This window comes from Pongo pygmaeus, chromosome 3 (genome assembly GCF_028885625.2).
Source record: "Pongo pygmaeus isolate AG05252 chromosome 3, NHGRI_mPonPyg2-v2.0_pri, whole genome shotgun sequence".
NCBI classification, from domain to species: domain Eukaryota; kingdom Metazoa; phylum Chordata; class Mammalia; order Primates; family Hominidae; genus Pongo; species Pongo pygmaeus.
In genome coordinates, this window is record NC_072376.2 from 33882920 (window position 1) to 33955008 (window position 72089).

The following is a 72089-nucleotide window of genomic DNA, read 5'->3' on the forward strand; positions in this document are numbered from 1 at the left end:
TATTTAATAAATGGTGCTGGGAAAACTGGCTAGCCATATGTAGAAAGCTGAAACTGGATCCCTTCCTTACACTTTATACAAAAATCAATTCAAGATGGATTAAAGACTTAAACGTTAGACCTAAAACCACAAAAACCCTAGAAGAAAACCTAGGCATTACCATTCAGGACATAGGCATGGGCAAGGACTTCATGTCTAAAACACCAAAAGCAATGGCAACAAAAGCCAAAATTGACAAATGGGATCTAATTAAACTAAAGAGCTTCTGCACAGCAAAAGAAAATACCATCAGAGTGAACAGGCAACCTACAAAATGGGAGAAAATTTTCGCAACCTACTCATCTGACAAAGGGCTAATATCTAGAATCTACAATGAACTCCAACAAATTTACAAGAAAAAAACAAACAACCCCATCAAAAAGTGGGCAAAGGACATGAACAGACACTTCTCAAAAGAAGACATTTATGCAGCCAAAAAACACATGAAAAAATGCTCATCATCACTGGCCATCAGAGAAATGCAAATCAAAACCACAATGAGATACCATCTCACACCAGTTAGAATGGCAATCATTAAAAAGTCAGGAAACAACAGGTGCTGGAGAGGATGTGGAGAAATAGGAACACTTTTACACTGTTGGTGGGACTGTAAACTAGTTCAACCCTTGTGGAAGTCAGTGTGGCGATTCCTCAGGGATCTAGAACTAGAAATTCCATTTGACCCAGCCATCCCATTACTGGGTATATACCCAAAGGACTATAAATCATGCTGCTATAAAGACACATGCACACGTATGTTTATTGCAGCACTATTCACAATGGCAAAGACTTGGAACGAACCCAAATGTCCAACAATGATAGACTGTATTAAGAAAATGTGGCCCATATACACCATGGAATACTATGCAGCCATAAAAAAGGATGAGTTCATGTCCTTTGTAGGGACATGGATGAAATTGGAAATCATCATTCTCAGTAGACTATCGCGAGAACAAAAAACCAAACACCGCATATTCTCACTCATAGGTGGGAATTGAACAATGAGAACACATGGACACAGGAAGAGGAACATCACACTCTGGGGACTGTTGTGGGGTGGGGGAAGGGGGGAGGGATAGCATTGGGAGATATACCTAATGCTAGATGACGAGTTAGTGGGTGCAGTGCACCAGCATGGCACATGTATACATATGTAACTAACCTGCACATTGCGCACATGTACCCTAAAACCAAAAGTAAAATAATAATAAATAAAGAAATTAATTAATTAAAAAAAAGAAAAAAAAAAGAAAAAGGAATGCTTATACACTGTTGGTAGGAGTGTAAATTTGTTCAGCCATTGTGGAAGACAGTATGATGAATACTCAAAGACCTAAAGGCAGAAATACCATTTGACCCAAAGGGATACAAATTATTATATTATGAAGATACATGCACACATATGTTCATTGCAGCACTATTCACAACAGCGGAGACAAGAAATAAACCTAAAAGTCCATCAATGATAGACTTGATGAAGAAAATTTGGCACATATGCATCATGGAATACTATGCAGCCATGAAAAATAATGAGATCATGTCCTTTGCAGGGATATGGATGGAACTTGAGGCCATTTATCCTTAGCAAACTAACAGAGGAACAGAAAACCAAATACCGTATGTTTCACTTGTAAGTGGAAGCTAAATGATGATAACACATAAACACATAGAGGGGAACAACACACAACAGGGACTTTTGGAGGGTGGCAGGAAAAATAACTAACGGGGACCAGGCTTAATACCTAGGTTATAAAATAATCTGTACAACAAACTCCATGACACAAGTTTACCTGTGTAACAAACTTGCACTTGTACCTCTGAATTTTAAGTATAAAATAAAATAAAATAAAATAAAATAAAATAAAATAAAATAAAATGTATATTGCAAATCTCAGGGAAATCAAATTTCAAACAAAGAAATAATAATGTATCAAGAGATGATAATATTGAATTATATAAAATGCTCAATTAAAACCAGAGAAGGCAGAAGAATATAAAACAAGCAAAAGAACATGCACAACAAATAGAAACATTACAAAGATAGTACATTTTATCCAAACAATATTAGTAATTGCTTTAAATATAAGTGATCTAAATAGTGGTTAAAAGGCAGAGATTGTCAAAAAAGATAAATATTAGTACATATCTCAAATTATATATAAAAATTTTATAAAATTATCTTTAATACTCTAAATAAGTTACAGTATTCTTAATACTGAATTGCAGAGAACGTAATATTAATAGTAGCAACAACTTTTAAGTAAACGTCTAATAATATTCCAAATAGTTTGAAAATTTTTAGAAATATTAACATTATCTTTTCTTTTTTTTGCCTTTTTTTGGGTTTTGTTTGTACTTTTTCTCTCTTACAATCCCTAGCTAAACTATACTCTTGTCTCAGTCATGATTTAATACAGAGAACTACAGCAAATTCTTCTGATGACTTCATTGATCAGCCACTATGTGACTTCCAAACCTAACAAGTACTATTAGTTATGCATAATATTCTCCATTTCACTCTCCCTTCTTGCTGAATTAGCATTACTGACATTAAAATTTGTCTAAATTAGATATAATATTGAGATTTTTCAATAGAGTATTCAGTTAATCTATAACAGTCATAAAATTTATTTCAGAAGATCATCTTGAGATAATTTTATTGTTGCTTACTGCTAATACACAGAGATTTCTAAACACTGTCTAGAAAACTATCAAGGTTTCATACATTTAGTAAATTAAAATTATATTGTATTATTTTGTCATCAAACAATAAATAATTCATGTAATTTATAATCTTTATAAGAAAATTCAATAGGCTTCCATTTGAAATAGGCATTAGTTTTGTTTCAAAGACTATACTTTACAACTCTGTTTTGTTTTACCAATCATATGTATGTTTCTTTTCAATTATTCCTTTTTGTTAGTTTTTAATGTGTGCAACCATTTTTGTTATAATCAATCTATTTTCATCACAAAATACATTTCTTTGGAGGAAAATGTTGCTATCTCTGCTATATATTATTACATATTTTTAATTATCTTCAGTTCCAGATTTTCCAAATTTTATTTTTAGCTCTAGCAAAAAAAGTTGCCTATCAATATCCAAATAATCTACCAAGTTTCATTTCAATTCTCACCTAAAAAAATTCTTAATTATCTGTAATGATTTTGATTTATGTAAATATGTTAAAATTTTTATTGACAAATAATTTAAATCTATTTATTTAATTGATTTAATTGATTATGTTATTCAGAAATAATTGGATTTCTTGCCATAGAATAGATAAGAGGAAATTACCTAGAAATTTGTGTTTATTTTTTCCTGATACTTCAGACCATTTTCCCAGCAAGTCACTGGCACCATATGTACACAGTTCAATAAGGTTTTCATATAAATATGTCTTAAAGAAAACTTTCCAAAATGAAAAAGTATATAATTTTAGATGCTAATCTGCTCAGTTCCAGAAAATCAAGAAAAAAGACACTATTTTTAAAGTCTTGAAATTATCATTGTTGTCATTATCAATGATTCATACGGAAGAGCAGAGTGTTGTCAATGTGTGAAATTTTATGTCTTGATTTAGAAGTTTTCGGAAAATATTTTTTAATTTCAATTGACCAAAGTTTTGCAACAAGTAGAGCCATAAAAGTAGAGTACAATGGTGTGGCTATATCAATATTATTATTTTATTACAATTATTTAAAAATTTCAAATTTGAAAATGCTCAATTATTTCTAACTACAGAGCAGATTTTTTTAAAGTTCTGAATTTTTTTGCTGTTTTATTAAATTTAATTAATAAAATATTTTCTAACTTTATTTCCTAATTTCATTGCTTCATTGTATGAAATTTATTTATATATTTTCCCTAATTTATGATTCTAATTATTATTAGTTTTTAATTCAAACATGGGCTTTAACAGAATATAAAATATATTTTGATAAGAAATGTAAAAGTTTAACACTTTCAACTTTTAACAGTACAGGTTTTGAGCACAATTATCAGACATTTACATGATATAGATAAGCAACTGTTTTTGGTTGCAGTAAGTAAACTGTTTTTCAATCCAGAAATATAAATTGTTATATTCTGTAGTAACTTTTTTCACAGTATTTCACAGGCTCTTTAGGTTCCTCTGATTTGTGCAAAATGTCAGTAGGTGCTCCAGGCTCTTCATTACTTAAACCATTAAAACCCTCTACTCTGTTTTAACACAGACTCAAAAGACTTATATTTAAATGGAACTTTAGAAATGTATCCAAATTTCATTGTCTTTTTATTCTAGACATTTGTGAAATCTAAAGTATTTAGTTGAAGTTACAGTTGCATAGTTTGAGATTAATGATATACTGGCAAGTTTTGTAATTTAGAGAATTATTTTACTTTATTTTATTTTTACTATGTATTATTTTTTATTTATTTTTTCAATTTCAGTAGCTTTTGGGGCATAAGTGGTTTTTGGTTACGTAGATGAATTGCACAGTGGTGAAGTCTGAAATTTTAGTGCATCTGTCACCTTAGTAGTATGCATTCTATTCAACATGCAGTTTTCTTTCCCTAGCCCCCTTTTACTCTCCCCTTTCTGAATCTCCAGATTCCATTATATCACTGTGTATGCCTTTGGATACTTACACCTTAGTTCCCACTTGTAAGTGAATACATGCAGTAATTTTTTTTTTTTTAAATTTCTGAGTTGCTTCACTTACAGTAATGGCCTCCAGCTCCATCCAAGTTGCTCCAAGAGACATTATTTCATTCTATTTTATGGCCGATTAGTGTTGCATAGTGTATATATACCACATTTTTTAATACACTCATTGGTCAACATGCACATCTTTGCAATTGTGAATTGTGCTGCAATAATCATACACATGCAGGTGTGTTTTTGATATATTTGACAATGATACCCATTAGTAAGATTGCTGGATTGAAAGGTAAATCTACTTTTAATTCTTTAAGAAATCTCTGTACTGTTTTTCATAGAGCTTGTACTAATTTGCATTCCGAACTCCTGTGTGTAAGTGTAGCATTTTCAGCACATCCATGCCAACATCTATTGTTTTCTGACTTTTTAATAACGGCTACTCTTGCAGGAGTAGGTGGATCTCACTGTACTTTTAATTTGCATTTCCCTGATGATTAGTGATGTTAAGCATTGTTTTATGTTTGTTGGCCATTTGTATATCTTCTTTTGAGAATTGTCTGTTTATGTCATTTGTCCACTATTTTGTGGAATTATTTGTTTTTTCCTTTCTGATTTGTTGGAGTTCTCTGTAGATTCTGGATATTAGTCCTTTGCCAGATGCATAGTTTGTAAATTTTTTTTTCCTATTCTGTGGGTTTTCTGTTTAGTCTGATGATTATTTCTTTTGCTATGCCAAAGCTTTTTAATTTAATGAAGTCTCATACATCTATTTTTGTTTTAGTTGGATTTGCTTTTGGGGTCTTACAAACTCTTTCCCTATGCCAATGTCCAGAAGAAGTTTTCCTAGGCTATCTTCTAGAATTTTTATGGTTTCAGGTATTACATTTAAGTCTTTGATGCATCTTGAGTTGATTTTTGTATAAGGTGAGAGATGGGAATCTAGATTCATTCCTCTGTATGTGGCTTGCCAGTTTTCCCAGCATCAATTTGTTAAATACGATGTCCTTTCCCTAATTTATGTTTTGGATGCTTTGTCAAAGATCAGTTGACTCTAAGTATTTGATTTTATTTCTGAGTTCTTTATTCTGTTCCATTGCTCTATGCGTCTTCTTTTATAATAGTACCATGCTGTTTGGGTAACTACAGCCATGTAGTATAATTTGAAGTTCAGTAATGTGAGACCTCCACATTACTGTAGAGGTCTTTTTGATTAGGATTCTTCTTTTTGCTTAGGATTGCTTTGGCTAGTTGGGCCCTGTTTGGCTCTAAATAAATTTTAGCTTGTTTTTTTTTTTTTTTCAAATTTTGTGAAAAATCATGTTGGTATTTTGATACGAATTGCATTGAATCTATAGATTACTTTGGGCAATATGGTCATTGATTCTTCCAATCCATGAGTATGGGAAGTATTTCCATTTGTTTGTGTCATCTATGACTTTTTTTTCAGCAGTGCTTTGTAGTTTTCCTTGAAGAAATTTTTCACCTCCTTGGTAAAGTATATTCCTAGGATTTTGTTTGTTTGTTTGAGTTTGCTTTTTTTTAGCTGTTATAAAAGGTTGTAAATGTACAAGAGATTGAGTTGTTTTTTTTGAGGGGGTGGGGCGGGGGACAGGGTCTCACTTTGTCACCCAGCCTGGAGTGCAGTAGTACAATCTTGTGAACTTGACTCACTGCAACCTCTGCTTTCCGGGTTCAAGGCATTTTCATTTCTCAACGTCCTGGGTAGCTGGGACTACAGGCACACATCACCACACCTGGCTAATTGTTGTGTTTTTTGATAGAGAGGGAGTTTCACCTTGTTGGCCAGGCTGGTCTCAAATCGCTGATCTCAAGTGATCTACCTGCCTCAGCCTCCGAAAGTGTTGAGATTACAGGCTTGAGCCATGGTGCCTGGCCCTAGGGATTGAGTTCTTGATTTGATTCTCATTGATCATTGTTGATGTAGAGCAATGCTATAGATTTCGGTACATTAATTTTGTAACCTGAAACTGAAACTTTACTGAATTTATTTATCAAATCTAGAAGTCTTTTGGAGGAGTCTTTAAAATTTTCTAGATATATGATTGTATGTATCATTGGCGAACAGCAATAGTTTGACTTGCTCTTTTCTAATTTGGATGCTCTTTATTTTCTTCTTTTGCCTGATTGCTCTGGCTTGGACTTCCTGTAGAATTATTTTAAATAATAAAATAATAAATAAATAATATATAAACATTCTACAGCCTAATATTGAATGTGCTGATCTAGCAGAAGGGATTGCAACCCTTACCAATAATAGAAGTTCAATTGTTACTATCCTTCAATACCTTCTAGAATATTTTCTTATAGTAATTATTTAATATTTTTATTTAACGATCAGTAATGAACCTTTTTATTCTTCTCTACTTACCTAATATCAGGAAACTTATATTTAAACAAATGATCTACTGTTGTGGAATGATTGCATATCATTTATCTTAGATACAGCAGTTAAGTACAATTTGCTTTGGAAATTTCATCAACTCTGAGAATGAGTATGGGTTTCATAAGATTCTGGTGAATATTTTTCTAATCCTGAGGGAGAAAAAACATGTAATCCATAGTCTTCATTATTTCTGACATAATATGACTACTGGCCTATTTACTTGTGCAGTAAATTTTATTTGTGTCCCAAAATAAAATTTTCTTTTGAATATAAGTGCCTCTGAATCTGATTTATGGCATCTGCACATAGAGTCAGCAAAATTAAAATTATGCTTATAAATATTATATGAATACTAAAATTAAAAAGAACCATTTTAATTGAGAGAGAAAGAAAATTATTATATACGGTAAAATATTTATATTCAAGGCATTTGAATAAATACATTTAATTCTTAGACTCACAGTTTTCCTCAATGGGATATCTTTTTATCTACAGAGAAAAATATTCTACAATTTGACATGTATTTTACCTGTGTTATTTTATGATTTCAATTAAAAAAAAATTGTGCCTCTGAGTCTATCTGTGCAAAGGATAATTGACATTAGTAAAAATTTTTTAAATTTTGGTATATGACCAATATGATTACTTTATAATTATTTGAATTTGAAGGGTTCCTAAAAGAAAATGATACATTAAAATATATTGCCTCAACCGTGTTCAAAGAAAACTTTTCATTAATGAAATTTCAGTATAAAACTAATCAATATAATGTGGACTTATATAGTATATATTATTTTATCAGATAATTGAAAGAAATCAAGGAGAGATTAAAAAAAAAACACAGGTCAAGATAACCTGTTCTTTAAATACTTATGCTTCACAGGCTGCTGTGAGATTTTGCATAATTTTATTATCCTGAAGTTTACCTTTCTACTTTGTAAATTTTACTTTCCACTTAAAGTTTGTAGCAACTGAAGAAGCATTACAATCTAAATTATAGATTAGACATTACTGACACCATGGTTAGAAGAAACTATACAGAAAAGAAACAAAATTAAAGTAGACTAATTGTAAACTCATTAATACAAAATTGATTCAATGGCAATTTACATTTTGGAAAATCCTTGTTTTTTTTTTTTGTTGTTCTTTTTTTTTTTTTTTTTAAATCCAGGGGTATTATCATAGATCCATGTCAATTAACATGGGTGCACACTGGGGAGGACATACATCATTTATGCATATAAGCAAGATAAATCAATTTCACAATTTTACAAGTAACTGGTGGATAGAGGCCCATTTTTAGGCATTTTCATATTATCTCTAGCTCTTTTTTTAGTTCTCAATTCTCAAAGGAAAATTAATTATTACCTGATTATTTAAGAAATGGGTTCCTTTTAGGATGAAGCATAAGTAATTTGTATATATCAAAAATCAGTTCCATCACATTAAATTCACCTTTTAAAAATGATTGTCACTGGAAAATCACCAGAAATATTCTTCCCCTTCAAACTCACTTGATATAACAAAGCCATACATACAGACTTCTGCAGATAAAGTTTATAAAGAACTCAGCGTGAAGCAAAAGATAACAATAAACCAAAAATTTAGTCATTCTAAATGCTCTTATCTTCTCTAGGTGTGAATTTTCATGTGTTTGTGGCTCATTTTTTGTAAGCATCAACATTATTTCAAATTAGCTAACAACTCATGTAAATTTCTGTCACATGACAAGTCTAATATTTGCTTTAGGAATTTCCATTTTTATGTATACAAACTTAAATTTTATCTATAATTTTTATATAATAAATTCATGTATAATAAATTATACATGTATTACTAACATGTCCTTACTCTGCCTCCTTACAATTATATCTGTTCTTCACATTTACAACTTGAGTTTTCTGACATAAAAGAAAGGTATAATTTTTCTATATTTTGTTGCACGCTTGTAAGCCTAATCAGATTTTTTGAACTTATGGAATTAATCTATTCTTTGTGGAAGAATATTTGCCCAGCTAAAATCTAGTTGAATACTATCTTAGTTTAACTTAGGAGAAGGGAAATTGAATTGAAATGCTTAATTGCTTATTTCATCCTTTAAAAATGAAGAAACACATAGATGATCTAAAGTAGATGTTAAATTATATTTAATTTAGTAAGATTTCAAAAGAAAAGGTTTTAGTGGTTGTTTCAATGATTTTTTTAAAAAATAGCTAAAGATCAAATTTTAAATTTGTGAATGTCACCTGAGAAAGGTTTGCTGACTTAACAAGATTTATTCTCACTGAGTACTTGTGAGACATATTGTTGGCATCTATTATGTCCTGCTTTTTCTTTCACTCATACATGTCTGTTGCACTGCAACAGGAGAAAAGGTGAAATAGTAAAATTTTTAGAAAGACACTCATTTTATTGTTTACAACTAAAGAAAAATATGTGTATATGCTAGTGACACATATATATTAATGTCTTCAAGAACACTGTTCACATTATCATATGCAAATTAGTGAAGGGCACTTTTGTTAGATGTGTTTATGTTGGTTCTAGTTTTCTTCTAGTAATTAGCATAGAATCACCAAATAACACCCCATTTAGAGAAAGTGGATTTTAAAGAAGAGATGTTTTAGAGATTCTAGAGATTCTAGGAGAGATATTTCTAGAGAGTCTGCTTTAGCAAGTCATACTGGAGGATATACCTTTAAAGTGTGTTAAAAGCGTAATGCCACAAAGATTACTTTTTATTGTGAGAGTCTTTTATTCTTTTTTCTGTGATCATAATGTTAAGTTGTAGGCACCAAACTGGTTCACTCATAATAATTCAAAGGCTGAATTTCATGGTAAAGTAGACTCATAGTAAGTCAGGATAGAAGAGCATCTATAATACTTTATAATCTTTTTCCTAGAAAATAGTTTTCAATTAAGAACAAAAGCAATTCACATTTATTCTTGAAAATCAGCAATGGGCTTAAATTTGGATAAATGTAAATGATCAGTCATTTGGAGAAATATAAAGAATCATTCTGAAAGAAGCATTGTGATCATTTTTAGAAATTACCTAAATATCTATTGTATTTACTGTCAGTGCTCTGCTCTAGCAGTGTCTCTCGGCTACTTTCATCATTTTAGTCACACTTGACTCTGTGTTTTCACTCCCAACAACTAGCATCTGTTTCTCTTTGTTGGAGGTTGGCCTGAGTCTGATAGAACACCCTTTGGACTTTTGTAGAGAGATAACATTTCCTGGGAATTTGTGATCACCCTTCTCTCTCCCTCCACAGGCCTTAAAAAATGACTAACCAATTGAAGTGGTACAAACACTCCCCTTGATTCTGGCTGTGAGCTACTAAGTTTCCTCTCTGGGATTGGGGCAACTTTACCTACTGAAAGACACTGCTTGATATTGTCCTTTATTTGTACTACTTCTATGCCTGTCCTAGTTTCCCAGAGTTTTGTTTGTTTTCAAGGAACACTTCCTAAGAAGTTACCTTCAGATTAAACTTCTTGTCAAAATCTGCTCCTAGGCAAACTGATTTATGTGTCCAGATATAGAGATAATGATGATTAGAAATAGATATGTGAATAGGTGGATATACAGATGGAGGTAATTAGTTTCCTAGAGCTGCTATAGAAAGAACTCCAGACTAGGTAGCTTTAAAACAACAAAAATTTATTCTGTTTCAGTTCTAGAAGTTAGAGGTCTGAAATCAAGGTGTCAGTAGGGTCATGCTTCCTCCAAGACTCCAGGTAGAATTTGTTCTTGCTTCTTCCTAGCTTCTGTTGGTGGCCATCAATCTTTGGTATTCCTTGGCTTTCAGATGTGTTACTTCAATCTCTGCTTCTGTTGTCACACAGTGCTCTCTCTATGTATCTCTATTTTTGTAGGAATAATGACTGATGTCCTTATTGGAGTAAGGTCCCACCTGACGCCAATAGGACCTCATCTTAACTATTTACATTTGCAATAATCCTATTTCCAATTACTATCACATTTTAAGTGTTGAGAGTTGGGACGTCAACATAATTTTTTGGGGAACACAGTTCAACCCATAACAGATGATAGATAGATAGATAGATAGATAGATAGATCACAGGCAGAAATATAAAGATGTCATTCTAAACAGTTTTATGGCTCATTATTTTTTATTATCATATCATAAATATGTTTCATGCATTCAAAGAATAAGCTATGTGCTTGGTAACAAGTGTAAGTGAACAGTGCTGTGGTGGGGAGCTTATATGCAACCCCATGCTCCTTTCCTTACTTTGTCCCACTCCTTACAACTAAAATTTTACTTAGTAACTCACTAGAACTAGCCTATTACCCTAAGAAATATTTGCATTCCAGCCTGGGTGACAGAGTGAGACTCCGTCTCAAAAAAAAAAAAAAAAAAGAAATGTTTGCATTTATGGAAGTATTTAAGGTACTTACCTATTTTAAATAAAAATAAAATAAAATAGTACACATAAAAAGAAAAACTCTATACCAGAGTAAAGCCTAGTCCTAAATTGATTTGTTATAAAAACTTTAAAAAGAAAAAACTTAAAAGCCAATATTATAATTTAAAAGGGGACCCATTATTAATCTGTTCAGTGAATTAATTTTTTCCTGGTTCAGTTTTGGAACAGTGTATGCATCCAGGAATTTATTCATCTCTTTTAAGTTTTCTAGTTTGTGTGCATAGAGGTGTGTTTGTAGACGTGTTTGCAGTAGTTTCTGATGGTTATTTTAATTTTTGTGGGATCAATGGTATTATCTCCTTCATTTCTAATTGTATTTATTTGGATATTCTCTCTTTTCCTTGTTATTATTCTAGCTAGTGGCCTGTTTTGCTTATTAATTTTTTCAAAAAAACAACTCCTTGATTCATTGATCTTTTGAATGGATTTTTGTGTCTCAATTCTTTCAGCTCATCTCTGATTTTGGTTATTTTTTTCTTCTGCTGGTTTTGGGGTTGATTTGTTCTTGCTTCTCTAATTCTTTCTGTTGTGATGTTAGGTTGTTAATTTAACGTCTTTCTAGCTTTTTAATGTGGATATTTAGTTTTATGAGTTTCCCCCTTAACACTGCCTTAGCTGCCTCTGAGAGTTTCTGGTGTGTTGTATCTTTGTTCTCATTAGATTCAAAGAAATTCTTGATTTCTGCCTTAATTTCATTATTTACCAAAAAGTCAATCATGAGTGTGTTTAATTTCCTTGTAATTGCATGGTTTTGAGCAATTTTCTTAGTCTTGACTTCTATTTTATTGAGCTGTGGTCCAAGAGTGTGTTTGATATGATCTTGTGGTTTTTTTTTTTTTTGTATTTTCTAAGGATTGTTTTATATCCAATTATGTAGTCAATTTTAGAATGTGTGCCATGAGGTAATGAGGAAAATGTATATTGTGTTGTTTTTTTCTTTATTTTATTTTTTTAAGAGACAGGTTCTTACACTGTGTTGCAGGCTGGAATGCAATGGCGTGATATGGGTCACTGCAGGCTGAAGCTCCTGGGTTCAAGCAATCTTCCTGCCTTGGCCTTCCAGGTAGCTGCTACAACCAGTGCATGCCACTACACCCAGCTAATTTTATTTTTTATTTTTGCAGAGACAGGGTCTCACTATGTTGCCCAGCTGGTCTTGAACTCCTGACCTCAAGCAATCCTCTCACCTTGGCCTCCCAAAGAGCCTGAATTACAGGCAGAGTACTTTTGGGTCTTGCTATTTTATCCAGCTTGCTATTCTGTGTAGTTTTACTGGGGACTTCATTTCATTTACATTCAAGGTCCATATTGATGTGTGTGGATTTGATACTGTCATTGTGTTGTTAGCTGGTTATTATGCTGGCTTGTTTGTGTGGTTGCTTTACAGTGTGACTGGTATGTGTATTTAAATGTGCTTTTGTATTAGCTGATAATGGTTTTTCTTTCTATATTTAGTACTCCTTTAAAGATCTCTTGTAAGGCAGGTCTGGTGGTAACGAACTCCCCCAACATTTGCTTATTTGAAAATAATCTTATTTCTCCTTTGCTTAGGAAGCTTAGTTTGGCTTGATATAAACATTCTTGGAAAATCTTTTTCTTTAAAAACATTGAATGTAGGTCCTCCAGTCTCTTCTGGCCTGTAGGGTTTCAGCTGAGAGGTCCAACATCTCTTAAAGAAAATGAAGAAATAGAATAATAAAGATTAATAAATTAATCAGCTAGAACATAGAAAATTTAACAATGCATAAATGAACATTGCAGGTGACTTTGGAAAAAACTGCTAGTTGTTCCCAAAAAACTAGCTAGTTGTTGTTTACTCTCTATGAAGCGGCTACACTGTCTGGGGTATATACCCTGGTTCTTTCTCATGGTTGAGAAAGAATTCAGGACAGAGACACATGTGGGTGGGTTAAGGAGTGGATAGTTTAACAGAAGAGACGAGAGAAGAGAGAAGCTCCTTTCAAGAGAGAGAAACCTCTGAAAAAGTGGGAGGCTGCAAATCTCTGCAGATTTTAAAGGCAAGCTGGATAAGGCAGTACCTGATTATGTAGGGCTCACAGATTGGTTCCATCAGGCATGAAGTCTACATAGTGCCTGGGGAAGGCTGGTTGTCCCGCCCTAATCTTATTATGGAAGTGGACTTTCCAGTTGATTGGTGCCATCTCTTCTGCTTTTTACTATAGGCTTGGCTGACAAAGAGAAGGGAAGATGGAGCCGCCATCTTGAAAACGTCTAGTCCTTGGTTCCTGCCAGCATTCACCCATGCAAGCTCCCAGCTTGCAGGCTGCTCTTTGCTAGAAAATGATTTGGGGCTACTTTTCTTTGAAAAGAAAGGCCTTACCAAGGATTCCCATGCCCTTGCTATCTGCCTAAGTAATTCCTTCTTAACTCCTATATCATCCAGTTGTTTACACTCTCCATTCTTCTTTAATAATAGAGCAATTATTTTTAGCTGGGTACATTACCTTGCCACTTCAACAGGGATTGTATGTCCTGACCTCTCTAACAGCTGTGGTTGGACGGTAAGATAAGGCAGGGTATGTATAACTTTCAGGAAATGGCTTTAACGAGAAAGTTCAAAACTTTATCTTGCTGTTGGAAAAGTGGATATTATGTTTAGGGCTTAAGGATTCCTTTCACCTCAAATGTAGAGAATGATGGTGTCATTACATATAGGGAGTTGGCCGTTTGTGATGATATAGTCTCCATTGCCAATAGTGGAGTGCTCACCACCAAAAGTCTATGTTGAAAAGAAAGTAACTGCTCTCTCCCTCCCTCAGCCACTGTAACTTTAAGTGTTTTACGTCGGAAACTAAAAAAACAAAGTGTTTAAAGAATTTTAAAAAGATGAGTGGGCCAAATTATGTTAGAGATGAAAATGACATATTATTAACATACAAAAAAATAAAAATATTTTCAGAAAAAAAGTCATTTACTAATGCACTGAAATATTTTTGCAAAATTTAAAATTTCCTACAAAAAGTCAAAATTAATTAAAAAATTTAAATCTAAATTAACCAGTAATGATGATGATGATAGTGGTTACACTAACTACTAATTCTAATAATAAGATAGTCACATGTTGCTTAACAACAAGGATACATTCTGAGAAATGCATCATTAGGAAATTTTGTTGTACAAACACCATAGAGCATACTTAAATAATCTAGATGGTATAGCCTACTACGTACATAGGCTATATGGTTGAACCTATTACTTCTAGGCTAAAAAGCTGTTTGACATGTTACTGTACTGAATATTGTAAGCAACTGTAACACAATGCTATTTGTGTACCTAAACATATATAGACATAGAAAAGATGCAATATAAATATGGTATTTTAATCTTATGTGACCACTGTCATATATGGGGACTGTCATTGGCAGAAATGTCATTATGTTGCAAATGACTGTATATATATATTTTTCATAATAAGATAGCTTTTGGCCTTAAAAATTTACAAAATCCTGGCATTTGTGACAATAAGTGAAATAAGCCAGACACAGAAAGACAAACACTGTATGATTTCATTTGTATGTGGAATCCAAAATAGTCAAATTCACTTAAGCAGAGAGTAGAATGGTGGTTGCCAGAGTCTTTATAGGAGGGAGAAATGGGAAGATGTTGGCCAAGGGCTGCAAAGTTTCAGTTATGCAAGATGCATAATTTCTGGGGATCTAATGCACAGCAATGTGACTATAGTTAACAACACCATCATATACTTGAAATTTGCTAAAAGTATACATCTCAAATGTTCTCACTAAAAAACAAACAAAAATGAAAATAAAGGAAAAAATAATAAAGATGTGAGATGATAGATATTTTAAAGAGCTCAATTGTAATTATTTCACAATGTATATCAAAATATCAAGTTGTACACCTTAAGTATATACTTTTTGGGGGTCAATTCTACTTCAGTAAAGCCAGATAGAAAAAGAAATACCCAGCATAAATATTTAAAAAATGATGTTACAAATATAGTTGAAGATACTAAAAGATAAGTGTACAGAAACTGATAAAACAGTATTTTATTATAGAAACTTATGAGAGAAAAAAATCCAGGTGAAACGATAGACTGCTGGGAAATTGTAGAAGTAGGGACTGTGCATAAAGATTTGCTGTGGGACATTTAGGAAATACCCTTTTTAAAATGCCTGTGTCACCTTTGCAGATCAACTGCTTTCAAAAGATATTTTTTGTTTACTGTATTAGTCTGTTCTCACACTGCTGTACATTTTTTACATGAGACTGGGTCATTTATGAAGAAAAGAGTTTGAACTGACTCACAGTTCTGCAGGCTTAACAGGAAGCATGACTATGAGGCCTCAGGAGACTTATGATCATGGAGGAATGTGAAAGGGAAGCAAGCACATCTTACCATGGTGGAGATGAGATTTGGGTGGGGACACAGAGCCAAACTATATTATTTACTTTTACCATCAACATTATTTTTATACAGTTATCTGCTAAGCTTTTTGGTAAGCACTTGCCATAGGCTGTCACAGTTAATTTTTCTAAGAACCTTACGTAGCCAATTGCTAACATTTTGGCTATTTCACAGATAGAGAAACAGGTTTACGGGGCTTAAAATGCCTTACAGAAGGATAAACACCTAGAAATTTAGTAGAACAAGTATTCTACATAAGAGCTGTTATTATGGTCCCTTAACTAGTAATTAAAAAGATATATTATGGAAGTTATAGTCAAATTGTTCACACATTTCAGCATGGGTAAAATAACTTCATCTATGTAATTGCTGGCAAGATACTTACAACTCTATACTTGTTCATCAATCAATATATATTATGGTGTTGTAATGCTGTATATGGAATTACTGATTTAAACTAATGACAAATTTTCTTTTTGGATTCTTTAGGAAATGCTTTAGAAAATATTCTTAATTATTCACAAATGTTATTACTATTAAAGGTACATGGATATATTTGGCTACAAATAGTATCCATTTTAAAAATATATCTGGACTTTGAGTGATAGTGATGGTGATCTCTCAGTTGTACACTTATCCATATACTCATACAGGTATATACATTGAATATGTACAGCTTTTTGTTTGTCACTCATACCTCAACAAAGTAGTTTTTTAAATGTCTGGAAAATGAAAACAGTTATATACAAATATGTATATGTATATGTATGTATATGTGTGTATATATATATCTCATTCCAGCAGAAATGTTAGTTTATTCTAACTAGTGAAGCGGAGATAGTTAATCAATATAAGGGACGAATTTGTAACTATCAAATTATAAATGACTAACATTGTGATGGTTAATTTTATGTGTCGACTTGACAGGGTTAAGGGATGCCCAACATTATTTCTGGGTGTGTCTTTGAAGATGTTTCTGAAAGAGATCAGCATTTAAATTAGGAGATTATGAAAGAAGATCCACTCCCACTAATGAGAGTGTGCATCGTCTAATTCACTGAGGGCCCAGATAGAACAAAAAGGCAGAGGAAGGGCACATTTGCCCTTTTCTTGAGCTGGCACATTCATCTTTGCCTGCCCATGAACATTGGAGTTCCTGGTTCTTAGACCTTCAGCCTGGGACTAAGAGTTACACTATTGACTCCCCTGGTTCTCAGGCCTTAAGACTCAGACAGAATTATAACACCAGCTTTCTTGATTCTCCAGCTTGCAGAAAGCACATCGTAGGACTTTACAGCATCCATAATTGCATGAGCCAATTCCAATAATAAATTCCCTTTTGTATATCTGTATACATTCTATTGATTCTGGTTCTCTGGAAAACTTATATAAACCTGTATATTCCTCTATTATTCAACAATCAGCCAGCACTTTCCTCTAAAGACTCAGAGGAGTGTTTGAGCAATATCTGCTTTTACTACTCACTAGAAAGGCTTTGCCTCCCAATCAGGTACAAAATCAGTTTCAAAGCAGATGAAGGAGCTCTAATTCCAGTGGGTGTCTAATTCCAGTGGGTGTCTTCCTGGCTTGGACGTATGGTGGCTTCTTTCTATCTCCTCATGTTTCTATCTGTTTCCTCTCAGTGCTCTGTTTCTCCCTATTTATTTTGGAGTGGTTTCTGGACAGTCTAATACACCACAGTTTAATATTTTTCTCTTTATGGTTTATCTATAAGCACCTTTTTCCAAGAAACAGAAAGTATAATCTAGGTGTTCATTTCAACACCTGGGAATTTTAGTTGATCTGTCATTTTCCAACATACTTCTGAATTGTCTTTTTACCTTACATTGTATGTGAACAGCCTGTATGCGATACAGTATCCTCTAGCTGCATGTTATTGTTTTCTTGGAACTTACAGATTTTTAAATTCAAAGTCATTATGTTACAATCTATTATTTTTCAGCAAATATTTATACTGCCATTGTTTTGCTTTGTGGGAGGATGTAATTCCTATCCCTGTCAATGTTGGATACACAGCTTGCTTTGGCTAAAGGAATGTCATGGAAGTGACATATCTCATGTTCAAACAGAGAATTTACATATGCTTGGGGGTTGCCTTGAAGTCTTTTTTTAATTTTTGTTCTTTTTTTTTTTTTGAGACAGAGTCTTGCTCTGTCGCCCAGGCTGGAGTGCAGTGGTGCCATCTCAGCTCACTGCAAGCTCCGCCTTCCGGGTTCATGCCATTCTCCTGCCTCAGCCTCCCGAGTAGCTGGGACTAAAGGCACCCGCCACCACGTCCAGCTAATTTTTTTTGGTATTTTTAGTAGAGACAGGGTTTCACCGTGTTAGCCAGGATGGTCTCGATCTCCTGACCCCGTGATCCTCCCCCCTCGGCCTCCAAAAGTGCTGAGATTACAGGCATGAGCCACTGCACCCGGCCGCCTTGAACTCTTAAAGGCCTGTGATTCACCATGAGAACAGCCCATGTCCCACATGGTCTGGCAAAAACACTGCCGCTGACCTACAGATCATGAGCAAGAAATAAAGGTTTGTTGTTGAAAGACACTGAGGTTTTACAGTTGCTTTCAATACAGCATCATTATTGTAAAATAGAAACAGCATGTCTCAGAGTATAAGAGATCCAGATATTTGTGATTTTATTCATAACAACTCCTGTTACCACTAAGTAAACATCAGGTGAGTTACTGAAAAGCTCTTTGAACAGGAAAATTTTCGGTAAGGAGCAACTCATAAATGTAATGCCATAATTTACATTTTTGCAAGATGCTACTTAGACAAAGGTTTTGGGGGTCAAGAAATGCATGCAGGGGTACAATATGAGGGTTAGGGTTTCCCCTCTCAAATGTTACTTTCTGGTACTGTAACATTTGGCTTGGTCTTCTATGTACATACATAATTCTTTATTTAAATTTATTTATCTATTCAGACACTGTCCTTTCTAAAAATGCTAATTTTGGTTTAATTATTCGGAAGCACTTTATTTACCACTTTTTTCCCCCAGGATTCCTTACCTTGGAAATCTTATTTTTACTTCTTAAGACACTGTTTCTTTTCATCCTCATGAAGCTAACTTCTGTTATTATTCACAGTGCAGCAGAGGCAGCAACTCCTCAGGGAGGCCTTTCCTCTCTATTCTTATATAGATACCTTGTCTCAATAATATTCACTCTTAAACCATTCTTCTTTCTCTCTTATTTGGCTAATAGCCCGTAGAGATAAGAGATTATGCCATATTTATCTGTACCTGCAACATTGTAAGTGCTTACTAAATATGAATGTTTGAGGTTTTTTTCTGTGCTTTCTGAGAATCTCTAATTTGTTAGTGCTTTCGATTCTAATCAGATTTTTCCATTGTATGACATTGAAGTAAGTAAGGTAGCTGTGTGTATCTAACTGAACTATCACAAGCTATATATTTATTTATTTACTTCCCAAAAGGATTTCTGGCAAAAGCTCAAATTAAGACACTGGAACAAGAAAATTAAAGAAATACAATGATATACTGATTTAGAAAAACAAGCTAATTCATTTACGAATTGAATCTCAGGATTACTTTTAAAATCCCTTGAAGCCACTGAACACATGGAAATGAAACATAGGTCTAAGCATAATACAGGGGGTAATAAACAATATAATTAGAAAATTGCAGTTTTCCTGATGATAAATTCTAACAAGATTTTGTACTATAAATAATATAAACTAAAAAAATTAGTAACAATTCTTAAGACAAATTTCTAGGAAAAAATGTAAATAGTCTTATCTGAACATTTCTTAATTAGGCCTTTGATAATAGCCAAAAACATAAAATAAAGTTCAGCTATGCACTTACTACTACAGCCTGTGAAAACCTAGAGACCAGGATTCATGCTTTATTCATTTTTATTTACCTGAGACCAAGTACTACCCGACACCATATAAGTAATGAATTTAACTATAACCTTTTGGCCTGTTAGCTAACAGTTAAGTGAATGTGATTTAGATACAAAATGCCATATTGTAAGTGTGTTATATAACATATATTTTTAAAGTCTCCTCAAGTATATAATTAAATAAAATCATTTTTAGTTATTTCTTTTTAGTGTATTTTCAATGTATCAATACTGTGGAAAACAGATATTTAAAGTTTTAACATTTTGAATGAAAAGTACTTAATACTTTAAAAAAAGCATGCAGATAATTAATTTGAGGTTATAGAATCAAAATAATAATTTTCACATCTCACGAAGTCATTTTCTAAATTGAAACTTTCTATAGAATTTTATAGAAGTAACTTCTAGCCCAAAATTTCATTTAAAAATTTTTTAAAAATAATTTTTCAATAATTAAGCCAATAATTAAGGTAATTGATGTAAAATAAGCAGAATATTTTAAATGCCATCATTTGAAAACAATTTTTATCAAAATCAACAAAAAGAACACTCCCAATATTAAATTGATATAGATAGTATTCCATATCAAGAGGTAAACAATTTAAATTTTGAGTTATATGCCTGAAAGCATAGAATACACTTTCTAGCATCAATCATAATAAATAATAAATTCTCAATTCATACTTATGTTTCTCAATGTCTTGTTGTTACATTACTTAATCAGTAAAGTATTATACCTTTGAACTTGATGTAGTTGTTTCATCTGGGTCTTTCAGAAAATCAGTTTAGTTATAATTTAAAAGGGCAGTGAATAGTTTAAGCATTTTTGCAATTATTCCCTTCATGTCACATTAAAGAGAAAATATTTATGATGTTAGCATGTGTTATAATGCTCTAAGATTAGGGAAAGTGTAAGTGGATGTCTTTGGAAGTTCAGATTTTCATAACTAATATAAAATTATTACTCAATTAATATAGCTATCTACTAACCTTCCGATGTTGAACAGGCTTAGTTCACAGAGAATGAGTAAGAGCATATTTTCCATAATCAGACTCCTTTCTATTGTTCCAGTAACATGTCTGAGGAGAGCACCTAATTGATGAAAAAGCCAGATGGTGATACTTACTGTGAGGGTTGAAGAAACCAAGAATCTTGGATTATGTTAACATGAGCAGTAATGTTGATTAACCTTCATAAATTCCTCCAATTGTCTACATGTATAAATGACAATAAAACAAAAGGACTGCCCTATTTGAAGTGTTGGGAAGCGAAATGATCAATCTGGAGAATACAGATCTTTGAAATCAATTATAATCTAAATTCCCAATTACTCTAATAAAAGGGAAATGAATTAGCAAGACCTGTATGTTATATAATTCTGAAGCTTCATCTTTATAATAGATGAATTGTAAATGTACTAGATCAAATGTTAAATTTGTACTAGATAAATTGATTGTGCTAGATCAAATTGTAAAGTTGATCATTTATCTGATCCATCATTTATTCACGAAGTGCTGAAGTTGTTGTGCCTGGTAAAAATGAGTGTCAAATAAAAGTCTACCATGACTTCTGCATAAAACCTACAGTGAGTGCAGGAAGATTATCAGTCCACAAAAACAACTACAATTGAGCCTTGAGGTATAAGCTATGTCCACTTAATACTCCGATTTTCTTCTACCTCTTTCACCCCTGAAACAATAAGACCAACTACTCCTCTTCCTCATCCACCTCAGCCTAGTGAACAGTAAGTCTATGATGGAAACCTTTATGATGATTCACTTCCACTTAATAAACAGTAAATATATTTTTTCTTCCTTTGATATTCTTAGTAGCATTTTCTATTCTTTAGCTTACTTTATTGTAAGAATACAGTGTATAATACATGAAACATATGAAACGTGTTAATTGGCTGTCCATGTTACTGGTAAAGCTTCCAGTGAACAGAATATTATTAGTAGTTAAGTTTTTGAGAAGTCAAAAGTCATATATAGATTTTTTTATTGTTCAGGGTGTCAGTTCCCCTAACCTCCACATTATTCAGGAGTCAACTGTATATTGTAAAATTAAAATGGGTAAGTCAGAGAATACATTTATTAACATGCAATGGAAGTTTAGGATAGACAGCCATATTTATTTCTAGGAAAGTCAGCTATAAATGGAATTTTAGTAATACACCTATACATTCTGTCTTCCTTCAAAGATTAAGACGGTAGGATTTATAACTTAAGAATATGATTCTGGAGACAGATTGAAAGCTCTATAGAGCATGCATAAATCTCTTTTGAAGTGATTAATATAAAGAGGTATCCTTTTTTGAAACTTGGGAAAAGTCATAATTAATAACTATCCTAATGTTTCCTTGCCTTTTAAAAAAACATAAGAAGAAGTTATAGGAAAAGGAATGCAAGATAAAAGGATGTGATGATAATTTATTCTATTCACAGAAAAGAATAAAGCAAACACATTTAACTGAGATTCTAAACCAAATTCTCAACAAATGAATATTGTAGCTTTTGCAGCTACTATAAGAGAATCAAGGTTGATTCAAGTAAGAACTAATGCAGTGGATCTGCAGAGATCCACAAATTTAAGGTCTTCATTCTGCGAAGTGAGAGTTAAGAGTCAATATATAAAAGCATTCAGCTTGTACCTCCGGGCTTTTTTTTTTTTTTTTTTTTTTTAACTTATAAGGACATGAACACCAATCTGCTTCTAGGCATGCACAGCTGTTCACCTCTGTGAAGTCCAAAGCATTTCTATTAACAAAGCTCCACTTGAACTTCATTTTATTTTCAAAGCAGAAGCATATTGAATGCTTGTATTAGTCTGTTCATGCATTGCTATAAAGAAATGCCTGGGCCTGGGTAATTTATAAAGAAAACAGGTTTAATTGGCTCATGATTCTGCAGGCTGTACAGGAAGCATGGCAGCATCTGCTTGGCTTCTGGGGAGACCTCAGGAAACTTACAATGACAAGAGAAGCAAAGGGGGAGTGAGCATTTCCCATAGCCCAAGTAGGAGGAAGAGAGGGCAGAGGTACCACACACGTTCAAACAACTAGCTCTCATGAGAACTCACTGTCCTTATAAGATCACTAAGGGGGGGTGGCGTTAAACCATGAGAAATTGCCCCCATTATCCAATCACCTCCCATCAGGCCCTACCTCCAGCACTGGGGATTACAATTCAATATGAAACCAAACCTTATCAAGGCTCTAGAACTGTTAGGATTTTGTGAACTGAATTAATCAAAATCAGTATTACTAGGCTAATAAATTACTTCATATTATTTACAATGATGATATTTCTGGTAATTAATTAAACAATATTCTTATTTCATAGAATGAAGTAAAGAAGGAGCATGTCATACAAAGAGGAGTCTTTGCTCTTATCCGGAAACATACATGAGCCTTAATATTTAGGCTAGACAATGTGATTCATGCAGATATATCGACATGCAGATATAGCAAGTTTTGTGGGGATGACTGAAGACTCAACTCTCTCTGTAACCATATGGCTGAATCGTCATGGAAGAAAGGTTTGTTTCACTTAGACAAAAACAAATCATTAAAATTAGGACTGAACTTTTGGGCCAGGTGGAGTGGCTCATGCCTATAATCTCAGCACATTGGGAGGCTGAGACAGGTGGAACACTTGAGGCCAGGAGTTCAGGACCAGCCTGGCCAATGTGAAGCAACCTTGTCTCTACTAAAAATGCAAAAAGAAAAAAAAAATTAGTCAGGTGTGATGACACATGCCTATAATCCCAGCTACTCAGGAGGCTGAGGCATGAGAATTGTTTGAACCCGGAGGTGGAGGTTGCAATGAGCTGAGATCATGCCACTGCACTCCAGCCTGGGTGACAGAGTCAGACTGTCTCAAAAAAGAAAAAAAAAAAAAAAACCCAGGCAACTTCAACTGTATAAAAATCTGAATTTCAGTCTTAATATCTGTATGCAAATGATAGACAGATATAGTTACAAAGATTATCTATCATCATATATATCTATCTATTTGCATATATAGAGAGAAATGGCTAGATATAGATGTATTTATCTTACAGGTACTAGGCAAGAGCCCAAGTCAGTAAAATTCTTTTAACTTGAAAATTAAAACTCAACATCACAACTACTAACAGTGGCAATATTAATTTTAAAAGTACTTGACATATCATCAAGTATTTAAAATTTCTTTTCTCTCTTTCTCTGAAGGAAGGAAAGCTGGTGCTGTGATTGCTACAGGTTAATACTTGCTTTTTATATTGATTTGATCTTAAATATTCATGCTTTACAATAAACCCACCAGCAGGCTTTGAATTTCTTATCTTATTTAAAGACCTTTTGGAAGATTCTTCTACTTTCAATTTATTAAGGCTCAAAAATTGTTTTACCTCCCTCCAAAACAAAAATTTATCATCACCTGAAACTTGAAAAAGTTGCTTATTGGCAGCCAGCTGATTTCATGGGAACATAATCTAACAACCTCACCATACCTTATAAGAAGCCAATGAGACAAGAGACTAATTGTTCCAGGTTTGAATATTTGCATGACATAGCTCTTCATATCATTTAGCATAAGATATTTCTTCCTTGGTCCGCTTGATCATGAATTAGTTGTCAGAATTAAATATAACTGCTTTAACAAATTATTTTATTTTTACCATAACTATAGTTCAGAATTCAAAAGACAAAACCAAAGTTTATTAAAGACCTAGAATATGAATCATCTGCAAAGGTGGACATGAGTTAAAATTAAGCAATTTGAACGTAAAGCAAAAATGACTTCAATAAAACCTGAAAGGCCCTGAGTATACAAATAATTATTGTAAGGTTAAAAAGTTGATATTATTCATCTCCAATTAGCACCTAAAATTTAACTTTAGCTGTCATAAGCATTACATTAAATTAGATATAATTTTGAACTTGTTACCACAATGAGGAAGAAACTAGAGTGAATTATTCATTCTTGCATTTAACTCTCTTTGGGTGACTAGTCCTGCCCCCAAGTGGATAAATTAAATCAGAACCAATTTTAGGGTAGTAAAGGGTTACTGAGATTGTACATGCAGAAGAAAGCCCTATGCAAATATAATTACTTTTGTTACTTAATAAGAACAAGTATGTTCTCTATGTTGGCTTAAGATGTCCTTTAATCTAAAACACATGCACCTTGTATTATTTACATAGGCCTCACTAAGCCTAATTTTTGTGAGTGAGGACACATCCACTCATGCTGACTGAATAACTAGTCAATAGACATTCCTCTTTGAACATCATTCTATATTTGAATCTGAACTCCCTGGCCCACATAGCTTCTTGGATAATATAACACATCATTAAAATTGGGTTGGGTTTTACCAAAGTTTCATTCTGGGACTTCTCTTGTGATTTCGCAATTTTGTTAATTCTTTTCTCCTTGTCCTGCGTCATCTTGTCTCATGCAATTTTCTCTGAGAAATTGCCTTCTCATTTCAGTAGTCTTATTATTCTATCAAATGATCATGAAACTATGTGCCATCACATTCTAAAATTTAATTATAAATATAGTATTTAGTATTTTACTATCCTGCACACATTGCAAAATATTATGTATGCTTGCTTCACTTGTGAAAAGGAATATTTATACACTACTTCAACTCTCTAACTCCAAGTTGGATTTGCGTCTTCTCTCCAAAAAATTTAAAAATAATCCAGTACCTCTCACATTCCATATGACACAGATTCGTTTCTTAGCAGAGCAAAAGATTTCATGATAGGAGTAGAAAGCACTGGGAGAATACAGAAGGCTCAAGGAATTAGAACAGAGTAGATAATAATGGCTAACACTAATTTTGTGATTACTAAGTACTAAGTAAGCAAATTAGGCACTTCATGGGTATTATTGCATTTATCTTCATAATAAACAAATGAGGTCATCTCCAATATATACCCATTTACATATATGTAAATTGAGAATAAACAACTACGAAGATTGCACTTCTAGGTATTATTAAAGTTGATATTTTAATTTGATAATGTCTCAAAAGCCCACACTAATGCATTAATATAGCATATTTACTCCTAAACATTTTGCAGCATCTGCTCAGGTATGTTTCTGTCTGAAATAATGGAAATAAAATTAGTTAACACTTATTGATTTTTTTAATATGCATTGGAACCTCTGCTAGGAACTTTATGTCCACTACATCAGGTCCAATACACTATAAGCTATTTTAAAGAGTAAATTTATATAATTTCACTGTTCATTGGGTGACCAGGAGTACGGCCAAGGTTAAAATACAGATAAGTGTCACCAGGGAAAAGCCCAGCATGATTCAAGGTCACTGAAACCAGAAAACATGCACACCAGCCTCCACTGGTAGAGAATTCACTTACAACAAGATGAGAGAGAAAGTATGCACAGGATCTAGTCCCTGGTGATCTGTGGGCGCCCTCATGGCCAGCAGGTTCATTCAGCTACCTTTATGACCCCTATAGCTGCTCTCTCCACTTTGTACTGCAGTGGACGGACCCATCCTTCATGGGGCCTGAAATACAGAAACCTGGAGGCATACCTGAGAGCCACTGTTGCAGGTGCCTAAGCAGAACAAAGGCACGTACTTCAAGCCCAGACCATGGAAAGATGTTCCCTCACAAACAGATGTACCCATCCAGGACCCAGGCCACTCCTAAGCAGCAGATCAGAGCACCAGAAGCTCCACATGCTGCCTTTTTCAAGATAAATAATAAAATATTATTATATTACTTTACCTTACCTAACCTTTCCTTACCTTACATTGTGTAATATCACATCATATTAGCTACTTACTTTTTTGGGAAATAAACCATGTATTCAGAGTTTTTTCTGACAAATTATTTACTTTATGGGAAAAATGTGTATATGCTGAGTATAATCTTTTAGAACTTCTACATTTTCATTTCATTGTTGTCATGATCTGTGGAACTTCAAAGAAAGATGGAATCAGAATAGAAGACAACATTTTTTTTAACATCAATGTCATGTATGACATTAGTGTTTTTGAAATATACAAGAATGAATTGGATTTTCTACATCCAGCACAGTAAAGAACTCTGAAAATGTGATCCTCCAAAAAAGAAAAAGAAAGAAAGAAAAAAAAAAGGCACTGGCAAAAACTGTTCAATTAAACCTTTTCAAAACTTTGGAAATTAACTCTGCTTGTACCAATCCAAGGCATGTTGTTTCAAGAATAACTGGCTGCCTCTCAGTGTTCTCCACTAAATTTAGCTACTTGAGGACAACCCCTAAGGGTTATTTGCTTTTGTGTCTCCATCATCTCACACAGCTACTACTATATAGCTTATGTTCAGTCAATATTTCTGGAATGATGAAGGCTCATCCAAGCCTCTTGCAGAGAGACTTCCCAAGCCCTGCAAATCAGTGATGACTGTCTTCAGCATCCGCAGCACTCAGCAAACCCTTATAGAACATCTACGGAAAGAAGACTTCTCCGTGGGGCCATGCTTGCAACCCCCTTCCTGTGGTTTTTTCACTTTGTCCCATAACTGGTCCACCTCTCTACTCCCCATTGCCATAAGCGATCTACCTAAAAACTAAATATGACCAGGCAATTTTTTTCAAATAAATATCTTGGTTAGTAAGTGTCTTAGCCAGTTTTGGCTGCTATAACAAAATATCATGACTCCGTGGTTGCAACAACAGAAATGTATTTCTCACAGTTCTGGAGGCTGAGAAGTCCAAGATCAATGCTGGTAGATCTGATGTCTGGGGAGGGTCAGCTCCCTGGTTTGCCAATAGTCATCTTTTCATCATTTCCTTACATGGCAGAGAGCAGAGAGCATCTTTCTTTTGTGTCTTCTTTTAAAGACATAATCCCATTCACAATGGCTCCAGCCTTATTACCTAATCACTTCCCAAAGTTCCCACCTCTTAAAACCATCACATGAGATATTAGGATTTCAACATATGAATTTGGAGGAAACACAAGCATTCAGTCCACGATGGTAACTTTTTATTTTTGTAATTTTTTTAGCATTAACATCCAAAGATGGCATAACTATTCTTTACAATGCTTTTGGAAAGCAATTTAACAATATCATAATTGACTCAGTCATTTCAGCCGCTCATGAAAATCTATTTTAAATAATAAACATCAATGGAAAATAACAATATAAACAACAACAAAAATAATCAGAAGGCAAAATATGTAACAATCGAATTTGGTTTTGATGTTTTAGCCGCCTCTTATGTAAATTTTGGAGGTGGTATATTGTATATTACCCAGATAAATAAAAAGATGTACATTCCCTAAAGTCTCTCTTATTCTTCTAGTAGCTTATCTTAAAGTCCTTATGGAAAGTTTGATAATAACCACTCAGGATATTTAATGAAAAATATAACAGCTGGAACAAATAGAATTATCAGGTTTATAGTGGATCTAAGAGCAAATGGTATTTTGTATACAGAATTACCGAAGATTTAGTAGAAATTTCCTCTGGGAATATGACTTGATTTGTTTCTTATTTGTTGAGGGAGAAAATCTCCTTGCCTCATTTTGCCTGGCTTGTTTGTAATATTTGCTGCTGTAAATTGAATTTTGCATCATGCTTACATGCAAACCATCTCTAAGCTTTTCAGTTTTTCCTTCTAATTACTTTTGGATTTAGATTCTCTATATAAAAATCTGCATCTCAAACTATGTTTTCCTCTCTCAAGAGTGATTATATCTTTCGTGTCTTATCTGCCTCTTTCTCTTTGATTTTCCTTTTAAAGTCATATCTATCATTATATTTAGTAACATTTTAAGAATAGTTTACTTTCAAAAATCATTTTTGTATGATATGTTAATATCATTTTCTGTACATTCTGTTTGAAGGAAAGATCATGTCTCATATAAAATAATACACTCATATTTGCATGTGATAGGTCTAAAACTGGTTTACTGGGTTAAGTAAAACGCTAGAACTTGTATGACATTATATTGTGAAGCATATTGAAATACTAAGCTAAGTAACATTACCATAAGTGATGTCCCACTGATGTTCATTGTTTCAAGTAAATCTTTTCCACTCCTATACAAATTGTAACGTTAAAAAAAAAAAAAACAACACTCTTAATGTGTTCTAAATCATAAGAAATACTTAAATATATATATATATATATATATATATATATATATATATATATATATGCCATGATTTTTCACCTCCAGGCCTTTGCAGAGGGTACCTTATCTCAGAACACTCCCCATTTTCTGTTTATTTGACAAGACTCCTGTTTGTATTTTAGACTAGGTCAAAAATGTCTTTCTGCGCAGAGTCTTTCCCTAAGCAATTTATTCTCTGTGCTAACTTTGTCATGATTACTACATGGCGCTGTGATTTACTTTCTCTAAAAACCTGTCACTCACTTTGTTATACTATTTATTATACAGTGACCTAGGCTGGCCTGTTGATAGTACTTTATTCCAGTGGCTACCATGATTGATTCAGAATTGCCACATAATCCAACCAAGGTTAATTATCATCTCTCTCTTTCTCTCACTTTGAGTGGAAGAAGTTAACTGCATTGCCTGTTTTATCAAGAGCTTTACCCATCTTCTCTTTTCTGCATGTTTCTTTGATTTAAATATTTCCAGAATGTATCCTTATTCTTCATGATTATGCAAACCCACTAATACTCATTTAGGCTGAAGCTAATTTGAGATAAATTAATGTCACATGGAACTGAAAGATTCCTGACTAATATGCATACCTGTGTTAAGATTAGGATTTAGTTTTAGTGCTGGCAAAACTTAGTTCAGTCAATTAACAGTTGATTAAAAGCATTTTAACTACATTTTCTGTAGGATTACATTATATGGCACTAAAGCAGAGAGTGTTCTGTTTTACATTTCTTTGAATACTGAGTAGGAGATAAAATTATTCAACTATTCATGACAGAAAGAAGCTAAAGGGAGAAATATATAGTTCAGTACTTAACAATTAGGAGTTCAAATTCCTGGAGGCTAAAATTCTAAAAGAAAAACATCACGAGGAGGAAAAGGAGAGACATCTTCATGTTTCTTTGGTGTACTCCCTCTCCTTTTGTAATAATGTACATAATAGAGAAGTCCCATTAAAAACCAAATGGCAACAAAGAATACATTAAAGTTGTTGGTATTTTTAATTAAAATTTCCTAGTTATTGTTGTAGTGAGAAGGCATTTTCATTTTCTTACATAACACTAGTGGATAGGGAGTTACGAATGGTGAAAATCAATTACATTTGATTTACCATATGGAGAGCTAAGTATTTCAGAATTAGTTTTTGCTGGCATATGCACCTTTGTATTTTACAAGGGATCAGGAGACGATGCATTACATGGAAGTAAAAAAAAAATGGGGAGCTTTATTGTATCATCCCCTAGTGTCTAGCCAGTTTGAATTCTTCTCAAGTGAGTTGGCATTTTCTTATAGATCAGTTAACCAAAAACATGTCACAAAAGAGGGACATATGACTAAAGAGTTAATTTGGTTATAGTTGTTCGATTTAATGTTTTGCTCTCTCTTAAAGATTTGCTTGCAATCCCACAGTAATTGTCCTGCAAGCATGAGCACTGACACCCCAAGGAGACCGCAATCCAGAAACAAATTGAGTATTTATATTAGGAGGAAACCAGGGAGACATAGACCTATAGAAGCACATCCACATGGTTGCACACACAAGCTGACTCAGGCATTTTGTTTGTACTTTGTAATAGGTTTTGCACACTGTGGTTGTCTGGGCAACAGTCAGAGGACAACAGAACTTCACAAATAATGGAAGTGAAGGTTAGTAGCAAATGTACTGTAAATTAAAATCTACTGAGTAAAACTGTAATGGCATAAATTTGGCATCTATATAAAACTGTCTTTTTAAGCTGACTCATCTTTTTGTCAGTCAGTCTAGTTCTAAGCATACTGCTGATGTGATCGGCCTTTTAATCAACCTGAAAGTGTCTCATTTGTAAAGCAGTAGGGAGGGGAGAGGTTCATCTGAGAAGTCATCTTAGACTATTAACCTGATGCTTTCTGCATGCTACAAATAGAAGCGAAGTTTCTGATCATCCACTACTATGGCCTTCTGTGCTCTATTATCTGTTGTAATCATATAAATCTAGGCTTTATTAAGTAACAGAGAAAACATGTAAGTAATTTCTCCAGTTTATATTTCTCTAGGAGTTGCATTTAGAGCAGATAATACATTGGATCTATCCATATGTAAGAAACATTTTGATGAACTATATCAAAGCCTTGGGATTGGGTTAATTGTGACATTTGCTGACATTATGACTTTGAAATCAGCTGAAATTTTACAAAGAAATTTAAAAACTGAAGAGTTTTAAACCTAATATATTCGGGCATTTTTTTTGAACACTTTTCTTTTTCTTTCTTTTGTTATTCTGGAAGAGAAAAGATGACTGTTTTCAAAAGACACCTTCTAACTGCCAAATGTATTAAGACATTCTTGTTGAAGAGCCAGAGTTTGTAAGTTAAAAGACGTGATAGTTCAGGTTCTGTTACTGAGATGAAACTATTATATCTTGAGTCAACGGTAAGATTTTCAAGAGGTTTAGGCCTGAGGCTCTGGTGCCTTTCATTGTTGAGAGTTCTCTAAAATAACCTGAACCTTCATATGTCACAATGAAATATATATGCGGGATTCTTTAGTTGACTTTGTGTATATTTGGCCAAGGTTGTTCAAAGGTAAGATCTTGAATAACAAATTTTGTCTTACATTGTGTTTTTGACCAAAATTAACACAAATACTCCACTTCCAACACGTTTCCCTGAAGCTCTGTATTAAAAATATCCCACAAATACTAGTTTCCATGATGCTATAAAACAAAAATAAAAACATTTTGGCTCTGAGAATTTTTATAATCTGTACCATGTTGAGCAAATTTTCACAGAAAAGTTTCGAATAAAAATCTCGTCCAGGGAAATCAAAATTCTAGGTTAAACAAACTTTAGAAGGATGTTAACAGAAAACATGGTAGTTGTGTTACTTGTGCTGCAATTGAATCCACATCAGTAGCTTATTAATGGGATACTGGATTAATTGACATGACAAGCATATTGAAAGTGCTTATCTTTTCCTGACATGGTATGGTGGTTCTATGAGTTCTTTCAGATGTTTGTTCTAATTTGGGTATAAACCAACTGGATTGTGCGTTATTGGGGTGTAGAAGCAGGGAAGTTGCATTTTGTTGACTCTACTGGCCATCATAAAAAAGTATTGAAATTTCAGCTTGGTCCTCCTCATATTATATGAGCTGAAATGAGTCTAAAAATGAAAATATCCCATGGCAATCTAATATACATGTCTTTCTCATTTTATCTAGTTTATTAAAGCCTCTATATTTCTTATATAATTATGTTATTAAAGTATATTTCTAAAATTTAGTAAAATTTAAAAATACAGCCGTTAGGTAGTAAAATAGTTTATAGGCATTATCCTGGATTAAATAAACAATAATATGTTAAAATATTCCATAAAATATATTTAAGTAGTTATGAACCATGTCCTGAAAGAGGTAATAGTAAGGTGATTAACCATCATTTGAGAGACATTGGAGACAACAGAGTCACAAAAGAGAGGAAGAAAAAAGAGGAGAAGGTGCTAAAACACAAAAATGTAAATTAACATTGCAGTACCAAGGACAGCGACAGCACATGAGTTTGACTGGGTTGGAATGGCATATTCATTCATTCATTTACTAAACAAAAATGCAGAATGCCTGTTATATTTCAGGCACTTCAATAGTTAGGATTGTCACATATGATATGAAATGCCCAGATAAATTTGAATTTTACATAAACAACAAATATGTTTTCAGGGGATATGTGACCCTTACAATATTTAGGACACGCTTACACTAAGAACTTACTTTTTTTGTTTATCTGAAAATCACATTTAAGTGGATGTTCTGTATTTTACATTTGCTAAATCTGGTGACCCCAAATAGATGTGGAGAGGGAATAATAAAAAATACATAATATTTGATGTCAAACAACGTAGAAGCATAGAAATGTATGAAAATAGACAGATGTTTTAAATTGCCAAAACTTGTACACCTAAAATATTAATAGAGTGAAATAAAACTTTTTTTAGGGAAATTAAGTGGTTTGACTCACCACCTCAACTTTATTTAATCCTTTCAAGTCAAATCTATTTCTGACCATCCATGCAAACGCTGGTTGCCTTCATCACCTGGTGGAGGTAGTATTTCTTTTTTTTATTCTTTCTTTTTACTTTAAGTTTTAGGGTACATGTGCACAACGTGCAGGTTTGTTACATATGTATACATGTGCTATGTTGGTGTGCTGCACCCAGTAACTCATCATTTAACATTAGGTATATCTCCTAATGCTATACCTCCCCCCTCCCCCCACCCCACAACAGTCCCTGGTGTGTGATGTTCCCCTTCCTGTGTCCATGTGTTCTCATTGTTCAATTCCCACCTATGAGTGAGAACATGCGGTGTTTAGTTTTTTGTCCTTGTGATAGTTTGCTGAGAATGATGGTTTCCAGCTTCATCCATGTCCCTACAAAGGACATGAACTCATCATTTTTTATGGCTGCATAGTATTCCATGGTGTATATGTGCCACATTTTCTTAATCCAGTCTATCATTGTTGGACATTTGGGTTCGTTCCAAGTCTTTGCCATTGTGAATAGTGCTGCAGTAAACACATGTGTGCATGTGTCTTTATAGCAGCATGATTTATAATCTTTTGGGTATATACCCAGTAATGGGATGGCTGGGTCAAATGGTATTTCCAGTTCTAGATCCCTGAGGAATCGCCACACTGACTTCCACAATGGTTGAACTAGTTTATAGTCCCACCAACAGTGTAAAAGTGTTCCTATTTCTCCACATGCTCTCCAGCACCAGTTGTTTCCTGACTTTTTAATGATTGCCATTCTAACTGGTGTGAGATGGTATCTCATTGTGGTTTTGATTTGCATTTCTCTGTTCGCCGTGATGATGAGCATTTTTTCATGTGTCTTTTGGCTGCATAAATATCTTCTTCTGAGAAGTGTCTGTTCATATCCTTCACCCACTTTTTGATGGGGTTGTTTGTTTTTTCTTGTAAATTTGTTTGAATTCATTGTAGATTCTCGATATTAGCCCTTTGTCAGATGAGTAGGTTGCGAAAATTTTCTCCCATTTTGTAGGTTGCCTGTTCACTCTGATGGTAGTTTCTTTTGCTGTGCAGAAGCTCTTTAGTTTAATTAGATCCCATTTGTCAATTTTGGCTTCTGTTGCCATTGCTTTTGGTGTTTTAGACATGAAGTCCTTTCCCATGCCTATATCCTGAATGGTATTGCCTAGGTTTTCTTCTAGGGTTTTTATGGTTTTAGGTCTAACATGTAAGTCTTTAATCCACCTTGAATTAATTTTTGTATAAAGTGTAAGGAAGGGATCCAGTTTCAGCTTTCTACATATGGCTAGCCAGTTTTCCCAACACCATTTATTAAATAGAGAATCCTTTCCCCATTTCTTGTTTTTGTCAGGTTTCTCAAAGATCAGATAGTTGCAGATATGTGGCATTATTTCTGAGGGCTCTGTTCTGTTCCATTGGTCTATATCTCTGTTTTGGTACCAGTACCATGCTGTTTTGGTTACCTTAGCCTTGTAGTACAGTTTGAAGTCAGGTAGCATAATGCCTCCAGATTTGTTCTTTTGGCTTAGGATTGACTTGGCAATGTGGGCTCTTTTTTGGTTCCATATGAATTTTAAAGATTTTTCCAATTCTGTGAGGAAAGTCATTGGTAGCTTGATAGGGATAGCATTGAATCTATAAATTACCTTGGGCACTATGGCCATTTTCACGATATTGATTCTTCCTACCCATGAGCATGGAATGTTCTTCCATTTTTTTGTATCCTCTTTTATTTCATTGAGCAGTGGTTTGTAGTTCTCCTTGAAGAGGTCCTTTACATCCCTTGTAAGTTGGATTCCTAGGTATTTTATTCTCTTTGAAGTAATTATGAATGGGAGATCACTCATGATTTGGCTCTCTGTTTGTCTTTTATTGGTGTATAAGAATGCTTGTGATTTTTGCACATTGATTTTGTATGCTGAGACTTTGCTGAAGTTGCTTATCAGCTTAAGGAGATTTTGGGCTGAGATGATGGGGTTTTCTAGATATACAATCATGTCATTTACTAACAGGGACAATTTGACTTTCTCTTTTCCTAATTGAATACTCTTGATTTCCTTCTCCTGCCTGATTGCCCTGGCCAGAACTTCCAACACTATGTTGAATAGGAGTGGTGAGAGAGGGCATTCCTGTCTTGTGCCAGTTTTCAAAGGGAATGCTTCCAGTGTTTGCCCATTCAGTATGATATTGGCTGTGGGTTTGTCATAGATAGCTCTTATTATTTTGAGATATGTCCCATCAGTACCTAATTTATTGAGAGTTTTTAGCATGAAGGGCTGTTGAATTTTGTCAAAGGCCTTTTCTGCATCTATTGAGATAATCATGTGGTTTTTGTCGTTGGTTCTGTTTATATGCTGGATTATATTTATTGATTTGCATATGTTGAACCAGCCTTGCATCCCAGGGATGAAGCCCACTTGATCATGGTGGATAAGGTTTTTGATGTGCTGCTGGATTTGGTTTGCCAGTATTTTATTGAGGATTTTTGCATCAATGTTCATCAGGGATATTGGTCTAAAATTATCTTTTTTTTTGTTGTGTCTTTGCCAGGCTTTGGTATCAGGATGATGCTGGCCTCATAAAATGAGTTAGGGAGGATTCCCTCTTTTTCTATTGATTGGAATAGTTTCAGAAGGAATGGTACCAGTTCCTCCTTGTACCTCTGGTAGAATTCGGCTGTGAATCCATCTGGTCCTGGACTTTTTTTGGTTGGTAAGCTATTAATTATTGCCTCAATTTCAGAGCGTGTTATTGGTCTATTCAGAGATTCAACTTCTTCCTGGTTTAGTCTTGGGAGAGTGTATGTGTTGAGGAATTTATCCATTTCTTCTAGATTTTCTAGTTTATTTGTGTAGAGGTGTTTATAGTGTTCTCTGATGATAGTTTGTATTTCTGTGGGATCGGTGGTGATATCCCCTTTATCATTTTTTATTGTGTCTGTTTGATTCTTCTCTCTTTTCTTCTTTATTAGTCTTGCTAGCGGTCTATCAATTGTGTTGATCTTTTCAAAAAAACCAGCTCCTGGATTCATTGATTTTTTTGGAGGGTTTTTTTGTGTCTCTATTTCCTTCAGTCCTGCTCTGATCTTAGTATTTATTGCCTTCTGCTAGCTTTTGAATGTGTTTGCTCTTGCTTCTCTGGTTCATTTAATTGTGATATTAGGATGTCAATTTTAGATCTTTCCTGCTTTCTCTTGTGGGCATTTAGTGGTATAAATTTCCCTCTACACACTGCTTTGAATGTGTCCCAGAGATTCTGGTTATGTTGTGTCTTTGTTCTCGTTGGTTTCAAAGAACATCTTTATTTCTGCCTTCATTTTGTTATGTACTCAGTAGTCATTCAGGAGCAGGTTGTTGAGTTTCCATGTAGTTGAGCAGTTGTGAGTGAGTTTCTTAATCCTGAGTTCTAGTTTGATTGCACTGTGGTCTGAGAGAGAGTTTGTTATAATTTCTGTTCTTTTACATTTGCTGAGGAGTGCTTTACTTCCAACTATGTGGTCAATTTTGGAATAGGTGTGGTGTGGTGCTGAAAAGAATGTATATTCTGTTGATTTGGGGTGGAGAGTTCTGTAGATGTCCATTGGGTCCACTTGGTGCAGAGCTGAGTTCAATTCCTGGATATCCTTGTTAACTTTCTGTCTCGTTGATCTGTCTAATGTTGACAGTGGGGTGTTAAAGTCTCCCATTATTATTGTGTGGGAGTCTAAGTGTCTTTGTAGGTCTCTAAGGACCTACAAAAAAGTTAGCTCATTTTCATGTTAAAATAAACATAGGCACTCAGTTTTGAATGCTGGTTTCAACAGGCATGAGCCCGCATGCCCGGTGACTTTCAAGGTCTCAAAATGACTACTGTAGCTCCAGGCATTGTATATGCATTACTGAAAAAAAATAAAAAGAAACTCAAAGCATGTCTCTTTAAACCATATTAATATTTGTGTATGTGTGTCTTATTACTTTTTAGATCAAGGTAAAACTCTTGTTCATGAAATTCACTATTTTTAAGTGTACAGTTCAGTAACGTATAATGCATTCACAAAGTTGTGCGATCATCATTTCTATCTAGTTCTAAAACATTTTCACCATCACAAAAGAAAGCCCTGTACCAATTAATCAGTTACTTCCCAGCCCATGGAAAGTACTAATCTGTTTTCTATCTCTATGCATTTATCTGTTCTGGATATTTCATATATATAGAATTATATACTTTGTCTTTTGTGTCTAACTTATTTCACTTAGCATAATGTCTTTAAGGTTGATTCACATTGTGGTATGTATTAGTACTTCACTCCTTTTTTTTTTTTTTGACAGAGTCTCGCTCTGTGGCCCAGGCTGGATGGAGTGCAGTGGCATGATCTCAGCTCACTGCAAGCTCCGCCTCCCGGGTTCAGGCCATTCTCCTGCCTCAGCCTCCGAGTAGCTGGGACTATGGGCGCCCACCACCACTCCCAGCTAATTTTTTGTATTTTTAGTGGAGACAGCGTTTCACCGTGTCAACCAGGATGGTCTCAATCTCCTGACCTCGTGATCCGCCCGCCTCAGCCTCCTAAAGTGCCGGGATTACAGGCGTGAGCCACTGCGTCTGGCCTACTTCACTCCTTTTTTATGACTACCTAAAATTCAATTGTATGGATATAACCCATTTTTTTCCCATTCATCTGCTGATGGACATTTGATGTGTTTCTACCTTTGGGCTATTGAGAATAGTGCTGTTATAATCACTCACACAAGTATTTGTTTAAATACCTGTTTTCAATTTTAGGGAACTATATACATAGGAATAGAATTTCTGGCTCATAGATAATTCTATGTTTAACTTTTTGAGCCACTAACAAACTGTTTTCCAAAAAGACTATGACATTTTACATGCCAATCAGCAATAATGATGGGTATTATTTTTTCATATCTTTGCCAGTTACTGCTATTTTTCATTAAATAATTATAGCCATGAATGTGAAGTGGTATCTCATTGTGGTTTTGATTTCCATTATTCTACTAAATAATGATGTTGAGCATCTTTTTATGTGTTTGTTAGTCATTTGCATAATTTCTTTGGAAAAATGTTTATTCAAGTCTTTCACCTATTTTTAAATTGAATTGTCTGCTCTTTTGTTTTTAAGTTGTAAGGGTTCTTTTGTTGTTGAGTTGTAAGAGTTCTTTACATATTCTGGATATTAGACACTCATCAGGTATATAATTTTCAAATATTTCTTCCATTTCAAAGGTTGATTTCTTACATCCTTGATACTATCTTCGATGCACAATTTTTTAAAATTTTTATGAAGTCCAATTTAATTTCTATGAAGTTGTAAGTTTTAGCTGTTACAATTAGTTGTTTGATCTATTTTGAGTTGATTTGTCTGTTTACTGTAGGACAGGTGGCATCCACCTTCAATATTTTACATGTGGATATACAGTGGATCAAACAGCATTTGTTGAAGAGATTCTCCTTTCCCCATTGGCTGGTCTTTGCATCCATGTTAAAAATCAATTGAACATAGGGCAAGGGATTATGTAAGGCCTCTCAATTCTATTCCATTATTCTATACATCTGTTATTACACCAACACCCTACTGTTTATATTACAGTAGCTTTGCAGTGAGCTTTGAAATTGGAAAGTGTTAGTCCTCCAATTTTGATTTTTCTTCAACATTGCAGTGTATATTCTGGATCTCTTACAGATCAGCTTTTTAAAATCTGCAACAACAACAAAAAAATAACATTTCAAGATTTTTATTGAGACTGCATTGTGTCTTTTGATCACTTTGTGTAGTATTTTCATTTTGTCAATATTAAGTCTCCCAATACATGAACACAGCATGTTTTTCTATGAGACATTATTTTTATTAACTCTTTGTCAGCCATTAACATGTACATATTATAGGCCACAGCCATAACTTATCCCTGTAACTAACAGAAAACCTTGGAAATTAAGTTCAGCCCTTGCTGCCCTGAAAGTGTCAGGGTTAAGTTATAAAGAAGGAATATAAAATTAATATTGAAGAATTGAGTAATTAGCAGTGTCTGCTACACCTCATTATGACCAAACTGATGTAGAACTCACAGTTTCCAGTTTCATAATCATGTTTTTGAATACATTAAAAATTAGTAGATTTTTAAAAAATGAAATTATATAAAATTGTAGAAAGCTAAGAACAACTCTGTGAAGAGCTGTGGCTGTTACTGGAGCCCCTACACATGGGTCTCATGTCATGAAAGCTGGCTTCTCAGAGTCAACAATTTCAAGAGACAAGAAGTAGGTTTAGCCCTGGAAATTGATATAGCATCAACTCTGACACATTCTACTGGCCAAAGGACTCATAAAGCCTGTACATATTGCAGATTGAGAGAAAGAGGGCCCACTGCTAGATAAGAGGAATATGAAAAAATTTGTAGTTGTATGCAGACCAAAAAAATCTGCACCTGAGCCACAAATTATTTACATTCCTGACACATACAGAATGCCCCATTTCCAAGACTCTAAAATGTTTAACCCATTAGTCAAACAGGACTAGGCTTAAGATCCAAGATCCCATCATATAAATCAGGTTCAGGAATGAATTATATTTCTCAGGGGCAGTTATTCTTAGCTCTAAAGATCTGTGAACTAAAGAGACAAGTTATCTGCCTAGAATTATTCTGAGGAATTTATGTAGGATAAAAGAGTCTAGTCATAGATGTACTCTTACTGAAAGTTATTTCATACTTTAAGAATCTTTTACAGAAAGAGCCTAGAAATGAGAAAGTTTCATTTTCAAATTTAGAATTTTCCACTTATTAATATTTCTCCTAAGTGCTACTCAAAATTGCAATGGTTCTTTTTAAAATTTATCTATCTTTCCCTGTGTTATATCATAGGCAGCTAGTAAAAGTCAGATGTCACTTTCTATGTTGTTCCTAAAAAATCTCTCCTGCTAAATTGTCTGCTTAATTAGACAGTCTTTATATTTTCCGTATTCCCACAGGTGACATTGTTGCCAAATTTGCCCCTACTACATGAAAGTTACACCTTTCCTCTAGCATTCAACATCTTCTTACTGTCTTTCCAGTCATTAAGCATTCTTGAGGATCTCCTAGCTTTCACACACAATCTTCCCAAAACCCTTCCGGCCTCTGCTCACTGCCTAGCTTGAAAGCCAATGTCATACATCTTTAAGTTATTGGTATGTAGTACTTCACTTTTATGTACCAAATTTCTGTTTCAGTTTTATATTACTAAGTAATAAACTACCTTATCATTTAGTGGCTTAAACCAACCAAATTATTTTGTGGGTCATAAATTTGGGGAAACTTTGACCAGAGTATTTTCCTCTAAACTCCATAGTGTTAAGTGGGCTGGCTAGGGATGGAGGATCTACTTTCTGGATCACTGTCTTACTCACATGTCTAGCACTAGGATTGGGATGCTAGTAGCCAGTTAGTAGTTGATGCTGGGAGCTGTTAACAACAGTGCCTACATGTGGTTTCTCCATATGCCTTGGGTTTCTCCAAGCACTGTGGCCGAGTCCCAAAGGGAATACAATTATAAGCAAATATTTTCAGAGTAGATGTAGAAGCACCCAGTGCCTTAGGGCCTCAGCCCAGAAATAGGTACAAATTGATTCTACCATATTCTATTCTTAGAAAATCACAGATCCTGCCCAGATTCGTGGGAATGGGAAATAATATACCCCTCCTAAAAATAGAAGGTGTGTCAAAGAATTTGTAGCCATCTTTTATCTTTAATATATCACTGGAAAAATTTATTGAAGTTGAATATGTGTATATCTTTTAACCTAACAAGCTTTTACTTCCAGTATATTTCAGCAAGCATATATTCAACATACATGTGTACATGTTCCCCAAAGAGAAGTGTTCTCACAATAGTACTATTAACTTTTTAAAAAGAAAAACACTTAGATGAATATTAACAATAAAACTGATACATTTCTGTGTCATAACACAGAGCTACAAAATACAGAATTGAACACTGAATAATCTACAACTATACAGATACATATGGAAAAAAATTACAGCCATTATGTGGGATGTAATGTTAGGACAAAAGACTACATACTCTCTCATTCCATTTATATAAAGTTAAAAAAGGCAAACTGAATCTATTGGGTCAAATGTTGATATGAGTCACGGATTAATCTTCTATAGTGTTGGGAATGTTCAGTGTCCTGGTCTTTTTTTCTGTTTTGTTTGTGATAACATGTACATTTTTCTTTTTGTGTATTCTACCACAATAATCATTTCCCAAAAAAAGACAAAATTATTATTTCATATTTGTTTCCTATGACGCTATGACAAATTATCACAAATTTAACAGACTAAAAGAGCCCAAATTTATTATCTTACAGTTCTGAAGGTCAGAAGTACAAAATTGGTCTTACTGAGCTCATATCATTGTGGCCAGGGCTGCATTCCTTCTGGAGATTCTAGGGAAAAATTAGCTTTTTTGCTTTATTCACCTTATAGAGTCCATCAGCATTCTTTGGTTCATGGCCTTCTTCCATCTTCAAATACAGCATTATAACATTTTCAAATTTCTCTTTGATTGTGAGTCTACTGCATTGTGATAAAATTGAGTCCACAAAAATAGGGTAGCCTACCTATCTCAAGTCTCTTAAGTTAATCACATTTGCAAAGTCCCTTCTGCTATGTAAGGAAACATATTCACAGGTTCTAGGGATTAGAACATAGACATCTTAACCTCAACATAATAAAAGCCATATATGACACACCCATGGCTAGTATCATACTGAATGGGGAAAACTGAATGACAAGAATGCCCACTGTCATTACTGTTATTCAACATAGTACTGGAAGTCCTAGCTAGAGCATCAGACAAGAGAAATATATAAAAGGCATCCAAGTTGAAAAGGAAGAAGTCAAATGATCCCTGTTTTCAGATAATATGATCTTCTATTTGGAAAAAAATCTAATGACTCCATAAGAAAACTATAAAAATTCAATAAAGTGGCAGGATACAAAATAAACATACCCAAATCAGGACATTTCTATATGCCAACAGTGAACAATACAGAAAAGAAATTTTAAAAGCAATCCTATTTACAATAGCCACACAGAAAATTAAATAACCAAAGAAGTGAAAGATATCTATAATAAATCAAATAATTAAAAAATATTTATAATAAATTACAACAAAGAAGTGAAAGGTGTCTATAGTAGAAACCATAAAACACTTTTGAAGAGAACACCAAAAAAAAGAAAAAAATTCAATGTTCATTGATTAGAAGAATCAATATTATTAAAATGTCCATACTGCCCAAAGCAATCTACAGATTCAATGTAATCCCTATCAAAATACCAATGACATTCTTTACAGAAATAGAGAAAACTATCGTAACATTTATGTGGAACCACAAAGCACCAAGAATAGCTAAAGCTATCCTAAGCAAAAAGAACAAAACTGGAGAAATTACATTACCTGACTTCAAATTATACTACAAAGCTTTAGTAACCAAAACAACATGGCTCTGGCAAAAAAATAGACACATAGACCAAAGTAACAGAATAGAGAAACCAGAAACAAATCCATACACCTACAGTAAACTCATTTTCAACAAACGTACCACTAGGGAAATGATAGCCTCTTCAATAAATGGCTCTAGGAAAACCGGACATCCATATGCAGAAGAATGTACCCCTGTCTCTTGCAATATACATAAATCAAATCAAAATGCATTAAAGACTTAAATCTAAGACCTCAAGCTATAAAACTTCTACAAAAATTTTAAAGAAAGTGTCCAGGACATTAGTCTGGGCAAAAGTTTCTTGAGCAATACCCCACAAGCACAGGCAACCAAAGAAAAATGGACAAATAGGATCGTATCAAGTTAAAAAGCTTCTGAATAGCAAAGGATACAATCAACAAAGTGGAGAGACACCCCACAGGATGAGAGAAAATATTTTCAAACTACGCATCTGACAAGGGATTAATAACTAGAATATATAAGGAGGTCAAACAACTGTATGGGAAAAAATCAATAATCCAATCAAAAGATGGGTAAAAGGTTTTTCAAAAGAAGACATACAAATGGCAAACAGGCATATAAAAAGGTGTTCAACATCACTGACCATTACAGAAATGCAAATCAAAACTACATTGAGGTATCATCTCACCGCTGTTAATGTGACTTATATCCAAAAAACAGGAGATAACAAATGCTGGTGAGAATATAGAGAAAAGGAAACCCACATACACTGTTGGTGTGAATACAAATTAGTACAACTATGGAGAACAATTTGGAGTTTTCTCCAAAAACTAAAACTGGAGATACCATATGATCTAGCAATCCAAGTGCTGGGTATATACCCAAAAGAAAAAAAAAATCAGTGTATCAAATTGGTATCTGCACTCCTATGTTTGTTGCAGCACTGTTTACAATTGCTAAGATTTGGAAACAACTAGGTGTCCACCAACAGATGAATGGATAAAGAAAATGTGGTACATATACTCAATAGAGTACTATTTAGCCATAAAAAAGAATGAGATCCAGTCATTTGCAACAACATGGATAGAACTGGAGATGATTATGTTAAGCGAAGTAAGTCAGGCATAGAAAGACAAACATTACATTTTCTCATTTATTTTTGGAATCCAAAAATTAAAACATTTGAACTCATGGATGTAGTAGAAGGATGATTACCAGAGGCTGAGAAGGGTAGTGGGGAAAAAGCGGTGAGGTGGGGATGGCTAATATGTACAAAAAATAGTTAGAAAAAATGAATAATATCTATTATTTGATAGCACAATAGGGTGATTATAGTCAATAATTACTTAACTATACATTTTAAAATAATGTAACTCAGTGGATAAATGCATGAGAGATGTAGATCCTATTCTTCATGATGGGCTTATTTCACATTGCATGCCTGTATCAAAAAACCTCATGTACCCCATAAATATATTCACCCACTATGTACCCACAAAAATTGAAAATAAAATAAATTTATAAAAATAATGGATTTTTGTCTTCAGAGAATCCTGTCAGAGTATCCATAATATTATAAAAGAATTTCAAGAAAGATGTTTCCTAAGTTTCCTATGTTCCAATATCACCTCTGAATTTCTGCCCCAACCCAGAACACAATTGCAGTATTTTCCAATTCAAATAAACTTTGCATGATTGTGATATCATTATAAACAGCTTATAATCTCAGTGGCTTAAGAACAAAGAACACTGTTGTTCTTTTTGCTCACAATGTATGTCAGCAGCAGTTTTCTGGAACTGCTCCAGCCACTGAAGTCAACTATGGTTTTGTTTCATTCTGCTTGGCTCTACCCCATGAATTTTCTTTATTCAAAGATTCAGACTAAAGCAGAAACCACTTTAAAACATGCTGTTCTTTTTAGAAGAGTACTGTCCAAAACATAAAATGACTCGAAGTTTCCACTTAGAATATGCATGCATCACTTCTGCTCAAATTCCATTGGGTAAGTAAGCCATATGGACCAACCATAGCTCAAAGAGGTAAAAGAATATAGTTCCCCTGCAGGAGAACTCTGGCTTCTATGTACAACAAACTCTGGCCTCAGGGAAGGCCTATTCTGCATTTCCTTTTATTTTGAAGTTTAAAAATTCCCCTTATTTCTTCTTGTAATCAATTATGTTATAATTTACAATAATATGATAATTCCCTCCACATAAATGAGTCTTTGTTTCTTACAAAGAAATGTAACCAAATTAAATAATTATACTTGAGTTTATCAGATATATAATTCATCATCTATACCTATAACCACTAAGTAGTGTTTGATACCTACTAAGTGTTCAATTATAGCTATACAACTTACACTAATTGCCAGAGAGAAATCATTCATTTTCATTTAATCAAATTAAAATGAGAGGAATCTTATTATTATATCAGTTCGAAATAAATAGGAATTGAAGCTTTAGAAGTTTAATTGTGTCCAAGATTATACAGCTAGAGAATTACAGAGACAGGATTAGAACGCAGGCAATCTGACTCAAAAACCATGCGTGGAACTGAAATTTATGAATTTAATTGAAATAAGGAATATTATGTTTAATTAGGATGTGGTAATCTTCAATGATACATATTACTTCAATTTCTAGATTGTACATTTAATCAACAAAACGTATTTAAGTTATGTAAAATTAAATCTTCAAGGAATTTTTAGATAATAGTTACATATACCAACTTATAAATTGCATATTCTCTTGCAGCTGCTTTTAATGTGACAGTTTTTAGAACTATAGGAATGTAGGCCGATTTTTTGGCAAATATGACCACAATAAATTATTCTATACCAGCATTCATACTGCTTTCTAATTAACTCTACTTTCCCATCAAGAAGTATTTCTACTCCTGAATTCAGGTTTGAGAAAGAAAATTAATCAATAGGAATGTTATACCAACATTTCTAAAAGCAGTGTTATTAATTCAGTATATAAGCAAAATATTTTAATTAAATGAAAGAAACTCAGGCTTGCACATTGCTATTTTTGTGGTTTAGAACCATTGTGGATAGATACTACACAGCAAAATGAGCATATTTTCAAAGAAAGACAGTAGGCATTAAATTAAAATATATCAATGTATACCATTCTAAACTATGAATAAATGTCTCAAAAATTTGAATCTATCCACAGTGCTTATGTTTATATCTTCTTTTATATGCAGAAATATCTTTTTATAGTTTAAGTTCCATTATAAGTTACAGTGTTGTCTTTGTTTAAATTTTTCCTCAGCTTAATGACAATAATAATAATAATAAAATCAGGGTGAAGAACTACTTTTCACAGTCAAATGATGTCTTCATTTGAAAAGTACAAACAATATTCTGCTTTTGAATAAATATGTTAAAATGGCATTGTAATCAGAGTCATTTATTTGATGATCAAAACAAAACAAAAAAAAACATTCAAAACAGCAACATCAAATATATCCTAAGAGAATTCATTAAATTTCATATAGTTGATATTTTTAATATAATATCTCTTTACTAAAGCTTATAAAATTCATTTCAATTATGTGTTCGAAGGATAAATAGTGCTGTTATAAGTACTGGTCTATATATTTCAAATAAACATGTTAAATACATGATGATTTCTCAAATATTAAAGTATACATAAATGTATCTCTCATTTAACAAGTCTATTTATAGGATCTATTCCAAATGTACACTGACAAAAGCATGAAAAGATGTATACACGAGGGTATTTGTTGTAGATCTACTTGTAATAGCAGAAAGCTGGTAAAAACTCAATATTCATAAATAGGGAACTGGCTCAATGACCTGAGAAAATGCATACAATAAAGTACCGAAAAAAGAAATCAGTACCGAGAAATTTATCTTTATTTTGTTAAGAAAAGATAAGCAGTTTATTTTTAAGTTAAACATAATAATAGTGTGAAATACATTTATTTACTTAACCCTCTTTTGAGGCTCGGAACAATTAACAAGTGCTAGCCAAAGAAGTTCACATATATACAAATATCTGCTTTCTTATTTAAAAAAATCATAGAAGGATAACCATAATATTTTTAAAATATTTCCTATAGGGTAAGGAAGGGAATCGATTGGAGAGGATATGATTAGAACCTAGCCTTCTATAAATGCACATTATATTGTAAATATAATTTTGGAAACACATAAACATTTTATATGATTATAAAATTAAATTCAAGAGAAGCAAGTCCTAACCATTTAAACTGAAACAAATGAAACTATGTATACAGTTATACAGTGGAAGTATTCCAAGAGACAATCAGGCACAATAATTTGATTGTGCATCCTAGTGAAATATACCTTTAGGATAAAAACATATTCAAAGCAATATTTACATTAATATAATTGCTCTTTTTTGATGAATTTGATTATTTACGGTGTCATCATTTTGAGAAGGTTAGGCATGTAGTATAAATAAGTAAGTACGTTTGTATAATAAGAAATTAAATTTTTTGATGTTCTGCTGGATTCAGTTTACCAGTACTTTATTGAGGATTTTTGCATCAATGTTCATCAGGGATATTGGCCTGAAATTTTCTTTTTTAGTTGTGTATCTGCCAGGTTTTGGTATCAGGATGATGCTGGCCTCATAAAACAAGTTAGGAAGGAGTCCCTCTTTTTCTATTGTTGGGAATAATTTCAGAAGGAATGGCACCAGCTCTTCTTTGTACCTCTAGTAGAATTCAGCTGTGAATCCGTCTGGTCCTGGGCTTTTTTTGGTTGGTAGGCTGTTAATTACTGCCTCAATTTCAGAGCCTGCTATCGGTTTATTCAGGGATTCTAATTCTTCCTGGTTTAGTCGTGGGAGGGTGTGTGTGTCCAGGAATTTATCCATTCCTACAAACCTGCACGTTTTGTACGTGTATCCCAGAACTTAAAGTAAAATTTAAAGAAATTTAAATTAAAAGAAAGTGAAAAAAGGAAAAAAGAAATTAAATTCTTTTTGTGTGGAAATATAGAAATAATAGAAATACAAGAATGATGAGATAAATTAGGAGTCACATAATCCTGAAGGTCAATTGGAAATAGAAGTTTAAACTTTGTTTTGTCTGTCTGAACCCATGGCTGGAGTCATCCCAGAAGTGTTGGCAGGGAATTCTCACAAGAGTCTGCCCCAAACTGTCGCAAAATGGGATTGGAATTGTTGGAATTCCAAAGAAAGAAGCACTGAGTACCAGGGAGATCAGTTCAAAGGATTCTTAAGGTAAACTTACATAGGGAGTGCTACAGTGACCCTTGCAATGGGCAGACAGAAAAGAGATGCATCTACGTATGTCCCCTATAAAGGTTATATAAAAGTTTAAGGAATTTAGGTGAGGGCTAGAGATAGTTTTTATTGTTTACCAACATATTTGATCTTTGAGTATTTTAGGCAACAGCCCAAAGAAGTTCATCAGTACATGGATGAAGGGGTGGCCTGCCCCTCCACACCTGTGGGTAATTCTAGTCGGGTGGGACGAGAGACTGAGAAAAGAAATAAGACACAGAGACAAAATATAGAGAAACAACAGTGGGCTCAGGGGACCGGCGCTCAGCACACCAAGGACCTGCACCGGCACCGGCCTCTGAATTCCCTCAGTTTTTATTGATTATTATTTTCATTATTTCAGCAAAAAGGAATGTAGTAGGAGAGCAGGGTGATAATAAGGAGAAGGTCAGCAAAACACATGTGAGCAAAATAATCTATGTCATAATTAAGTTCAAGGGAAGATACTATGCCTAGAAGTGCACGTAGGCCAGATTTATGTTTCTCTCCATCCAAACATCTCAGCGGAGTAAAGAATCACAAGGCAGCATTGCTGCAAACATGTCTTGCCTCCCACCATAGGGCGGTTTTTCTCCTATCTCAGAATTGAAGAAATGTACAATCGGGTTTTATACTGAGACATTCAGTTCCCCGGGGCAGGCAGGAGACAGTGGCCTTCCTCTATCTCAACTTCAAGAGGCATTCCTTTTTTACTAATCCACCTCAGCACAGACCCTTTACGGGTGTCAGGCTGGGGGACAGTCAGGTCTTTCTCATCCGACGAGGCCATATTTCAGACTATCACATGGGGAAAAACGTTGGACAATATCTTGCTTTTAAGGGCAGAGGTCCCTGCGGCTTTCCGCAGTGTATTGTGCCCCTGGTTTATTGAGACTAGAGAATAGCGATGACTTTTACCAAGTATACTGCTTGTAAACATTTTGTTAACAAGGCACATCCTGCACAGCCCTAGATCCCTTAAACTTTTGATTTCATACAACACATGTTTTTGTGAGCTCCAGATTGGGTCAAAGTGGCTGGGGCAAAGCCACAAATTAACAACATCTCAGCAAAGCAATGATTTAAAGTACAGGTCTTTTTCAAAATGGAGTCTCTTATGTCTTTCCTTTCTGCATAGACACAGTGACAGTCTGATCTCTCTTTGTTTTCCCTACACATGGAAACGTTCAAGTCCCCTGCATGGGTTCAAGCCTAAAGGTAAAAACACGCAGCTAGTTGCTTCACAGAGAGGTCAAGGCACTCCCACAAACACGTATGATTTTTTTTTTTTTTTGGTAAATACATATTTTCAAGCTCTATTAGTCAAAACCAGCTGGAAACAAGGACCACATATGTAATTATGAACACCCTGCTTTTACAGATTTTCCCAAAAAAGCATTTCCTCTGAAAGGAACAAGGTTTCTAAGAGAAAGGGCTGCTTCATGTCTGAGACAGAAAATGTGTAAGATGATCCTTGAGCATTAAGGGCACCAACAAAGACTGCCAGGATCACATCAAAAGAACTCAAGTGCCAATTTGAACACTCTCAAAGACACATCTAGAATGAAGTTTGACCAAATGTCTGGGCACCCTGGGGCCCACTTATGTTTACACAAAAAATTAGCCACCACATTGCCAATTAATAAAAATGTGAAACTCTGAAGATCCCAATGAAACAAAGAGAAAAATGGAGATAATTGTGCACAAATTTAGATTTTTAAGTTTCTCTATATATTTATTTCACAGCTGGTAGGCAACTGAATAAGAAGAGGGAATTATTTTCCCTTAATTTTCTAGATTTCGGAACTGAGTCTTGACAGTAATTTGTAGTTTAGGGGTATGTGTATTTAGTTATAATCTAAATGATGCTCCAAAATGTATTAAGTTATTATGTACAAATTAGCTTATCTGATTCCTCAGAACAGTGTTATAAAGGGAGGATCCTATTTTTTCCCAATATCTTTTAAATTAGGAAACAGGATCAAAGATCTTAGTCTAGGGATGTATGTTACAGTATATCAAAAGTTAAAATGGGTATCAAATGTAGACCCTAGTTCACCATTTTATTCCCAAATTAAAATTAAAATAATGAAATATCACTTCACACCTATCAACTCAGCAAAATCTTCAAGAGGATAGGAGGCAGAAAAATTATCATCTATTACTGATAGGAACATATAAATGTTACTGCATGTTAGAAAGGTAAAGTTTTGCAGTACTCTTGGAAACCACAACAATGCCTTTTAATTAAAAAAAAATACATAAGGCAGGGCACGGTGGCTCACGCCTGTAATCCCAGCACTCTGGGAGGCGCCTGTAGTCCCAGCTACTTGGGAGGCTGAGGCAGGAGAATGGCGTGAACCCGGGAGGTGGAGCTTGCAGTGAGCCGAGATTGCGCCACTGCACTCCAGCCTGGACGACAGAGCGAGACTCCGTCTCAACAACGACAACAACAAAAAATACATAAATACTTAAATCTAGCCATGCTACATCTAGAAATTTATTTAGCGAAAGCTAAACATCAGCATATAGGATTTGATGTTCCCACAAAATACAAAAAGATATTGATTACAATATTGTCCATAATGGTTAAAACTGTACAGTAAGAGAAATCAGATCAACATTGGAATGGATATGTATGGTATATTCCTAAATAACAGATCATAAACCCTTTTAAAAGAATGAAATAATGTCATATATTCTGGTGAATTTGAACTATGGAGTATATACCTCTTTTAAAAGAATGTAAAAATGATATTGAATTGGATTTTCAGAAACTACTATTGAACAAGACAGTTACAGAAGTGAGTATAATAGGATTCCATTTTCTGTAAAAAACAGTTTAGTTCCCCCCAACCCCCACATATAATGGATTAGAGGCTTTTAGCATGCTTCAGCCACTTGGAAATAACAAAACAGTGTATAAAAGTCAATTCTGTGAGCTTTAATTCAACAAGGAAAATGAGAATCCACCAGAATTACGAAGGACACCCCAGATCCTGGGGAGAACACCGGCAAAGAGTACCCATGATGGCATCTGGCTGATAGAAGTGAGTGAAACCCTTGGAAGTGAGAGAGGAAGACAGCCTCCCTCTCTGCTGAACCTTTCCAATAGTAATCCAAGCAACCCTGTGCCAACGAGAGCATTGTGTTTCTCCCAAGACCTGGAACTAATGGGGAGAGGCTTGGACATGCTGTGAGGAAAAGACACTGGGAAAAGCTGCAGACATTCACCGTAGACACAGGACGAAAAGCAGGACGCCATTTTTAATCCAGGTGCATACAAAATCTGCCATTCTTTGGCAACTCTACAGGGTGATTGCATAGGCATTTTAGCTTCAGGCCAGAGATTGGAGCACCCACCCTGGAGTGGGGTAGGGACCCTCACAACCAGAATTGTGCAAAGTGCCTCAGCAGTAGGTGCTGGAATTGGGCTCTCCCCGCACACAGTATGGAGCCGGAGGATAGCTGCTACAGCTGCAATTTCTCCGGGGCAGCAAGACTTGCAGCCAAGGCCAGCTTGGCAACCTAAAACTGGTCTGTGTGTGCCATTGCTGGGACCCCCAGCCTGCTTCCCTAAAATTGCGGTCCAGTGATGCCCTCTCTGCTTCATATCCAGGCAGATCTCCAGGCATTTGGAGTACCCATTAAGTTGGATTGGCAGCCTAATGCTCCCCATCTTTCCTGTGCAGAGACCCTGGGGCAGAGAGGCTGTCTCTGCTTCATGTCCATGCAAATCTCGAGACATTCAGAGCACCGACTCATCTGTTACAGCAGCTTAAGCCATCCCACCCTTCCTGGGCTTAGAGGAGGGTGGTGCAGTGGGGCTCTCTCCGTTCTGCGTTCAGGCAGATGTCTGGGCATGTGGAGCACCTGCTTGCTTGGTTTAGCAGCCTGAGTTAACCCACCCTTTCTGTGCAGAGATGTTGGTGCAGGGGGCCTTCTCTACTCCATGCCCAGGCAAATCTCCAGGCATCTGGACTCCCCATTCTCCTGGTTTAGTAGCTTAGGTCATTCCCCTAAGGGTAGAGAACTTGAGGCTGGGGAGATTTCCCAGGTCCATTCCTAGGCACACCTCAGGGCACTTGGTGGCCACCCACTGGATTCTTCCCCGGTGCTGGTCTTTGTGCCTGTCATGGGGGGACCTATAGCGGACCTGCCTGGTCCAGCTTCAGTCATCATGGCCCTCATCCCCCAGGGGCAGAGCAGGGAGCTCAGATCACTGTTCATGCCACTCAACAGTCCATTGCCTGTGGCAACAGAGCTTCTCCCAGTAAATAAGGATCAGGTATATATCTAGCTGCAGTGGCCACAGCCAACGTTCATCCGGAAGGCCCCCTTTTTGCTTGTAGGTCGCACTGCTCAGCCTAATATAAAACCTGCTGAAATAAATGCATAGGGCTATAGAAGCAAAGCCAAAAGACCATACTCAGCATTCTTTGCAGTCACACCCAAGGGAAAAGGAAAGAAAAAATCCCAATAGTATTATAGAGAAAGAAAAATATTTTATCCGCACAAAAGTAATTACAATAATTAGAAGTGCTGACATCTCTAGATGAGAAGAAACCAGTATAAGAATTCTGACATTATGAAAAATCTGAATGTAGAGACACCACTAAAGGATTGCACTAGCTGTCAAACAATAGAGTCTAACCAAAATGAAAACTGAGAAATGACAGATAAAGAATTCAAAGCACAGATTACAAGGAAGCTCAATTATATCCAAGACAAGGTTGAAAATCAGCACAAAGAAACTTCTAAAGCAGTTCCTGGAATGAAGGAAGAGATAAATGTATTAAAAAGAAATCAATTGGAGCTAATGGGATTTAAAAACTCACTTAAGGAATTTCAAAGTACAATTGGAACTTTTATCAATAGACTAGATCAAGCGGAAGAAAGGATTTCAGAGCCTGAAAACTGAAAGTCTTTTGAACTAACCCAGTCAAATATAGAGAAAAAAGAATTTAAAAAATAAAATGAATGTTTGAGAAATATGGTTTTATGTAGTGACCAAATCTATGAATTATTGGTATTTCTGAGAGAGAAGGAAAAAAAGTAAACCACCTGGAAAATATGCTTGAGGGAATGATTCAATGAAATGTTTCTAATTTTCCTAGAAATCCAGAGAACTCCTGTGAGATACGACACAAAATGAACCTCGCGAAGGCATGTAGTCATCAGACTGTCTGTGGTCAATGCTAAAGAAAACAATCTTAAAAATACCTAGAAGAAAATGGATAGATCATGTACAGATAGATTCCTATCAGGCTAACAGCAGAGTTCTCAACAGAGTCTTACAAGCCAGGAGAGATTAGGGGCCCGTTTTCAGCATACTTAAACGAAAGAACCAACCAAATTCCAACCAAGAATTTTATATTCTGCCAAACTAAGCTTCATAAGCAAAGGAGAAATAAAATATTTTCCAGAAAAGCAAGCACTAAGGGAATTTATTACCACTAGTCTAGCCTTACAAGAAATCCTTAAGGGAGTCCTAAGCAAGGAAGTGAACAAATGACACCTGCTACCACAAAAAATTATGTGAGTATATAGCCCACAGACCCTATAAAGAAGTCACACAATGAAAACTACAGAACAACCGGCAAAATTGTTTTGATAAGATCAAAACCTCACATATCAATATTAACCTCGAATGTAAATAGCTGAAATGCCCCCACTTAAGAGGCACAGAGTGGCAAGCTGGATTAAAACAAGAACCATCTATCTGCTGTCTTCAATAGACTTATCTCACAGGTAATGACACCAATAGGTGTCATAAAAGTACAGAGTTGGAGAAAGTCCTATCATGCAAACAGAAAACAAAAAAGAGCATGGGTTTCTACTTTTATATCACATAAAACAGACCTTAAACCAACAATAGTGAAAAAGAACAAAGAAGGGCATTATATAATGAAAAATATTTCAATTCAACAAGAAGATTTAACTATCCTAAATATATACACACCCAACATTGGAGCACCTAGATTCATGAAACAAGTACATCTACACCTACAAAGAGACTTAGCCACACAATAATAGTGGGGGACTTCAGCACTCCCCTAATAATTAGAAAGTTAGATAGATTATCAAGGCAGAAATCTAACAAATTATGGACTTAACCTTTACACTTGACCAATTTGACTTAATATCTACAGAATACTCTGTCCATCAACCATTGAATATACATCTTCTCTTCTACTTATGGAACATACTCCAATATTGACCATGTGCACAGCCATAAAGCAAGTCTCAGTAAATGAGAAAAAAAATTAAAATCACACCAACCATCCTCTTGGACCACAGTGGACTAAAAATAGAAATCAAAATCAAGAAGGTCTCTAAATAAAATAATTACATGGAAATTAAACAACTTGCTCCTGAATGACTTTTGGGTAAACAATGAACTTAAGGTAGAAATAAAAAAACTTCTTTGAAATAAATGGAAACAGAGAGACTCAACACACCAAAATCTCTACCATGCAGCTAAAGCAACCTTAAGAGGAAAGTTTGTAGCACTAAATACCTACATCAGAAGGTTAGAAAGATTTCAAATTAATGATCTAACATCACTCCTACAGGAACTAGAAAATCGAGAACAAACTAAACCCCAAATCTAGCAGCAGAAAAGAAATAACTATGATCAGAGTGAAACTGGGCCCTCATGGAAATAAAGAAGGCAACAATAGAAACTGAGAACTACTTGAGTGGAGAAGTAGGGAGAGAGGCAAGGATAAAAAAATTAACTATTGGGTATTATGTTCAGTACCTCGGTGATGGGATCCTTCATATCCCAAGTCACAGCATTATGAAACATACCCAGGAAACAAACCTGCACACGTGCTCTCTGAATCTAAAATAAAAGTTTGGAAAAAAAAATAAAGCAAAGAAATACTAACAAATGAATCTCCTTATTCATGTGTATGTATGTACGGGTGCATATAGACCCGTGCATTCATATATACATTTGTGTATTGTATGAATACCAGGAAAAGATGAAAAGATTCATCACTAGGTAATGAATAATACTGGAAACAGGTGGAGCTGATTGGTGGTGAAAAGGAAGAAGACAGGAGAGCAGAAAAAATTTAAAAAAGAAAAGATGGATGGATATTAAAATATTCTATGTGTTTACACTTATATGTAAAATTAAAAATATGTCCATATATTGGAATTAAAGTTCAAATAATATAATTTAATTTATAAGTAAATATTGCCCTTAATGTCATTATTCCCTGATTCCAAAAAAAATCAACACTAATATAAAAAAGAAATAATTTTTCTTTAAAAACATGTATTTTAAAATAAGATAGCCTTATCAACAGATTAAACTATTCTAGTTAATCTTTCATTATTTCTCTTTTTGGGATCTCACAAAATAGCATTTCCTTTTTGGTAAAAGAAAGTTTATTAATATTAATAACCTATCAGTTATGTAAAATTATACACTTCGCTTCTTTGAAAATTCTACTTCATATTTTTTCTATTTTTTAATGGTTTTCAGATTAATTTGAAGCAAATTGAGGAAGGTTATTTTATGCACAACTCCACAGCTTTAATTGCAACATTTATCATATGAGAACTCTAGCTGCCAAGAATGTGTTGGCACTAGGCAAATGTATAGCTTGTCCACAGGGATTTTATTATCCAACATCAAGAAATGTCTGCAACAGAGTGGTCATTGTCACTGAGAGCTTCCTCTAGGCAGTAGAATAACAAGCTTGAGAAGAGAATACACAGAAATTTAATTTAGTTAAAAATAATCTTTTAGTATGGTACATGTTTTGTACAATCCTTTTATAATGGATTACCATATATAAATATTAATACACTAAGTCACCACAGTCTTCAAATCATTGTTATTATAGAATGTAAAAATCCCTAAGAATATCAACATTATTATGAGTAATAACATTACTCCTACCATTAGTATTAAATACAATTATCTAAGACTTTACTGCTCATTCTAAATTTTAAGGACATAAATGGATTGTGCTACACCTATGATTACTCCTAAAATGTTTTTCCTGCATTATAAACTAATGAACAAATTTTAAAAATGACTATATAATTTATTTCAATCAAATTTCTGAAAGAAGAGTAAAAGTCTTCCATAAAATTTGTCTATAATATAGAATAAAAAAGAGATTTTCATAGCTGTATTATAATAATTGTGAGATGGGTTGTTCACTACCAATAATAATGCAAAGTTTGGTTTATTTTTTTAAAGTTCCATATCACAGAAATTAATTGATTTAGTTTGTAAAGTAAAATATCTTCCTTTAAAATATGTACAGATATGTAATAAACTACAAAGAAACATTCTTACTTGCTTCAATAAGAATATGCTTTTTCAAATGGGAAAAAATTCTTTATACTGGTAAGTATATGCCTCTTCATTTCACCTATACTCTACCTATTTTTTTCTGAGAAAAGAGGCTAACAACTCTTGTGAATATGTAATATGAAGATTGTTAGTTAAGTGAATCTCTACAGAAGATACAAGAAAAGAAATTTATTGTGAACGATCAGCTTACCAGTGATGATTGGACATTGTCTCTAGTTACCTAACTTTTTCTATATAAAGAGCTAGTATAGTGTTTGTGTGTGCACATGTGTGTGTATGTGTGTGTGTGTAGCTGCTAGGGAGGAGCTGATAGGTAAAAAGAAGCTAAGCATGTCCGCATATGTACCAAGAAAATGTCTTAAGAATATGGAGTATACGCAAAAGATGTGCTAAAAGATACATCAAAATACATTTTTATGTGCAATTTCCTTGTTTTCATACTGGACCATGACTAAGCTGGGGGTTTAGGAAGCCACAAAAAAACATGGTTCATCTTTCAAGAACATTAATTTTGCTTGAGACATTCGTGGTGAAAATACCCAATTCCACTTCCACTCCCCTATGCTGATGTATATTAGGGGCAGCCATGTGAAAAGCCTCAAGTCGAAAAAATGTGATTATGTCTTGAGGGACTTCAGGGGAAAACAATGTGGTCAGTGTCAATAGTTTACTTTTTTTTCTTACCCAGGACAAATATACATACTAGAGTTTAATAAGCTGTCTGCAACCATAAGTTAAGAAACCTACAGAATAAGGATTACACAGCACAAATGTGGAGTCTTTTTCTTTATGAAATCATTGAGAACCCTCACTATTCCTAAATTTCTTCCAATTTCTCTTTGTAAGAGAAAAGAATCTAGTAAATTGTATTCAGTTATATCACTATTACTGTTATTTACTTGTAATTGAAATACTCCTGAGTAGTGCACAAAGGAAGCTAAATGACATAACTTGTAATTTAAAACATTTTGTGTTACATTAAATGTTGATATCATAGAGTGGAAAGAAACATTTATTTATTTTTTTGTTACACCAGAGAATTTCAAAGAATTTTCACACTCATTAAAGGCCACTTCATAATACCATAATACACTCTAAATTTCTGGAGAAATTGTCTATTTTCCTTATACTTGTATATATACCTTATATATATACACACCATATATATATACAACATATATGTATACACACCATATATATATATACACCATATATATATACACCATATATATACACACCATATATATACACCATATATATATACACCATATATATATAACCATATATATATACACCATATATATATACACCATATATATATACACCGTATATATATACACCATATATATATATACACCGTATATATATACACCATATATGTATATACACCATATATATATACACCATATATGTATATACACCATATATATATACACCATATATGTATATACACCATATATATGCAAACAAAGGTCTTGACAAGTATACACTTTCCACAGTTTCAAAAAATTGTTGTCTATCAGTATTATCTTCAGCATTTTATTGGATTAATATTAGTATTACTTAAAAGTGATGCATATTTGGAAGCTAATAATGATAACCAAGTGTTCTGGGTGAGATCAAAGTCAAGTAAGAGTCAGAGATGGAGAGAGAGAGCGACAGAAAGAGAGAATTGTAATAAAATGTAAAAAGCATTAGAGAGAAACCATAGTCAGTAACAAATCTGCATAGCCCGAAGTCAAGGAGCAGGAGTCTGAGCTGGTGAGCTTACAAGTGATGGGACAAGAAACATCAAAGAAACACCAAAGGCTTTCTTCCTTTTGAATCTGTGTCTTAGGGCTGTAGTTGAGCTTGTCTGTGTTTCAAAAAGCCTATTCCTATAGGGCTGAGGAGCAGCATGTGACCTGGTAGCAGAGTTCTACCTCAGATCATGCAGGTTTAGAAGAGTACATGGATTAATGATTACTGACACTTTCCTAAGTTATTTTTAACTTATACCAAAGCCTGAAATTGTACCATTGCCAATAACTACAAGTAAAATTTTTCTTGTCTAATTTTTTCATTTTAGCCATGGCAGAGTAACTGGTACTAGATATACTCTCCTGCCTAAATCGGTAAAACTGGACACAGTAAGACAACTGTTTTCAGATACTAGACACAGACCATGCAGGACTTCAAAAAAAGCACCAGCTTCTTCCCATAATGACACCAACTTTCTTCTGGGGTCATTTTTAGCTACGGTGAAGGGAAGTAGAGACCAAGTAGGGCATGCTAGATTTTTTGTGTTCCCCAAAGGCAAATACATTTTCTGGCTCCTGAGTTGGCTAGAATTTGTGAGAAATTTAGCAGAAGGATAGAGCAACATAGAAGGCAGCCCCAAAAGTCTACATGTGGCTTTCCTGCAGGTACTTGGTTGAGGATGGGGCTACACGCACAGGAAAAGCAAGATTCCAGTAGGTTAAGTATATCAGGGACATGTTGGAGTGCCAGCCTAATCAGGGTAGAGAGACCTGAGACCTCATTGGATATTTCCAAATATTTGGTTAAGACTCTGTAAAAGCCACTTCTTAGAAGTTTAAGGACCATGACCCAAAGGCAACATTATGGAACTAGGGATGAAAGGGACATAGAACAAAGAATAAAAATCAATCTTGACTGGTTGATAACTTAATTGCCTGCCAGAATAAGGATCAACACACTTTAAAGCAGGATTGGCCAATTTTTTCTGTAGAGTGACAAATGGTAAATATTTTAGACCTGGGGACACAAAGATATGTCACAACTAGTCAGTTCTGCCACTGCAGACTCGAAGTAGTCATAGACAATAGCTGAATAAAAGTGTAGCTATGTTCCAACAATAAAATATTATTTACAAAAAAGCAGGTGTTAGAACAGCTTTGATCCCATATTTTGCTGAGAAGACAAACATAATTCAGCAAGGGTGATAACATATCCAGGCTCCCTAAAACATGTTCACTATTTCTAGTGTAAACAAATATTATTATTTAACCCAAGAAATTTCACTTTTAATCTTTGGTGTGGATCAAGAAGCAGAGTTCATTTAGGAAAGGGTACCTACTTCTGACTATTCAGTGGAATGTCAGATATTTGGTGGCCGTTAGTCTATCATTAATGAGCATGCTCATATAAATATAAATATGTAAATGCCAAATTATTTTCAATAAAAGCTTCAATATTAGTAATGTGATACATGTTTACAGTTGAAACATCAACTGTTAATGATGAAGTGACTGTGAAAATTGAATTTCCTAAAACCCCTTCCCATCTTACTACTGTTTCTAGAAGGAATCATTTATATTATTTACATTACATTATTCAATAATTTTTTTCTGATAGTTATTTTCATGTATCTGGCTTATTTGCCTATGTACTCTTTCTTGCTTTAATCAGATTCAATCATTATCCATTTACACTTCCCTCTTATATGTGAGATTTAGGCCCTCCTCCATAAATCCCATTTGGCCATTTTCTATTCTTTCTATACAATAATATTACTATTTTAATTTTTCAATAAATACAGAATTCTTATTTTTATAATTAAGCAAATGTTAGTTACAGAGTCAAGATAAACACTATATTTTATTCTTGTTCATTATTATTATTTCTTTCTTTTTCACTTGTAGAACTTTCAACTTTTTTATAAGAAGTTTTATGTTTTATTCAAAATATGCATAAAATCAAATATTTTGTGAATTCTTAGTTATGTGCGTGCGTGTTTGCAAGCATGTGTGTGGGAGATTTGTTTATTTATTGTATTTTATTGTCTATATCTACCACAAGCTTTATTATCTAGTACGGGCTATTCTTTAAACATATTCCACATCATTTTCTGGGTTTCCCTTAAATTATATACTTGATGAACCAATTTGTTGAGTTCATTTTAGTTTCTTTTGGCTTTCAACTTTTTAGTTTTATTAGAGAATAGTATCCAATAACTTCTTAAGAGAGTGTCACTCTACAAACAAACACATTTTACGAGACACATTGTATCTCCTCAGTTTAAAGATAAACTGTTTTCAACATATCTGAAATTAAGATGTATTATTTTCAATTGATAGTGCTTTATAATTACTCTCATCTAGGCAGCAGGTTTGGTATAGTGATCATTGTTAGTGTATGGACTGAACTTACTCAAAAATCAGCTGTTGATACTTTTCTGTAAGACAGCAAGCAATCACCCGTAAAATTTATGAAAAAGGTGATAGTTGCTTTGCAGCATCATTATCATCTTGATGTCACAGAACAATATTGTATACTAAACCAAAGATATTGATTATTCTGAGACAAAAATGATCCACAAAATCACACCCTAAATTTAAAAAATTCCAATAGTTTAATATTTTTAGGATTGTCCAGATTACACTAGAGAAACAGTCTCCAAATTGTTATAGCTTATGAAAATAAATGTTTGTTCATCATAATGATTCATAAATATTCTTCTGGAACTCAGAAATTTGGAATTTTCTTATCTTGTGATTTTATTTTATCTGAGTTTATCTCCTCAGTCACTGAAGAAGTGAAGAAGAAAGAAAATGGAGGATCTCACAGTCATGAATTTACAGTGCATTAGTGGCTAGAGATAATCATGGGCCCACTCAAGTACAGGCAGTCTAGGATGCGATGCCTTTAATGTGAGGAGGTGGAAGTGGACCCAGTATTGGCTAACACTAATAATGTTTATCCCAGGCTACTCACTGATCATCAAATATTTGATTCATGCTAAATTAATTAATACAACTTTCCCTAAAGAAGGCAAGCCCCAAATCCCATTCACTATCAAGATTTATCTCAAACACCAAGTAACTTTTTTTTAAACATAGTCATTCTATAGTCATTCCTTTTTTTTTTTTTTTTTTTTGAGACAGAGTCTTGCTCTGTCACTCAGGCTGGAGTGGTGCAGTGGCTGGATCTCGGCTCACTGCAACCTCCGCCTCCCGGGTTCAAGCAATTCTCCTGCCTCAGCCTCCCAAGTAGCTGGGACTACAGGTGCATGATGCCACGCCCGGGTAGTTTTTGTATTTTAGTAGAGACAGGGTTTTACCATGTTGTCCAGGCTGGTCTCGAACTCCTGAGCTCAGACAATCCACCCACCTCGGCCTCCCAAAGTGCTAGGATTACAGGCATGAGCCACTGTGCCTGACCAACATAGTCATTCTTAACCTGAGAACCAATATTAAATTAAAAATAATCAAATTAAAAAGAAAAACTATCTATCCCCAATGCCCCGTATTCCATAATTCAGTTACCTATTCAGGAAGATACCATATGAAGAAAAGACAGCCACTGGTTCTTAGCATTCTGAAGTCCTATGTGCACCAAAATTCCTATTCTGGGGAGAGACTGTCCCATGTTTGGGCCTTGATTTTGTTCTCTGTTGTGTAGCTTCCTTGTTTTCCTCTGGGGCTAGTGGCTTCATTTTCTGGGGAGGAGATTTCTTTATTTTCTGTTTTCTTCCCCGAACAATGTGAAGTAGACATTGAGAAATATACTCTCCTTGGCAGACTGGCCGACTTTCTTAATCTATGACATGCTTAAATATGACTTAGTGTACTATTGCTATTTTAGGTATCTCATGATTATCTATTGAGTCCGCTTTTTTATTTCTTTGGCAACTAGTACAAGGACTCTCAGATCACTTGTGCTTATTTGCTTTATTTCCTCAATGTCTTTTGCTCATTGATATGATAGAGGCAACATTGGAGTTATTGTAGTTTTATTGAAGTCTATCTCCTTAGTTCATTCATTGCCCTGAATTATTGTACTATATTTTAAACACTTACTGGGCACAGCTCCTTTTACCTTTTCTGTGTCACAGGGAGATTTGTTCAGTTTAAAGTTTTCATTACCTGTTTCCTTCTTACGTGTTTTCTCAAATTTATTGTTTTCTGTTGAGAATGTAAGAGCAGTTGCCTTTTCTAATTCTGCAAGCCCATGAACTTATGGACTTTTTTTTTCTTCTTCTTCTCAAGTTTGTAGGCAAAACAGCCAGTTCTTTACAAAGCTCATTTCATTCTGGTAACACATTGCAAAAACATCATGGAAAACAACCAAAGTACATTACTATTTTATTCAAAATGATGTCCAGTTCTCATGTATACACAGTAATTTTATGAATGTTTTTGCCACTGTGTAACATGATTGTCATCTTTGCAACTCTCATGTTGGTCCCTTCACCACTCACTGCCTAGCCACAGATTTTAGGTTTTCCACGTCTTTGCCTCATTTTTATGCTAATTTCTGCATTGGCCAAGATAGATTTTATCTGAAAGCAGGAATAGAATGTCAGTATTCTAGAACAATAAAAATTTATTTCTCACTTGTGAATTTTTTTAAAATCTAACTCACTTTTCAGGACAAGTGTCTACTCTGTGGTGAATCAATAGCCCAAGTTGTTTTAAATCTGTGCTTCCAACATTGCTGTATAAAACTGCTTTCGCCATTGCCATGGCAGAGAAAGGGAGAAAGTAGAGAACCATGTATGAGTTTGTTATTGCTTCAATGTAGAAATTACACACTTTAGTTCTGTTTCCATGTTAGTTTTAGGTCTATGAACATGGCTATGACCCACTGAATGGGGATGAGGATCTTCGTCTTCCATATACCCAGAAATGGTGGAGAAACCTGTGTTGGTAGATGGTTGTAAGATCTATCATTAAAACTAATTTATTTCAGTCATCTCTTTCTTTTTCAAAACATAAGAATCTATATCTAAAGAAAATTAAACAGTTTGTCCACAGTTACAAAATAAACATTCTAAATGATAATAAAGCTTGCACAATAGTTTTCTTAGCAGTGGTTTTTCTTTCTTAGTGATTCATACATATGACATGTCTTACAACCAATGGCATCATAGATTTGATGAAATGTAGTACAGATAGATATGTAGAAAAAAAAGTGATGATATAGTTTATCTAAAACTATATGTGTATTAGAGTTGTGCTATTATGAAACCAGGTCAAAAACAAGGCACATATATTTTTAGTAAACACATTTTGTCTTTTTCTCATACTTTAAAAAAACTTTATTGATTACTTACTTTTTGTCAGTAATGATTTTAAGTAATTGCACATGTATTTTTATAAATAGCAAGAAAATACTGTTTAAAAAACAATTAAAAACCAAAATAACATTCCCCACTTAATTAAGAATTTTCCCAGAAATTTTTCACCCTGTGAGGAGGAAATGTTGAGCACTTCAACAGTTTCATTATATAAAGTTGCAATATGAGTTTTGCAACTGCACACAATATTAAATTCAAGATAGAATACTTGTCTTATTTTCTTAGCAGTGCTCTAACTATAGTGTATGATTAACAAATGTAAGAAATCTTTAATAATATTTACATATTTTTCATGAAGTAGCTTTAGGATATGGAAAGTAAAATAATATTAATTTTAACAATAATAATTCATAGAATTATGTACAGTTTACTTGCAGGAAGAAGAGTGAATCTGGATTTTTTTTTTTTTTTGAGACGGAGTCTCACTCTGTCACCCAGCCTAGAGTGCAGTGGCACGATCTCAGCTCACTGCAACCTCCGCCTCTCGGGTTCAAGCAGTTCTCTGGCTCAGCCTCCTGAGTAGCTGGGATTACAGGCGCCTGCCATCATGCTCGGCTAATTTTTGTATTTTTAGTAGAGGCGGGGTTTCACCATCTTTGTCGGGCTGGTCTTGAACTCCTGACCTCGTGATCCACCTGCCTTGGCCTCCCAAAGTGCTGGGATTGCAGGCGTGAGCCACCGCACCTGGCCAAATTTAGATTTTTAAAAATGTTACAGGCCTATAAAGAGAAACCTATTCCCACAAGTATTCCACAATCCACAATTTAAAAGTCATGAGTGAATACGAGTCTGATTTATTTCAGTGTTTCTCATGTCTGCTTGTACATTCAAATGCCCTGGAAAGTTTTCATAGGAATCGAATTACATGAATGCAAACCAAGAGCAATAAAATTAGAATCTCTGGAGCTGCCATATAGGCACTTGCACTTTTTTCAGTTTATCCTGAATTTGAATATTATCTTACATTTTGGACCTACATTTTTAGACAAGTTACCTAAACTCCATAAGCTTTAATGTGCTCCTCTGTTAAATAGATGATAACAGTTTCTATCCCATAGGAGTTGTTCTGAATTGTTGTTAAGTTGGCATTATTCCCAATGGTGTCCTTTACAATGCAGAGAAGAAATGTTAAACCATGTATATGAGAATCCATCTCCCTATATGATAACTACTTAGAATGTCATATAAAGAAAGTGTGGTACAAATACACTATGGAATACTATTCAGCCATTAAAAGAATGAAATTATGTCCTTTGCAGGTACATGGATGCAGCTGGAGGCCATTATCCTTAGCAAACTAACACAGGAACAGAAAACCAAATAACAAACATGTTGTCACTTATAAGTGGAGCTAAATGATGAGAACACATGAACATACAGAGGGGAACAACATACAATGGGGCCTATCAGAGGGTGAAGGGTGGAAATGGAGAAAGGATCAGGAAAAATGAATAATGAGTACTAGGCTTAATACCTGGGTGATGAAATACTCTGTAAAATAAGCCCTCATGACACAAGTTTACCTATGTTACAAACCTGCATATGTACTCTTGAACTGAAAATGAAAGTTAGAAAATTTTTTTTAAAACTTAGAATATTATAAGGCAAACTAATGTTATAATTTGGCAAGAGGAATAGGAATAAATTATGCAAGTCCTGAAGGAGGTTATGGTCGGATGTGTTGACAAATGTGAGATACACAAAGCTTGAAATTGCTTATCTCTCACCTGCTTTGATGCTGTTGACAGAAACAGGCAGGCTATTTCTGAAGATCTCAGCAGGTTCCTTTGACCATCACGTGCTCCAGTAGTTTTGGTTAAGGTCTTAAACCACCTTGATTTTCTGGCTGCATTTCTTGGCCTTTGTTGATCACCTGGCTGACCTTTGTTTCCCTACGTCTTCTTTTCTTTTCTGTAAACTCTAATCCACATGTTAAAGCCTTTCATTCTATTAACTTGACTGAACCTAAATAATATAGCCTTATGGGGAAGTTTAAGAAGATAACATGTGGACTATAGACCACTAGTGTTCACATCCAAGTAATCTGTCTCAGATTCCAGTGTATTTATCCTCAAGTTTTGCTATGATATATTATCAGAGAGAAATGAACTTAATAACATCTAGTTCCTTTAACATTCAACCTGGTGTCAGCTCCCTAGAAAAATCCTAATAATGGTTTGCCTCACTGACTAATTTTAATATTAAAACTCACACTAGATACATGTGTAATGCTTTAAAAGAAAATTAATCTAAAATCAAACTAAGCATATACCCTGAGGCTTGGAAGAAACATAACTACAATCTTAATAAGAGCTAATAAAGTTCTCTGTATTTTTGTATTGTTCTGTTGATTATTGATTTCCAATAACATTCAAATTTGATCAAAGCTTCATCTAGTTTTCTTTCTGAATTAGCTTCTGTGGCCAATGCTAAAGCTTTATAAACACTACAGGATATATTTTTTTAAATTACTCTGTAGCCAGAAGCAGTGATATCGAAGCTAACCCAATAGCCCCATCAACTGTTCTTTCGGATAAACATAGAGATTGACCTTTCTGGTCTTAAATCTTGAAACTTACATTTGTTTTATCTAAGTTCCTTCCTCAGGGAAGGACCTTTGGGCAGCAATGAAGGAAGGAAGGAAGGAAGGAGAAAAATAAGTTATCCAAGAACTGAAACTCACCAGATCACCACATCCATGAGATCCCGGACCCCTCATTCATCCTTATTGCTTCCTTGCCCCCTCCCTACTTTCTATTTTCTTACACATTGTTACATTTCTTCCCTGCTATTTAAACCCCTAGTTTTGGCCCATCAGGGAGATGGATGTAAAACTGAGCTCCATCTCCTTGGCTGTAGCACCTAATTAAAGCCCTCTTCCTTGGCAATACTTGTCATCACAGTGATTGGCTTACTGTGCAGTGAGCAGCAGGACCTAGGCCAAATCCCTGGTGTTTCGGTAACAATATCATCAGAATACAGACTCTCAAATATTCAAATTTGTTATTGTTTTCTATTTATCACTTATTTCCCTCTTTTTGATCATTTATCTCACTTTTACTTTGTATTTATAAAAGGCTGGGAGCAAAGTAGAGAGGGAAAAATTACTTAATTTCTTAAAATAATAGCCCTTGTGATTATAATACAGAACATTGTGTTACTGTATTATTAGCTTAAACAAATGTATGAATTTAATAATTAGAACTATTTTCAACTTAGTTTCAAATTATGGCCCAAGAAAATAGAAGTTAGCATCAAAATCCAGCATGCAGAACTTGTTGTAAAACATGGCACTACAGGTGAGTTACAATGTCTCATTTTTTTTTTTCCAACTCTCTAACTTATATTTCAGAATATAAATTCTCAGGAGTCAGAATTTGAGACAAGTATTTTTATGTAAATAAAATCAAATGAGTTTTGTGTACTTTCCATTACCTTCACTCAATATGGGAGGAAAAGATGTATTATCTTATTAATTTCAAGTCAGGAGATCAGGATTTTCCAGAGGAAACAAAGAATAAATGTCTCACGAAGGTTTAGAAGCACAGTGTCCTGGGTTTTGTGCCACTGTCACTCTTGATAAACCAAGATGGCACAAACCTGGCTATACAGTTTCTCTGAGGTGGAATATAAGTTGTCACATCTAAGCCTGTATGTGTTTTCAGCTTTTGTTGGGCAAGTAGTGTTTGTTGCATATTATGTCCATGAATGAAAAAGAGAATTGATGTTTAACTCAACAGGATCAGCTGGATGGGCAAGCTGATTTCAAATTCCTATGGCCTGAAGAAGTAGCTATTGACTAGCCAGACCTGTGTTTTATCATGTCAAGGAAATTGCAAATCAGAAATTTCAATGTTTGGGGGATAAAATCTCTGAAGACCTCATAAATGCACAATGTCAGTATAGGGATCAATTTCAAACACCTGACAACACTAGACAATATAATTTCAATAGTAATTAACTAAGAAATTTCTTTTACTTTCTTCTTCTACCCACATATCTCTATATCTCTGGCCCTGGGTGGAGAGAAATCAGGATTTGCAAGATGGGGGTACATGAGAATAGCAAAAGGCAGAGAAAGTGAACCAAGTCTATTGTTAGGTACAAGCCGATAAGAAACTAATGAAAGCTCTGAGATTCATGAATGCTGTCAGAAGACACAAGACCCTTGGCTCAGAAAAAGATAACTTGATTACCTATGGCTAGAAGGCACCATGGATTTTATGTTTGTACCAGTCCCCTCAGTACCATGGACCTATATGGATGCTGAGAACATAGGGAGTTTGTAACATGTGTGGTGAGAAATTTTGAACTAGAAAATCACTTTTTTTTTCAATAGAGGGCTGCAAACAAGCCTCCCCAAGCAAATATTTGCAAACAAATTTCTTCTCTTCTCAGAGGGAAACATTGTTTGTACTATACTGAAAATAAAAACGAGTATTTTCCAAGTTGGCTTGTTGAACACGTCTTTTGATAGTACTTATCAAAGGCAGTCTTTCTGTACTTCTTGACTGTACATCTTGAAACTTTCAGGATGTACAGAAAACAACTGACCTATGGAGAATTATCTCTCAACAATTGTCAATCTTCCACAGGCTCAAGCAGCGAGATGGGCAAAAGCCTGTACTTAAAGATTGCACTTCTCATGATTCTAAGTCGTTGGTCATTTTATTCCTAGACTGAGATTGTGTTTTAAGATTTGAAGGAACTGAAAAGCATCTTAATTCCCTAAATCCTAGCATGCGCAAGCCCCTAAATATTAATATCTTGAAAGATTGAGAGGAAAAGAAAGGAGGGAAGAAAAGAAATAAGAGAAGGAAGGAAGATAAGTAAGGAAAGGAAACTCTATTACTATATGCAATTAATCACGTGAATCACGCTTGTTCACCATTAAATTGATTTTTGACAAAGTAGCTGCATTGTGGGAGAAATCTGAAATAACTAGAATTACAATTTAAAAGTAAATGCAAATATCTATAGTGTCTGCTTTCTTCTGTCATTTTTTGTGTGCTAGTCAATATTCTATGTGAATTGGCTTTACCCTGAGTTTACCTAGTGTTTGTTATATTGTGTATTTATCCTATATAAAATATAGGTATGTCTGATATTTTCTATATATCTGCTAAGAACAAACTGTCTCAAATATATTTAATCTTGATCTGCTGTGAGAACAAACCTAGATGGTTTGAGGAGAAATAAATGGAATTTTTGGTTAAACAAACACTAGAAAATTTGTACTTCAAAAGAGGATTTTTTTCTTCAAAAGGTACATATTTCAATTTGTTAATGGAAACTGTGAAAAAAACTAAACTAGGAGAAACAATTTTCTTTTCTTTAGTATGCAACTAATAACTAAAAAGATTTTGGAAATCACTAAACCCTAGTTTTTATCATATTAAGATAAAGAAACATGCAAATAATTTTTAAAATTGTAATTATAATTTATTGGCTAACCTTCTTGCTGGAGACAGAATGACTTTTTTTTTTTTTTTTTGAGACAGAGTTTCGCTTTTGTTGCCCAGGCTGGAGTGCAATGGCGCACTCTCACTCGGCTTACTGCAACCTCCGCCTCCCAGGTTCAAGCGAGTCTCCTGCCTCAGCCTCCGGAGTAGCTGGAACTACAGGCATGCGCCAACACTCCTGGCTAAATTTTTGTATTTTTAGTAGAGACAGGGTTTCTCCATGTTGGTCAGGCTGGTCTCGAACTCTCGACCTCAGGTGATCTGCCCACCTCAGCCTCCTAAACTGCTCGGATTACAGGCATGAGCTACTGAGACCGGCTGAGAATGACATTCTAAAATTAAAATTATCTCAAAGAGGAATCACAGCTTTGTCCTGATAATAGACAAAATTTTTATGTTTAGAATTATGAGAAGACAAATGCATTATTTAAATAATTCATTTAGATTCATATGAAAAACACTAAAATCTAATTCCATAATTTGCCTGCACAAACATGTTTTTAACGAATTTATATATTTTTAATTGGCATGAAAATTGTATCTATCATATACGACATGATGTTTTGAAATGTTTATACACATTGTGGGATGGCTAAATTGAGTTAATTAGTATATGCATTATCTCACAAGCTTATTATTTTTATGATAAGAACACTTAAAATATCTTAGCAATTTCAAGTATATTTTTATGAACTGTAGTCACCATGTTGTGCAACAGATTTTTTGAACGTTTTCCTTTTATTTAATCGAAATTTTCTATCCTTTGATCCACAGCTTTGTAAACCTTCTCTCCCCACAGTGCCTACCAGTCCTGGGTGGGCTACTATTTTCTGCTTCTATGAGTTCAACTTTTTCAGATTTAATATAGAAGTGAGATCATGCATTTTTTTTTGCGTCTGTTTTATTTCAATTAACATAAACTTCCCAGGTTCATCCACGTTATTGCAAATGACAGGACTTCCTTCGTTTTAAAGGCTGAATAGAATTCCATTGTGTACATATGCTACATTTTCCTTATTCATTCATCCTTAATGGACTCTTAGATTGCTTCCATATCTTGGCCATTGTGAAAAAGTGCTGCAAGAAATATGGGAACATCGATATCTTTTCCACATACTGATTTCATTTATTTTAGGTAAACACACAGTCGTAAGATTGCTGGATCACATGGCAGTTCTATTGTTATTATTATTTTTTTAAGACAGTCTCGCTCTGTTGCCCAGTCTGTAGTGCTGCGGCACGATCTTGGCTCACTGCAGTCTCTGCCTTCTGGCTTCAAGCAATTCTCCTGCCTCAGCCTCCCAGGTAGCTGGGATTACAGGCACCTGCCACCACGCCCAGCTAATTTTTTGTATTTTTAGTAGAGTCAAGGTTTCACCATGTTGGCCAGGCTGGTCTCACCACGCCCAGCTAATTTTTTTGTTTTTTATTTTTAGTAGAGTTGAGGTTTCACCATGTTGGCCATGGCAGCTGCCACCACGCCCAGCCTTATTATTAATTTTTTGAGGAACATTCATGTTGTTCTCTATAATGCCTGTACTAATTTACATTCCCACTAATGTTGCTTGAGATTCCCTTTTCTCCACACCCTTGCTTGTTATTTTTCATGTTTTTGATAATAATTATTTTAACAGAAGTAAAGTGATATCTCATTGTGATTTTAATTTACATTTTCCTGATGATTACTGATGCTGAGCATTTTTTAAATATACCTTTTAACCATTTATATGTTTCCTTTTTAAAAAACATCTGTTCAATCTTTTGCTCAGTTTAAAATCTGATTATTTGTTTTCTTGCTATTTAGCTGGTTGAGTTCCTTACATATTTTGAATATTAGCGCCTTATTAGATGTATTATTTGGTAATATTTTCTCTCATTTATTAAGATGTCTTTTCTATCTGTTGACTATTTCCTTTGCCATGAAATGGTTTTCAGTTTGGGTAATACCATTTGCTGACAACAATGTCTTCAAGATTTTTCCCTGTTTTCTTGTATTAATTTTACAATTCAAGCTTTAAATTTACTTTAATTCACTTTGAGTAGGTTTTTGTATATGCTGTGAGTTAAGAGTCTAATTTCATTCTTCTGCATGTGAATATTCAGTTTTCCCAATATCATTTATGGAAGACACTGCATTTTCCCTACTTTGTGTTCTTGGCACCTATATTAACTTGTTCTTGTGTTGCTATAAACAAAAAGCTGAGACTGAGTAATTTAGAAAAAAAAGAGGTTTAATTTCAGCTTATGGTTCTGGAGGCTCTACAAGAAGCATAGTGTTGGCATTGGCTTTTTGTGAGGGCCTCAGGAAGCTTACAAACATTGTGGAAGGTGAAGGAAGAACCAGCGCTTCACATGGCAAGCAAGGGAGCAAGTGAGGAGGGCGGTGCCATACTTTTTTAAACAACCAAATCTCGTGGGAACTGAGTAGGAAATCACTCATCACCAAGGGAATGGTGCTAAGCCATTCATGAGGGATTTGCTCCCATGACCCAAACACCTCCTACTAGGATTTACCTTCAGCTTTAGGAGTTTCAATTTGAGGTCTGGAGAGGACTATTTTCCAAACCATATTAGCACTTTGTCAAAATTCAATTGACCATTATTAATTTGTGGATTTCTTTCGAGACTCTATTCCACTGGTCCATGTGTCTGTTTTTATGTCTGTGACAGGCTGTTTAATTACTATAGCTTTGTAATATGTAACAAAATGACTGCATTTTCCAGTCAGGTAATGTGATACCTCCAGCTTAGTTCTTTTTACTCAGGATTTCTTTGGCTATTGAGGGTCTTTTGTGGTTTCATACTAATTTTAAGATTTTTTTTCTATTTCTGTGAAAAGTGTCATTGGAATACGACGGGGAATTTATTGAATCTGTAGAGTATTTTCAGTAGTACAGACATTTTAACAATTTTATTTCTTCCCATCTATGAACATGAATTATTTCATAAATGTGTGTATTCTTAAACTTCTTTTATCAACATTGTACAGTTTTCAGTGTACAAGTTCTTTAACCTTTCTGGAATGTATTCCTAATTGTGATATATAGCTGTTATAAGTCGTGTTTTTTTAATTTCTTTTTTAGATAGTTGGTTTAGTATAAAATGCTACTGATTATTGTATGTTGATTTTGTATCCCACAACTTTAGTGAATTTGTTTATTAGTTCTAACAGTGTTTTGATGCAGTCATTAGAGTTTTCCATATAAGAGCATATTGTCTACAAATAGGAACAATTTAACTCCATCCTTTCCAATTTGGATGTCTTTTATATCTTTCTTTTGCTTAAGTGCTCTAGCTAGAACTTCTAATACTATGTTGAGAAGAAGTGGCAAGAGTGAACATCCTTGACTTGTTCCTGATATTTAAGGAAAAGCTTTTACTGCAGAGCACAGTATTAGCTGTGGATTCATCATGTGTGACCTTTGTTGAATTGAGGTACATACTTTCTATACTTAATTTGTTAAGAGTTTTTGTTATAAAAAGAT